The sequence below is a fragment of the Neovison vison genome, chromosome 8 (assembly GCF_020171115.1).
Source record: "Neovison vison isolate M4711 chromosome 8, ASM_NN_V1, whole genome shotgun sequence".
NCBI lineage: Eukaryota > Metazoa > Chordata > Mammalia > Carnivora > Mustelidae > Neogale > Neogale vison.
In genome coordinates this window covers 23,277,175-23,337,915 of record NC_058098.1, presented here as the reverse complement: position 1 = coordinate 23,337,915, position 60,741 = coordinate 23,277,175, and the positions used below count along the sequence as shown (strand labels likewise).

At 51.4% G+C, this 60,741-nt stretch overlaps 4 protein-coding genes across 6 annotated transcripts; 1 reads left to right on the top strand and 3 right to left on the bottom strand.

The window, feature by feature from the left end:
* The first annotated feature begins 20,589 nt into the window (after positions 1–20,589).
* On the top strand, positions 20,590–44,831 carry MMP24 (matrix metallopeptidase 24). The gene is made up of 8 exons (XM_044263169.1): positions 20,590–20,771; positions 24,773–24,889; positions 26,621–26,925; positions 34,137–34,298; positions 36,195–36,409; positions 38,382–38,520; positions 39,968–40,234; positions 42,098–44,831. Exons 1-8 carry the CDS (start codon positions 20,590–20,592, stop codon positions 42,433–42,435), a joined length of 1,725 nt encoding a protein of 574 aa, XP_044119104.1. The 3' UTR covers positions 42,436–44,831.
* MMP24OS (MMP24 opposite strand) lies at positions 44,175–45,836 on the bottom strand. The gene is made up of 2 exons (XM_044263171.1): positions 45,801–45,836; positions 44,175–45,713 (listed from the first exon to the last, which is right to left on the bottom strand). Exon 2 carries the CDS (start codon positions 45,708–45,710, stop codon positions 45,537–45,539), a length of 174 nt encoding a protein of 57 aa, XP_044119106.1. The 5' UTR covers positions 45,711–45,713; positions 45,801–45,836; the 3' UTR covers positions 44,175–45,536.
* A 627-nt stretch (positions 45,837–46,463) lies between these two features.
* On the bottom strand, positions 46,464–52,872 carry EIF6 (eukaryotic translation initiation factor 6). Of its 3 annotated transcripts, none has more exons than XM_044263166.1 (7): positions 52,721–52,872; positions 52,458–52,576; positions 52,239–52,324; positions 50,314–50,489; positions 49,582–49,758; positions 49,202–49,383; positions 46,464–46,753 (listed from the first exon to the last, which is right to left on the bottom strand). In XM_044263166.1, exons 2-7 carry the CDS (start codon positions 52,562–52,564, stop codon positions 46,744–46,746), a joined length of 738 nt encoding a protein of 245 aa, XP_044119101.1. In that variant the 5' UTR covers positions 52,565–52,576; positions 52,721–52,872; the 3' UTR covers positions 46,464–46,743. The 3 variants fall into 3 exon arrangements, with proteins under 3 accessions (XP_044119101.1, XP_044119103.1, XP_044119102.1); XM_044263168.1 differs by having other exon boundaries at positions 52,796–52,859; XM_044263167.1 differs by lacking the exon at positions 52,721–52,872 and having other exon boundaries at positions 52,458–52,713.
* A 2,347-nt stretch (positions 52,873–55,219) lies between these two features.
* Positions 55,220–57,797, bottom strand: FAM83C (family with sequence similarity 83 member C). The gene is made up of 3 exons (XM_044262325.1): positions 57,663–57,797; positions 57,324–57,448; positions 55,220–56,826 (listed from the first exon to the last, which is right to left on the bottom strand). The coding sequence occupies exons 1-3, from the start codon at positions 57,795–57,797 to the stop codon at positions 55,386–55,388; spliced, it is 1,701 nt and encodes a 566-aa protein (XP_044118260.1). The 3' UTR covers positions 55,220–55,385.
* Positions 57,798–60,741: the final 2,944 nt, after the last annotated feature.

Genomic DNA, 60,741 nt, shown 5'->3' with positions numbered 1-60,741 from the left:
CCTCTTGGGCTTCACAATAGACTCCAGACCTTCTCTACTAGGGACCTGCCTTAGGGTTATATTCTATAAGCATCCATTTGCTTATACCAAAATTTCCTTCTTTATCATTAATTACCTACGGCCACCCATGTCCACCATTCTTGATATCTGGCTTGAATGTACTATTTCCTCCTGGAATGCACCCTTTCCCAAAGCTTCCAACATTGAGTAATTTGTTGCTCTTTCCTCAATATTTCCATAACACTTCCTTCCCATCTCTGTCATAATTTAGCATGAATCCATGTGACTAGCTCTGCCCCTATCTTCCTGCTAGACTGTGAGCAGGAAATCAATGGTGTGTATACAGTCCTCAATCTCTGTGATCTCCCTGATACTGCCAAGTGTTCTTCGTCTCCTTGAAATGCTCCTCCCCTTTCCCATATACTCCATGATTCTGACTGCTCAATCTTTGGAGCACTCTTTAGACTGAATATGTATGTCTCAACGCAGGGCCTGCAGCTTTGCTTTTTCTACTCCAATCTCTCAGTTTCAACTATCACATTGATCTCAAGGTTTCTAAAACGCCCACTCTCCACCCTCTTCTGAACTCATTCCTATGCCCATCTCAGGGATCTTATCATTGCCGTGGCCTCGGCAAGCCTAAAACTGTTTGCCATCTTCCTCCTTATGATACTTCCATTTCTGTAAAGACATTACAGTCCATCTTCCTGGACTTGTTATCACTCCAAACTCCTTTCCTTCTTTTTGGCCCAATGTCTCTTAAATCTCTTCCCCCAACCCTATCCTAGAAAAAATGAGTTCTGAGGTCAGATTGCTTCCCACTCTGCCACTTGTGAATCATGCAAATTTGGCAAACTTATTCAGAGCCTCCACTTCCTTATTCTAAATTGGGGTGTTAATAGTGTCTGTTTCATAGGGTTTATTTATGAGGATTAAATGAGATATAACACAGTTAAGGGCTTAGCCCAATGTTTATTACATACTAGGCATTTAATAAGTGTTTGTTATTATTGTCATCATTATTTCTTTACACTGAGACTATTGTAGTCATCTCCAACTAATTTCTGTTTCCTCTGGTCATCATTCTGTACACTGGAAGGGGAACTAATACGGAACATTTCTTAAGTGCCAAGCACATCATCTTAAGAACAACCTTATGCATTAAAATCAACATCATTCTGTAAAAATGGAAGAGAGCCAATATATGAACATAGGTCTGATTCCTAAGCTTGTTCCCCTTCCCCACCTCCAAAGTACCAAGTAATCATAAAACACCATTTCCCACATACTATCCTGCTTAAAGGAGCTTTCAACCACCACCACCCCCATTTCCCTTCCCAAATTCATTATCCTGGAACCGACAGTCTTCTGCTTCCTTCACTCCCAGCACTTTACTATGGGATCCTTGTGCTCCAGAGAAATGATCTACAGCCCCAACCATATCCTGTGCCCCTCATCTTCCTACCTGACATGCCCTCCCCATTCTCCTTCCCTTATTTAAATCCAGCCTTTCCTCAAGACCTAGTTAGAGCCCCCACTCCCTTCATAACACCTGTCCTGACTTCATCCTGTCCCCCATCAAGCCTGTCCTGACCCCTGGAGCACCTGCCTGGATCCTTTTTGACACTTGGTGTTTGCGGCCCTGTGTTTCTTTGCACTTCTGTTTTCGCATTCAGCTGTAAACCTCTACACTTCAGGGAATCAGCCTCCTTTTTTTTTTTTTTTCTTTTTAAGTCCCAAGTAGCCCAGAGTCCTACATATATATAGAAAGTGTTCGATACATATGGGTTGTTTTGGATGAAAGATGATCTTCCCAACTGGTTGATCACTCTCCAACTAAGGGGGGCGGTGAGAGAATGAGCTTCACCTTAATTTTACCTAATGTCTCCCAGGGATGCTCCCCCCCAAAACTCCTCAAATCTATTCCTTAGTGTCCCACCATCCCTGCCCTCCTTTCTCCAAGGCCCCCCTCTCAGACCCTCTCCGCCAGGGCCACCGGCCCCACCCCCGCCGTTACCCCAGGCGTCTCCTCAGTTCCTTCCCCCAGTGCTGTCTCCCATACCCCCCTCCTCCAGGGCCACCCCCTCAGACTCCGTCCCTCAGGGCTAGTCTTTTGGCTTCGGATCCCGAACCCAGTATATCTCCCCCAGAGCCATAGCGCGGTCTACCTCTGCGACTATTTATTTAGCCTCTTCCCCCTCCCTCAGGGCTGCCCCCAGACCCCCGCCTCCGGTTCCACCCCTTCGGACCCTCCCTTCGGAGCTGTGCTTCGGGCCGCTGAGACCCCCTCCCCCGCACAGCTCCCCAGCCAGTGCCCTAGGGCTGGCCCGGAGCCGCCGCCCCCGTGGTCCGGCCCGGGTGCTGCCCCGGTGCCCCTGGCCGCCCCCCGCCGGGGCGGGGCGCGCGGAGGCGGGGGCGCGCTGGCGGCCGAGGCGGCGGCGGCGGCGAAGACAGGCGGGCCGGGCGCGTGTCCGCGGCGCCGTGACTCGGCGGCTCCGCAGCGGCTGCAGCGGGAGGACCCGGCCGGAGCCGCCGCCGCCGCCGCCGCCGCCGCCATCGCAGCCGGGCGGCCGGGCCCCGCTGCGGGGATGCCGAGGAGCCGGGGCGGCCGCGCCGCGCCTGGGTCGCCGCCGCCGGGCCGGGCCCCGCGCTGGAGCCGCTGGCGGGTCCCCGGGCGGCTGCTGCTGCTGCTGCCGGCGCTCTGCTGCCTCCCGGGCGCCGCGCGGGCGGCGGCGGCGGCGGCGGCGGCGGCGCGGGCGGCCGAGGCGGAGGCGCCCTTCGCCGGGCAGGTGGGGCTGGCGCGCCGGGCCGGGGCGGCGGGCTCGGGGCCTCCGGGCAGGGCGGGGGGCGGCGCCGGGGCCGGGCCTGGGCCGGGGCGGGCCGCGTCTGCCGCTGGGGGCGCGGGGGTGGCGCGCGGGGTCCTGCGCCTGGGGGCCCGGCCGGGGGTTGCCCAGGGCAGGGGCCGGGAAGGGCCGCGGGGCTGGGAGCTGCTTCAGCACCGCGGACAGGGGCAGCGGGCGGGGGCGGAGCAGGAGGGTCGGGATTGTTGTGGTGGCGGTGGGGTGTGTGGCCTGCATGACTATGTGTGAGGGAAACCGTACAACGCCTCGGAGTAAATAGTAAGCGCAGCCAGTATGTTGTGGGCTGGGAGAAGAAACCAAGGATGTTCAAGCTGGAGAAGAGAGGATGGGGGGGGGGGGACGGGAGGGCGGGGGAAGGACTCGATCACTGTCTTCGTATCTGAAGAGCTGTCACGTGGAGGAAGGATAGTCTTGCTCTGAGTCGCCCCACAGGGCAGAATTAGGGTCAACGGGGGTGGGGGGGGGTAGGGGTTGCAAGAAGACAAATTTCAACTCAATATTAGAAGAAGTTTGTAACAATCAGAGCTGCTCAACTAGCTTAGGAGGCGGTGAGCTGTTCATCGCGGACATGTGCAGGCAAAAGCTCGTGGCGGGGGGGGGGGGGCTTGGATGGATACATGCATAATAATAACAATAATGCCAACTAGTATTTACTGATGAGCCAGGCCTGGTGCTGTGATTTATATTAATAATCTAATTTCAATCTCATGACTACTTTATGAGATAGTTGTCATTATTATTCCCTTTGGAGACGAGGATACAAACTTCCAGAGCTTCAGTAACTTGCCCAAGGTCACACAGCTATGGAGCAATGATGTTGGAATTCTACCCTAGGCAGGCTGACTCTAGTCACCATGTATTTAACCATGACACTATTTTGTATCACAGAGAAGGGGTTGTGGGGGGGGGGAGTTGGACTAGGTAATTTTTCTGGTCTCTTCCAACCTGCAAGTCTGCAATTCTAATATGTGATAAGTAATAAGTTAGGACAGTAGTTCTTTGCCAAGGAAAATTAGAGTGATTGCCTCAGTTATTCTGTGAGATTGAGCCCATTTGTTGCAGCAGGCAGTCTGTTCAGAAGAATGTGCCAGAACAGGGATTCTTAACTGGGCATGGGACTCAGGGGGACTGATATTTTGTGCTAGATTGTGTTTGTGCATGCAAATGTATTTTTCTAGGAGAGAATCCCTAGATTTCTTCAGATTGTCAAAGGGGTACACAATCCCAAATAATTAAGGTGTGTAAAAAGTCTCTTTTGCTCCAGTTGGTATTTGTCTTTCAAAGATCTATCATTGCTCATTGACTTTTAGTGGAAACTTTCCCTCTCCTGTTTGTGTTTTCAGCTTTATTACATCTCAAAGTAATGTGTTTCATAGGTTTATACCTTATAAAAAGTCGGATTCCCTTAGTCTTCCTGAGTGCGAAGGGTGAGGTAGAAGACCTGGCCTGGGATTTAGGTGGCCTGGGCTCTAATCTGACCTTGGCCCCTGGTGGTTTCTTGACCTTGGACCAGTTCCTTGCCCTCTCTAGGCTTGAATTCTACCATCTCAAATATAAAGAGATAGGGCTAGATGACCTCAACTCTGAAACCCTTTTATTCCTGTGATATTTCAAGCATCAAGAGGAGACTATTTGCTTAAATATGTCAGGATGTGGAGGAAAGGTTATGCATACCCATGCCTTATCCTTATCAGCTTTATAGGCTTTGATTATTCCTCCTCTCTTAGCCTTTGTCTTTTCATGCGTGAGCTTCCCCCTTATGACCAGCCACCCATAGAAGAGCCACATTCATCCTCTGGGTCATTGTAGTTGCCTTTTTTTAGATATCCTTGGGCCCTAGTTTTCAATAGATATAAACCTGACCACTGTCCCAGATGTGGGACTCTGTAGTCTGGCACAAAGGAATGATGATTCCTTCTTTGGTTTTCAGCTCCATTCCTGCTCCTGCCTATCCTTTGTCAGCCTTCCTGACCCACACGTTAGGACACTGCCTTTAGGAAACAATCTGCAGCAGTTCTCCGATCCCTTTCCTGTGTCAAAACTGATAGCCTGGAACCCAACACCCCGTATGTGGATTATTTTTATCAGAGTGCATTACCTTACCTTTCCTCACGTTGACGTTTACCTGCCATTTTGCATCCCACTCAGTACCCTCCTTTAGCTCTGTCTCCTTCGGCAGAGCATTTCCCTTCCTTCAAAGTTTTGAGAGGACCTGCAGTTCTTGAAATTTTCACTTTGCTCTACTTCTGGATCACTTATAAAAAATTTACATGAGACAAGTCCCAGCATGGTCTCCTGGGGCCCCCTGAACTCTTCATTTCCTTTCATTGTGAGTAGTGACCCTATATTTCTATTGTTTCCTATTTCTAAGTGACCCGATTAAAAAAAAAACCCACCCTTAATTCCATGATGACTCCATTTTCAATGTCTAATATATTGCCCAAAAGTTTCTAAAAGATAGAAGAATCATTTCCTCTGCTTCTCTCAACACTTTGCTCCTAATTATCCCTTCGTTGAACACTAGCAGCTCATGTGATTGAAACCTTACAGAAATATGGTTGCTTTTCAGCCAGCAGATAATGTTTAACTCCTCTTTCTGTTTTTTAAATCCTCTGGAGTCTGAACCCACACGACCTCCTCTCTGGAAGGCTGTGTTTCCCAGTGCTCATCAGTATACAGTCTTACTGCAAACAAGCTTGTCTCTCCTTTATCCTAAGACAAACTAACTACCCACGTTTCTCTGCATGTCACATGCCGTTTGTGTCAGTACCTCACTCATCCATCTGTGACCTTTCCTTACAGTTTCAGCCCAAGCCTCACTTCTTCAGGAAACTCCCTGACTTCTCTAGTTATTTATTCCTCTCTTTTCAGGTTAACACTCTGAAGCAGCCCCAGCCAGTTTGCCATTTAATTTTTTTTTTTTAATACGTAAACATCATTTGGGCAGTTCTTAGGCAGGGCCTAAACACATCTTCTGGTTTTAGATCTAACATAATCCCCAATGCTCATCATTAATTACTCAATAAGCATTCGGTGACTCTACTCTTTGTCCCTTGTGCCAAAAAGTTACATGGATCCGAAATAGATGCTTATGGATAGGTGGGTCCTTCTAAAATGCTTGTTAGGGATGGGACTCATTGCCCATCTGTCCTTCTTTCATTGGAAACAGAGGTTATTCCTTTTGGCAGTGGTCCCACAATCTCACCCTTGAAAACCTGCTCAGTAGGTCATCATCTGGTGGTAGTGACATACCCCGTGATCCTAGAGATCACCAAATAAGCACATTGTAGTACCTAATAGACACTTCTTGAATTGCTGGGAGTTGCCCAAAGACTCTAAATCTGATAGTAGGTGATTCAGGACTTGAAACTTCTCCCTGGTCTCCTGACTTCTCAATTGAAAGCATTTTCACTATCTTTGGCTTTTAGTTTTATATCTCTGATCTATCATTACCAAAAGACAAAATGAAAAGAAAAAGAAAAACAACCCAGCTCATTCAATCTGTTTTCTCCTTTGCATTCTTGAGTCTTTCTTTTGTATTTTGCACATCAGGGGGTCCCACTGATTCCCTAATTGGCTTCCTGTGTCAGTTTATTTAAAGCATCCCTTTCTTTTATTATTAGCTGAGTAGAATGTCCCACAGATAGTGTTTTGGCCCTGCTACTTTCCAGTTTGATTCTGAGGAAGGTCAGTACAGACAGAGACAAGCTGATCAACATGGATCACACAAATAACAGAGTGTGACAGGGGGACCCAAGGCATAATGGATTCTTGCCCTCTAGACCAGTTTTGAGGGATCTGCCCTGAGTGGATAGAGAGCTTCTTTGGTTTGCACCTATAGTCAAGAAAAGTTAGAGCCCCAATGAGTTTAGCAAGTGAGGCAGGCCTATTAAGAAGCACAAACAGATTCCCAAACCATATATTTCTTTCGATATGATCATGGCCTCCAATTAGAGCTTCATTCTTGTCTGGGGGGAAAAAAGTTCTCAGTTAGGAAGTTCTCCCTTTTACCTAATCTGAACCTAGTCTGCTGCATTTTAATTCATTTCTCTTATTATTACTGTGTTTTTTTCCCTATGACTTTAACAGCCTCATATCTGAAAGGTGCTTTGCACCTTCCAGATGCCGTCATGTGTGTGGCCCCCCTTGATCCTGGCAACAACACCATGAGTGAGACAGGGAAAATACTGTTATCATTTTATAGATGTGCAAACAGAGACTCTGAGAAAGGATGTGACCTGTCCACAGCTTGTCCAGAGACCCACATGTAGCTAATAAAGCTAATAAGCCTAGGACAAGAAGCTAGATTTTTTTGTCCTCGGTCTGTGTGCTTGTTCTAAAGTACTGCAATAGCCTTTCAGCCCATCTTTTCCACTTTCAGGGTTGTCCTTTCCAGTCCTTGGGACCAGGTAGTTTCAGAGCAAAGAAAAGTTAATTATAATTGTACTAAAGAGACTGATCTTGGGACATGTCTAGCCTTATGATACGGTATAGTTTGAACTCAAAATGAGAGGAACCAGTTCTTAATAGATGGCAACCAATGTCTCCTGAGTATCTAGAAGAGTGCTTGGCACATTCTAAATATTTTTTAATTGATTCTATTGTCCGGTCCCCCACCAACTTCTCTCGATCACGCTTCATACACAAAAGTCAGCATCTTTGTTTGAAGAACAGATGGATGCATGCTAGAGGCATAAATGAGGGCTGGGGAACATAGCATGGGGAAGAGATGAGGCTCTCAGAGAATGTTTTAGGAAGAAGGTTGGTATTAAAGATGAACCATTGAGGGAAGAGAAGGACAGTCAGCAGTGAGGGGACAGTCCAGACAGAAGGAAAACCGGGAACCAAGGCTCTATAAAAGCGCATGGCATGTTTAGGAAACGGCAGCTAACTTGATGAGCCAGAGGCATCACGTTACTGGCTGTTTCCAGTAAGAGAGCAGGAGAAGAGGCTGGACAGGAAGGCTGAGAGCAGATTGTGAAGCTGGCTTTCGTCCAAAGGCTGAGGGGAGTCATTAAAGGTTTCTGAGCAGAGAAGTGACCTGCTCGGAGCCGGGCTGAGAGATGGAGGGACAGGGGCCTGTTCCTGAGCCAGCTGGGTGCTGGCTCCTGGCCAGATGCTTGCAGTTTTTCCTCCCATAGCTTAGATCTGCATACCCGTTTTAGGGAATAGAGTGTGGATAGAAATTGGGAATCCCAGCTCCAGCCCTCCCTAGCTAAGAGATTTTGGAAAAAAGCTTTTGGTTTCTCTGGACCTCAGGATTGATTGCATTCACATCCTTCGCTAGTTTTCCTTCATCATTATTCTATCATTTGTTTGTTTGTTTGTTTGTTTTTAAGATATTTGTTTATTTATTTATTTGTCACAGAGAAAGAGAGAGAGCACAAGCAGGCAGAGAGGCAGGCAGAGACAGAGGGAGAAGCGGACTCCCCACTGAGCAAGGAGCCCTATGTGGGACTCTACCCAGGACCCTGGGATCATGACCTGAGCCGAAGGCAGCGACTTAACCAACTGAGCCACCCAGGTGTTCCCTTCTATGCCTTTGTTTTAAAAGGTAACTTTGAACTAGGCTTTAATGACATATAGGAAGATGGCAAAGCCTATATATAAAAGGCAACATTTTCTCAAAGATCAGACAGGCTGTTGTAACAAAGCAGGTAGAGAAAAACAGGCATTGTTATAACAACTTTTGTTGGCCATAATAATTTTAGAACTTGATTCTACAGCACACGTACGCTCCTGGGCACACTGTTCTCTGTGCCCAAAAGCTCTGGGCCAGAGAGATGGGGCTTGCCCCCCACCTTTTCCTCACCTCACCTTGCAATCAATGACCAGGCCCGAGAAGTTCTTCCTCCTGACTGGATCTCCCATGCGTCTACTTCTCTCCACCTCCACTGCCTTCTTCGTAGTCTGAGCGTCTACTCTCTCTCATCTGGACTTCAGAAATTTCCCACCTGCTCTGCCTCTCTCGCCTGCCTCCAATCCTTCCTCAAATGGCAGCCAGAGTGACCTTTTAAAAATAAATCCACACAGGGGTCAGTTATATCTGAAGCAAATATGGCCAAAGCTAAGATTTAACAAAGCTGGTCGGCGATTATCCAAGGCCTGTTTGATTATTTTTATGCCTTACTGAGTGCTAGAAATATTTAATAATAATAAAACATTTTTAAACAAAAAAATCTGATCATGCTACTCCTACACTCACCTTGCTAAAAGTGGCTTTGAGGAGGGAGACTAACTAGTATTCCTACTCTACCACCACTTCTTCCTTTTGATTCTTGTTATGGGAACATCTCAAACACAGATGGAAGTTCATAGTATTACGAACCCCCTCGTATCCGGCACCCACCGAGCCGACGATGGCCTGCATGACTGAGTCCTTCCCGGCTCTCCCACTTTCTTTTCCATATGCCACCTTCTTACTCAAGTCTGGCCACCCTGGCCTTCTTTCTCTTTTGCTAATGTGCAGGCCCCTTCCCATCTCAGGAATTCAGGAAGATGTGCTTTCTCCCGGGCTGCTCATTCTTCTGCCTTCGCCTGGGCCCCTTCTGCTCAGACACACGTCGCCACTGACGTGCCACACATCCTCAGGGAGGCCATCGCTGACATCACAGCCCGGGTCTCCCGTCAAACACGTTCACGACACCTTCTCCTTCTCCTTCATCCCGCTCAATGAAACATCGAGTCTTTCTGTGTCTGTCCCCCTCACCAGGCCGTGAGCTGCAGCATTCAGTGGGGGCCACGGGTATGTGAAACATGATGTGTAATGTCATGTGAGTGAGGAGGGCATGGAATGCCACTGGGAGCCCAGAGGAAGCCCACCCACCCCTGGATAGCCTTCCCAGATGAAGTGGCCTTTGGAAGGATATTTAATAGTTCATCATGGAGAAGCCATGAGGGAAAGGCATTCTGTAGAGAGGGAAGGGAAGAGGCACAGAGGAAGGAAACAGTGGGATGAGTGCTGTCAACACAAAGAGGTGGTCAGTAGCTCCAGAGGGAGCCCTGGGGTGGGCAGTCAAACAGTAAGACTCTCTTGACTGAAGATAAGGCTAGAAAGGTGCATTGGGTCGGACTGGGAAGCTTGGGTGCCACACGAAGGAGCCTGGATTTAAAACTGGCAGGAGGAACCAGAAGACGGGTTCCACACCCAAACCCATCAAACTAAAATTATTATACATTTTATACTTTGTGTGATTATTTACGGGTTATCTACTTCAGCCACCTGCCTGGTACAGTTGAAAAACTGAGGCCTGACCACGGTCTTGTGTTCCCTCTTCCCTTTTCTTGACTCATCAGTACGTCAAACCCCAGGGGACAGAAAGCTGTGGCAGATTGGCAGGAAGGCCCTGCAAAGAGTGAGGACGACGAAGCCTCCTCCCTCCTCGAGAGTGAATAAGAGCGCGGCCCCTCTCCTGCCCCGGGAGGAGGCCTCCCCGGAATTGGGAAAACTTGGACAGCCCCGTGCTGGCCCCAAACCCCAAATGTGCCATCTCCTTGGGGATGGTGATTCTCTGGCTTGTGGTGGCCTCCTGGGAATGGGCCAAGGACATGGAGCAGAGCGCCAGGGAGTTCCCGCCAGTGCACTCACCACCCACTCAGGAGCTGGTGGCAGCCAAGAGGCAACGCTGTGCCATTAAGGTGTTTGTCAAGAAGCTAAGCTGGGCATTGTGGGCGATCCTGAGGGCCCTTTTTAGACTGGCTGTAAGTGAAAAAGAAAAAGAAAAAAAAAAAAAGCCAGCACTTGGAGGCAAACCAGAGCTAGAGCGGAGGGTGTAGCATGACAGAGAGGAAGCTCCCTAGCAGGCAGGGACCCAGCTCCCATTTCCTCTCTCAACTTGCTCGGTGATTTTGGATAAGTCATTTCTCCCTTCGTTGTTTTATCTTGCTCTTCTGCAAAACAAGTGTATTAAAGCAGATGGTTCCAAAGCACGTTGACCAGTGCCTTTTCTAGATATCTGAATGGTGAAGCCTTCACGTTTGCAATTTTTAAAACTTAGCTATAACAGAGGTGGGCTCCGTGGCAAGACTGGGATCCCAGAGGTATGGCTGGAGAAGGAAGCAGGGCTCTGGTGGGACAGGTGAACCATGGTAGGGCTGATCTCTGATACATCGCTGCACCGTGATTTGGGTCACCAAAGATGGTGGCCATCTCCTGCCAGAGATTGCAGGAGCCAGAACAAGACAACAGCATTGTGAGAATGCTTACTACTGGCCAGAATCTGCTCAAAGCTTTGCCTGCGTTCGTTTCCTATTGCTGCTGAAACAAATGACCACACACTTAGTGGCTTAAAACACGGATTTCTCATCTTCTGGAGGCCTGAAGTCTGAAAAAGGACTTACCAGGACTAAAAGGAAGGTCTCTGAAGGGCTGGCTTCCTTCTGGAGGCTCACGGGAGGATGCGTACCTGGCCTTTCCCAGCTTCTAGGGGCCTCCCACAGTGTGGCCACACATGTGGCCCCTTCCAGCATGGCGCATTCTGACTCTTGCTTCTGTCGTCACCTCTCCTTCTCTGACTCTGACTCTCTTGCCTCCCTCTCACAAGGAACCCGTGATTAACATTGAGCCCACTTGGATGTTCTAGGATAATCGCCCCACCTGAAGATCCTTCCCCTCATATCTATAAGGGCTCCTTTGCCACGTGAGTTCACACAGTCATGGGGTCCAGGGACCAGGCTGCAGCCATCTTTGGAGGGCCATTTTTTTCACCTACCACAGTGATCATCTCACTGGATCCTCCTCACAACCTTTTTTAAATCATCCTCTGCTTAATAAATGAAGAAAATGAACCTTAAGGAAGTAAGGTCATTTGCCCAAGGACGCTCAGCTGGAAAGAGCAAAGCTAGGTGCTATTTGGTATGTGGTGTTATCTTGGTCCCAAGTGACCTGTCTTTTCAGATAGGACCTTACCCAGCTCCCAGCTGTACAGGGACTAGAGTCTCACTCTCTGGAGAAGACCGGGAACCAGGCAGGGAATATGAGACCTTGAGAAACAGATTAGGGTCATAACAATCTCAGCTTGGGACCTAAGTGCCAGACAGGGAAACCGAGGCAGAAACCCAGATATGAGGATTGAGCTTACATGGCAATAGATGGGGAAGAATGATGTTAGACCACTCTTGATGCCGAGTTTAAAAATGCAGATTCCCAGTTTCCGGCCTCCAGCCTCACACAGTCCAGTTTAGTAGGGTCTAGGTTCAGAGTTAGGAATATGGACTTTTAATGAGTTCTGGAACCTTGTGATGCTGACAGCCCATGACACATGAGGACTGTGCACCGAGGGACACAGCCTTGGTGATGGGGCTTAGTACAACGAGGTGTTTAAGTTGCCTGTCACCTCTCAGGAAAATAATAGTTGATATTATTGCTATCTTTTACTGAGGACTTAATACCACGAGCTATGTTATTTCGTCTCCACAACCACTCCACGAGGCATGTGCAAATGACACGAAGCGGTTGGAGGAAGTGAGCATAAGGGAGGATGAATACTGTGCCTAAGGTCGTGCAGCAAGTAGATGGAAGAATTAGGATTTGAACAGAGCATGGTTTGTCTCCAAAACATGTGTTTTTAACCACGACCCTACACGTCCTCTGGAGCTGCCTTAGTCCTCACCGCTCAGCCAACCCCACATCAAGGCCACTCCTGCCCACCTGCCCAGATGAGGAAACCAGTTCTCACTCTGAGCCTCAACCTGGGAGGCTACTGACTGAGGCCTCATGCTTTCTCTAAAACAAAATATAGGGTCGAACGGACACTTACAGGATAGTCAAGGCAGCTCTATGTGGGACTCTTCTTATAGCAGAGGTTCTCAATCCGGGACAGTTTTGCCCACCCTCAGGACAGTCTCCTCAGGGAGACTTTCGGCCATGTCTAGAGACATTTTCTCGATTGTCCCAGCTGAGAGGTGGTGCTACTAGTTATTCTAGTTGAAGAAACAAGGGATTCTGCTAAACGTCCTACAGAGCACAGGACAGCCTCCCTGCAATGAAGAATGATCTGGCCCAAATTATCGGTAGTGCTGAGTTTGAGAAAGCCTGTTCTACAGCAAGTTCTAACCCCATGATTCTCCCTCTCCCCAAACATGTCTGCTCATTTTCATTCAATAAATACGTATCTGAGCCAGGCCCTGTGCCAGGTGTCAAGGCGCTGTGGTGGAGAAGACAGACTATGGGCCCTGGCCAGGCACAGTGCAGTCAAGAAGAGGTGACCAGTTAACAGCATGTAATGACAACTGTGCATGATAAAAGTTGTGATAAGTTAAGGGGTCAAGGAAGACCTCCCCAGAGATAGGAACAAGATCTAGATAGAAGGACCAATGTATGGAAGGGTCTGGAAGACTTGGAACACACCAGAAACACAGAGTGCTAGGTGGGGAATGGTAGAAGAGGCTGCAAAGGGAGTCAGGGGTCAAGTCATGAAGCCTCTTTTTTTTTTTTAAAACCACTTTACTGAGGTATAATTGACACCCAAAAAGCTGTATATATTCAATGTAGGCAACTTAATGAGTTGGGAGATAAACACCTGTGAAGCCATCACCACAGTCTAGGCCATGAACAAATCCATCCCTTCCAGGGATTTCCTCCTGCCCTCATTGTTTATCACTATTATTTCATGCCAAGAACACTTAAGATCTGCCCTCTTAGCAAATTTTTTAAGTATATAGTACAGTATTGTTCATTCTAGGCCCTGTGCTGTACAGTAGATCTCTAGAACTTACTAACATTGTGAAACACTGTCCACTTTGACTAACACCTCTTGTTCTCCCCCTGGAAAGTTCTTGATGGAAAGCCTTTGAAGCCTTGGGGGTAATGGCACTTTCTGTTCCCTCTTCAGGTCTCTTGCCCAGATGTCACTACCATGGGGACACTTTCTCGGACCATCCTTTATAAAACAGTTGTCCTATCCCTCTTAGCTCCTCAACCTGCTTTATTTTTCACAGCACATAGTGCCCCATGGTTCTTCCACTAGCCTGTAACTAGACATTAACAAGAATGTTTCTGTTTGCTCTTCTATCCCAGAGCCTAGCACACAGTGCCTGGTACATAGGAGTAGGAACCTTAATACTTACAGAAGGAATGAGTGAGTGAATAAATGAATGGACAGAAGCCCATCTGATATTTAGGAAGTAGAACCAATAGTTCTTTGGAAAAAGATGGATGTGGACTGTGAAGGAGAGGGTAGAGTCATGGGTCATATGAGGCTGCTGGTTGGATAACTGGGTACGTGATGGTGCCCTGGCACAGGGATCAGAGTAGAAGAGTATGGAACTCACTAGGATGTGAGATAAGACATTGCTCTTTGGAGTATGAGGTGTAAGATGTCCTGGGAGGGGTAAGAGATTCTTGTCCAAGTTGTCTGACAGTATGGAATGCCTGGTTTCAACCATATCTGGGTTTGACTCCGGCCACTTCTTAGCTTTGTGACTCTGGATGGTTAGGTTATTCTCTGAACCCATTTCCTCATCTGCAAATCGGGGAGATTCCTACCTCGTGGGGTCATTGTGTTTTAGAGCAATGTCGGGTATATAGTTGGCATTCTAACACAGTAGCGGTTATCATTGTTGCTGTAATTAGAACACCTCTGTTTCAAAGTTGTTTCCTATCAGGAGTCAAGATCTACGTCCTATCATCTCCTGTGCTGGTCTTAGGTCTGCCCTTTGGATCAATCAGAATAAATCCTCTTCATCTATAGTGAGTCGGCTTTATAAAGACTGGCATGTTCCCTGCAACTCCCCCTTCTCCAGCCTAAATATCCCTCTTACTTCCCTTCTAGTAGGACATGCTTCATATGAGTGGTTCCTTCATTCACCCAGCCACTCTCCCTTAGTCACTGTCCTTCTGTGGGATGGGACCTGAACATCCTAAGAGTGTTGAGGTCATGCCTTTTTCCTGTTACTCACATCATCGTCCTAGACTATGACCTCAGCTACCCAAACTCTTTGATCAGGGGTCTTTCATTCTTTCCTCTTCATTCTAGCTCATGCTTCCAAATTGGACACCTCTTGCCTGGTCCTTCTTTGTGGGCTTCCCCTGGGACCTTTCTGATAACACCTTCCAGCCCACTGCGATTCTGATCAAACATCCCATCCTAACCATTCTCCTGCTCCTTCTCCAGACCTGCGCAGTTGGCGTTGGCCACACACCCCGACAGTGCGATGCTCCGGGATAGCCCTGGAGGCCATGCTGCTTTAGCGGATCCATCTTTCTCTCCTCCTCCACTGCTTTCTCTGTTCTCCAAGAGCAAACAGCAGCACCGCCCGCTGATCCACTTCTTGCTGCCCCCAGCGCCACTTCTAATGTCACCACCGCCTCTGCTGTCTGCCGCTCTCTTCCCTCTCCGGGCCACGTTTCTTCTCCTTGTTATTTTCCGCTCTCTCCTTTGCCTGCCACTACTGAATATCTCAGCTCTGGCTTCTCAGGAACTGAAATCCCGCCTTCTGGCCAGCAAACCAATCACACATACTGTCTGCCATCTCTACATCTTCGGTTCAGCCCCGCTATTTTGGTCCCTGCTCGCCACACTCTGAGATTTTTCTCACTTTTTTCTGGGTTTACACCTCTTTCAACACTTAAAGGGTGACAGACATCCCAGAGTTGGTGAACTGAGCTATAAAGATCAGACTTCTGACATGGCTGGTGATTGGTTAATGGATCCAGGTGTAAAAGGACGGAAGGTAGGTCATTGTGTTTAAAACTGAATGGGGCTCTTTTTTTTTCTTTTTCTTTTCATGGATTTTACCTTCTTTCCGATGGGACAATGGCGCTTATTGCCTCATCAAGCAGAAAAGTCAAACCACGATAGACTGAATTTCAGCAAATGTTTTTCTTGGCCTCTAACAGATACCAAGAATTGTGCTTGATGTTTTTGTGTGTATTGCTCTGGAAGCCTTTGCAAGATGAAATCCCTTCCTTGGTACCTCCTGGACCAACTTTTCGTTTGTTGGTTCATTCATTTATTTGTTCGTTCATTTATTCATGTATTCATTCATCTAGTGATGATTTGTTGTGCCAGGCACTGTTCTGAGTTTTTGTATCTGTAACAGATACAAAAATAAATAAGACAATCTCTGCTCCTCCAGGTCTCAGTCTAGTGGGGAAAACCTATCAACCGACAAGTAGGACTCACTGTGGCATCTGCGTTTAGAGTGGCAGACAAGCAAAGCCCTGCAGGAGTAAGGAGGGTGCCTGCTAGTTCTGCAGGGAGACTTAAGGAAGATTTACCAAGAGAGGTAACATTTCAGCTAGACCCTGAAGGATGAGTTTGCTAACACACATAAAGAGAATGGGCTTGGAAAGCAGCAGGAACAGCCTAACAGTATGCAAGGGCAGGGGCTACTTTGGAATAGGTATGGCTGGAGCATAGAAGACGTGCTCCGACAGGAGGAGCTTCGGCCCAGAGAGGTCAAGAGGGACTGCATGGGTCACACAGTAGCAGAAGCAAGTGAGTGGTAGAGACTGGGTTAAACAGCAGAAGTTGGAATCATCTGGTCCCTAGCCTCTTAGCCCCTCACACATACACACACTCCGGTCTAATCTCAATGCCCTGTTCCCTGGTTTGGAGCTATCCTTTGACCAGCCCTTCCCCCTCCCATTTTCCTTCTTAGGGGTCTGCCCCTGAGCTCTGAGGATAGTTTCCAGTGAACGTGGGAGGGAAGCAGAAGCAGAGTTTAGAGAAGGCCGATCCATTCTCATGTTTCGGCCTGATACAGACATTTGCCTAGGACCTGCCTAAGATCCTTAGGTCCTAGCTCTGATGCTGCTGAGCTAGATTCTGTGACCTTCATAGCACATCCTATGTGGCCCCTGAGTGGCTCCTTGCTCGGGTAGCCCAGAAAAAGAGTTGGGTAAACCAGGTGGCCATTTACTGAGGAGGAGCTATTTTCAATTCCCCCAAGTTGTCAAAGGCTGGAGTAGGTCTATGCCCAGAGTTCCCTGTTCCTTATCTCTTACCATAAACAGTAATGAGGGCAGGAGGGGAGAAAGTTCTGAATTCCTGTGCTAGTTCAGAGGAACTCCTCAGTTGGCTCAAAGAACTCAGTTGGCTGCCTGGTTTGTCGGTGGTATTTGTCCAAAGATGCCCAGTCATTTCCCAATGCCATCATTCATCTTAGTTGGGTTTCCAGAGTGTAAACTCTACAGATAAAGAGGAATTCCATTTATTTTAGATTTGTACCACACCTCTTTCTGGAAGGGTTTGAAACAGCTCACAGGTTGAGACAAGGGTTGTAAGTAAGACTTTTAAGGATGAAACATAACTTGGCGGTAGGAAAGATGAAAAAAGTAAGTTACTTCCAGGTCTCACCATGTTCCATATTTAAGCCATACATTTGGCTGATGGATTCTTGGGGGAAAGGCCAAGAGGGAATACCCCTGGGTCACCCAGTGTCCACTTTCTGAATCCAGAAAACATAATCTCCTGCAGGGAAAATATTTTCATCAAGCTAAAGCTTGATAAAAAGCAACTGTATTTGGGCCAAGAAAGTTGAGTGAGGGTGAAGAGTATACTATCAAGCCAGCTGTCAGTTCTCCACTGAGCAGTGCTCCAGGTGCTGTGGGAGAGATGGCCACGGCCACCTGCCACCTAAGGGCAAGCAGACTTGACCGTGACACCTGCTGCCCTCCACAGGACCCATTAGGACTGGCTCTTGGTCCAGGGAGAGTGTGGGAGGGTGGGATGACTAGATTTCAAAAGCCAAAGGAGTCAGAGACCAAGTTTTTCCACGTTGAGTTTGCAAAAGATAACAGAGACACCATCCCCGCAATAGCAAGCACCTTTGTGATTATATGTCAAGGACATTTGTTCATTTTATCTTTTTTTTAAAAAGATTTTATTTATTTATTTGACAGAGAGAGATCACAAGTAGACAGAGAGGCAGGCAGAGAGAGAGGGAAGCAGGCTCCCTGCTGAGCAGAGAGCCCGATGTGGGGCTCGATCCCAGGACCCTGAGATCATGACCTGAGCCGAAGGCAGCGGCTTCACCCAGTGAGCCACCCAGGCACCCTGTTCATTTTATCTTAACAGTAATCCTGAGGAGGAGGAATTACAGTTCATATTTTACACACTAGGAAAGTGGAGTTCAGTTTGCCTGGCGTCACATGGCCAGCGAGCAGAGAAGTCAGGATTTGATCTCAGAACTGTGTACGTCTTTCCCACTGTACGCCTTGTTTATTCAACCCAATAATTCTTCACTGAGGTTTCCATTAAAAAAGGAACCTAATGTACCATTCTGGCTGAAAGGATGCAGTGCAGGGGTGTAAGGTTTCGATGGCATGACTTAACCTGGGGGTAGCAGCTGGAGCACCAGGATGAATCGTGGGTAACTTAGCTGTGCTGTCATGTCCATTTCTAGATGATTTACTTGAGCTTTTTGGCTGATCCTGGGCCACAGTCAAAGTCACAAGTGATTCTCTGTAATTTGCCCACTTTGTGAACACATAATGACATATCATCTCCCTCCACATCCTCCTCCTCCTCCTCTGATCACCACGCTCCCCTCCCCCAATTCTTCATCATTTGAAACCCCTCTCGGAATGCGCCCGTGCTCCCCTCCCACAATTGCTCATACTGTATGCCTCAACACTGCTTCAATCCCTCTTTGCCTGGGAGCCTCCCCTGAGTTCCCCTCTCTCCTGGTCCCCACCCCCATGTGGAGAAGACACATCTCTCTTCTTCTCCTATAGAACCCTGTACACACCTGACTTTGAGGGCTGTGTTTTCATGGTAGGTTTACTTGTGGGGCTGTGAGCTCCTTAGGCATCTTTGTATCCCCAGAGCCTAGCAAGGTGCCTGACATGCAGTGACTTCCCAGTTATGTTCGTTGAGCAGATATGAGGAGCAGCACTGGGTGTCAGGCACTTCCCGGCATTGGATGAAGAGAGACGAGTAGAACACAGACTCTTCCCTTAAGGCACTTAGAGTCTGACAAGTCAAGTAACAATTAGAACCCAGTACTGTAAGGTCTATACTGTCTATAATGGGGGATTGGGGGAGCACAAAAGAGGAAGAAAATGACTTAGTTGGGGGGGTGAGGGAAGTCTTCTGGAGGTAGTAATTTATGAGTGGAGCCTTAAAATAATGAAAGATTTTAGCCTAAGGAGTATGCCAGAATCATGGAAAAAACATACAAAAGCATGAGAGAGAGTCAGTGTTTGAAAAGTGTAAGAAGTATTGATATTTTGTGCCATAATTTGCAGTCAAAGACACGTTCTAGGTCTCAGTAGGAAGGTGGTAAGGCTGTCATGCTGTTGTAGAGGTTAAGACTTTATTGTTCTGTTTTGTTTTTAATCAGTCAGCTCCATTTATCACAAGGCAATAAAGATGTTATAGTCACCTTAGATGAAAAAAATAATAACTTATTTATAGTTTCTGGTCTGCTTCCTTCCCTGGTTTGCTTTGACTTGTAATGATAGACACATCCACAAGAAGACTGTTGGTATAGAAACAAGAAGCAAAAATCACAGTGGGAATAATATTATTTTCTAAGTTCTTTCTCCTTCCTTAAATCACGTGGTGTGCAGGGTAATTCTCTGAGGGTGGGCTGAAGCTTCCATCTGGCTCAGTGACCAGCATGGGGGGGGTGCCCCTGTAAATGCTGGTGGGTTCAAGAGTCCCATGGGGGTTTCCCTCATTTTCCAACTGACGCCACAGATATTTCCCGGTGCTTTGGTTTCTTCAGGCTTCCATCGCCGCCTGTCAGTGGGAATAAACATCTCTACTTTGCTGTCTTCCGGAGTCATTGTCTGTTAGAGTTTCTTCTTCCAAGTTACTTTCTGACATTCTTGCCTTTCAGAGTGTTCCTCCCCTTTTTATATGACTCCATGCCTAAAACTTAGAAAACAGAAATGCTCCCCCGTGATCCTCTAATGGAGGATGCTCCTGGTTAATTCTTTTTTTATTTAAAAAAAAACATCTTTGACGTCATTTAAGACTTTCGGAGAACTTTTCCAGAATAGGACAAAGAAGTCCTGAATACCCTTCACCTGGTTTCCCCAATTCTTAACGTTTTACTACATTTGTCCCCCACCCCTCCTCTCGCTCTCTCTTTTCTGAATCTGTTTAAGAAAAAGTTGCAGACATCGTGCGCCATTATATAAGCCAAAATACTTCAGTGGATATTTTCTAAAAACAAGAAATTCTCTTACATAACCATGCTATTATTTTTTTATTTTTTTATGTGTGCCCATCTATGCTTTTTTCCTATGCATGCATTTATGTATTTGTATTTAAATTAAATAATGCATTATTTTGCTTATATGTACTTACAATGGCTTGCTCTTTTGGAGGGGTTAGCGATAAAGCCTGTATATAATCTCAGGTCAGTAAGGATTCTATAACGTGATTCTTCAGCCGACTCTGACGTTCGACACAGCGGTTCTGGAGTGCACATTTTAACAGGCTGCTCTGCTTCAGAGAAGAAGCATTCTTATGCTCATGCATGTCTCGTTAAATTTCAGCGGAAACCACTGCATAAGGGAGTAAAGAGGCAGAGTACCAGACAGCCTTGAATGCAAATTTAATCTTTTATTCTGTAGCCAGTAGAGAGCCCAGGAACACTTCATGGAGAGGGAGCCAATGAGAGCTGGGTTTTCTGGAGATTAGCTTACCAGTGCGTGTGCAGGAGGGAACGAAGGAGGAAGCAATCAGAGTATGAATCCATCGGTCCCTTCAGTAAAATGATCCCGAGTTTCAAGGGCGGATCTCTGCCCAGGTAGATCAAAGCCTTCTGCATTATGATGCGTCTTTCTCTTTCCCGTGTCTTTCAGAACTGGCTGAAGTCCTATGGCTACCTGCTCCCCTCGGACTCCCAGGCACCAGCGCTGCACTCAGGGAAGGCCTTACAGTCAGCGGTCTCCACTATGCAGCAGTTTTATGGGATCCCTGTCACTGGGGTATTGGATCAGACAACAATCGAGTAAGATCTGCGTAGGCCATTGTGCCCTACTCTCCAGACTTATATTTGGGCTCATATTTGTCACAGGCCCCGTGTATATACCCTGCCCATCCTGTCTGCCTGTCTTTCACTCCTGCAGTATCATCCAGTGGGTACCCCAAGGTGCCCTTTCCTATGTGAGTGGGGGAGAGGCTCTGCCCTAAATTTGCGGTGTGACCTTAACCCTTCCGGACCTCAGTTTCCTTATCAGCACAATGAGCAGTTTTGTGAGAGGGGGTCTTAAATCTCTTCTGACTCTAATAGCTTTTGGCTCTCTGAGTCACCGCTCTGGCTTTTCCTGAGACGTACACAACTCCCTTGGTACAAACAACTCCAGAATGATAATGAGTTGGCAACTCGTTCCACTTTTTCCGTTTTTCAAATATCACTGAATGCCTACGTGTGCCAGGCACTGGACTTGATCCTATGAGTGCTGCCCTTCAGAGGCTCACCACGCCATGAAAAGTGCAATCATCTGGCTGTACCAGTCTAGAACACAGAAGGAAACATGAATTTTGAGGGAGGTACTCCAGAGAAGCCAGACCATGAGCCTGGTTGCGTTTACCCAGGGGGAGTACAAAGAGGAGGAAGAGACTGAGTGATAGGAACGGAACCCAGGATGGGGGCTGAAAAGGAGCAGCCAGAGCAGTAGAGGAAGCCAGGGGTTCTGTGTCCTGGAGCAGAAGGGGAGCATGGCCAGTGGGCCCGGCTGCTGCAGAGCAGTTAAGAGACAGAAGAGCACCGGGGCCGAGTCTAGCAGGGAGGAGATCAGTGCAGGCTCTGTGGACCGGTGGAGACGAGGTCCCAGTGGAGATAAGGCCCGACAGCAGTGGGGAGGAGCGCAGGAGGGGAGTCGAGGTGGCAAGTGGAGGCAAAACTTGCTAGAAGCCTGACAGTGAGGGAGGAATAGAGGGTAGCTGGAGGTGGATGGATTTTTGTTGGTTTGTTTGTTCGTTTGAAGATAGCTGAGAATTAAGCATCCTTACGTTTGTTTGAGAAGTAGCCTTGAAAGTCATTAACGCTGCACAAGGAAAGCCACTGCCACCACGAAGGCATGGCAGTGAGCTGGGGGAGGGTCCCAAGGAGATGGGGAGGGCTGGGGGTCCTGAGCCCAGGTAGCAGCAGGGAGCAGAGCCCCAGGGCAGGGTGCAGGGAAATGGCAGGTGGGGGCGGATCCAGGATCCATCCACCCTGGGCCCGAGTAGTCCCCAGGAGACTCATCTTTCTGGGCCTCAGCTTGTTCACGTACAAAGAAAGGGGAGCGCTGGATTACGGATCTCCAATTCTATATCCCATTTTTCTAAGCTGTTAAAATTGGGTTAAGTCTGAGGGTTTCTGATCGTCTAATTCTGTATGAACATTTTCTAGTCCTCGGGTTCTCTGATTGCGAGATTGTGAACTTCGGAGACAATACGTTTCACTGCTGTGATGATGGCGAGGGGACGGTGGATGCCGTGGCCCCGTGGCCTCTGGAGGCAGCGGGTTACAGAGAGCCCGGCCGTATTCAAAGCAGAGGTTATTTTGAGGGCTTTGTGCGGGCCTCGTGGCAGTGCATCCTGGGGCAGGAGCGCTGGTGTCTCTGCTGAGGCACCACCTGGCCTTGAGTTTTACTCTGTTCCAGAAAGCCCCAGGCCTGCTGGACAGGGTTCAGAGAGTGGCAGGTGGACCAAGAGAGGAGGAGGTGGAGGGAACGAGCTGGGGGAGGAGGATGGCATTTCCCACGTGCAGGTCTGCCCCCACTTCTTTGTAGGAAGGCAGGGAACGCGGTCTTGGAGGCATGACAAGGGAGAAGGCGCACACACTTCATCCCAGACCTGAGTGGGGAGGCTGTTTTGTGGGGTAGAATTTAGAGACCTTAGTTTCTATTCCAGCTCTGTGACCTTGACAGTCACTGCCTTTCTCTGGGCCTGTTTCTTCCCCAGGGGCCCTTCCAGGCCTACCCCAGCCTTGGCTATTGCACAGGTGGCTCCTGGTTCTTCCTAAGGACCATCAGGAAAGGAAGCCAGAGCAGCCATTTAAAAGTACTACTTTTTGAGTGCCTACCTCAGAAAATGTCACACATTCCTTCATTCAGCATATCCTCAAGCCCAAACTTGTGCTAAGCCTGAGGAAAGAAAAGCCCCAGCTTCTATAGTCTTGTTTTGTCAACTTGCATGAATTACTAGCTCATTTACTCATTCAACTAAGTCCCTGTCCTACCTCAACTGCTGTATTCTGCAAATTACTCGATTTATCTGTGTATCTTTTCACTCCTCTGCAAAAATGAGGATAAATAATTTCTGGTCACCTCACAGAGCTGTTTTGAGAATTGAAAAAAAAAAAAAGTCTTTAAAAGAATGCCAAACTCTGTAAAAATTAGAAACGTTTGTACCAATATGTGATATTGTTATTATAGTGTTTTTTAGTATTGATTTCTGAGTAGAGGCACTCGAGGCAACAGGAAGCCTGCAAAGATGAGTAAGACCTGGTGAAGTCCCTCGGGGGCCTTTTACTATTTGGTGACAACAGTCTCTGTTTCCTCTTCTCTATTTTGCCCATGGCAACAGCTTTCAGCTGCTGCCCAGGAGGTGGACTGTTGGCCCTTCCAGCAATCTCCAGCTGTGGTTTAGTGAGTTGGTCATTAGGCCAGCACCAGGACATAAAATGCAAGGATAGCCTGGGCCCCAATCAACTACGATCTTCTAAAATCTCCTACCCTGCCCTCTTTTTGATATCCCCAATGATGTCCCAGGCTTAATGTCGTTTAACCTGACAACAGTTATTGGGATTCACTTAGTTCCAGGCACTGGGCTAGCTCCTGGGGACACGATGATGAATACGACGCCATTCCAGTCCTCGAAGAATCTGCCATTTGTTAGAGGCGATACACTAATAGATTTAAAATCACAACACAGAGTATGAACTGCAGCAGAGAATTCTGTTCCAAGCCCTACAGGTGTTTAGCCACTTTCTGAACAGCTCTAGTGAAAGGGAATTTGCTGTCTTAGGAGCTACGCCACTCTGCTGCTGGGCGGTTCTGATTCATGCTCTGATTCATTCAGCAAATGATTAGCAAACATCTTCTGGGTTAGGCACTACACAGGCAAGGTTCCTATGTTCACGGAACTTAGAATCTGCTAAGAGAGACAAAGAATAAACAAAAAAAGCTAATATATGATATAGTTTCAGGCGATGATCAATGCTATGAAGAAAAATTAAGCAGGATAAACGGATAGCCGTAGGATGAGAGTGGGGAGCTATTTCAGAGGAGGGGGGCAGGGAAGTCCTCTCGGAAGGGGTAACATCTTCACATCAGAGTAACATCAGAGACCTTAAAGAAGTAAGGGAACAGATCATGTGGAGAAGAAGAGCATTGTAAGCAGAAGAAACAAAGACTCTGAAGTGGGAATCATCTTGGCCTGTGCCAGGCCCAGCAAGAAGGCCCTGTGGCTGGGAATCCAGTGTAGGGGGCGATGGGGAAGACTTCCCCTTGAAGAGGACTCAGGGCCTAGATCATGTGTATCCCCGCAGGCCGACATGAGGAGTTTGCATTCATTCTAGGTTTTGGGGGACATCGTTGGAGGGTTTTAAAGCAGGGAGTGAGGTGACCTCATCCCATTTACAGGGTATTTCTACATAGACTAAGGCTTACTACAACCTAAGAACAGCAAGAGCAAGAATTCTCGTGTTATCGATGGGGAAAGTGAGGTTCACAATAATTCGCTTGCCTGGGCTCCCACGATGAGTGGTGGAGCTGGAACTATCAAGCCCCCGCCTCTGAGCCCCAGGCTCGAATGCAGCAGCCCTGTGTCTTCGTAATCAGTTGTGAGTGAAGGAGTCAAGTAACCAGTGGGTCCTGTCCCGCGAGGGAGCCCATCAGAGCCAGGGTCCCCAATCCAGGGCGCGGGAGCACACGGCCATTTCGACGGGGACTGGGAACCCTGCCTGGCCTTCCTAGAGTGCCGGGTGACCACAGCACGTGTATGTGTGTCCTCTCTGCCCAGGTGGATGAAGAAGCCCCGCTGCGGTGTCCCCGATCACCCCCATTCGAGCCGCAGGCGGAGGAACAAGCGCTATGCTCTGACCGGACAGAAGTGGAGGCAGAAACACATCACCTACAGGTGCTTACCTCCCTGCCCCCCCTTCCTGGCTTTGGCTCCACCCACTCCTGCTGTACAGGTGGTGGGTGTGTAATGGGGGTGAGAGCCAGGTATGCCGGCATCAGGACCTGGTGCGGTGGGCCTATGACTTCGTCCCCCTGGTGGCTTCCAGAGGATGCTATGTCTCCAGCTTCAGGTGTGTTTGGTCCTTTGGGGGCTCATTAGTTGTGTCCTGCTTAGAGTCCTACAGTTTTTAGAAAGTGGGGTATGGATTGTTCAGCAGCTTTCTGCTGTGATAAAAATCCAGGGCTGCGTGCACTCTCCCTGTCCCTGATTGCCAAACCCCACTCCCTCCCTTTGATCTGGGTCCCTTCTCCACTGAGACCCCATGGATGTCACCTGAACTTCCCAGCACAGTTCCAGTTGTCTCCTAAGGGAACTGAATCACAACAACGTCGCTCCTGAACTGTCTGGGGAAACCGAGGGCAGAGGAGGATCAGTCCCCAAGTAAGATCAGTGACGGAGGACAGGGGTGATGGAGCCCAGCACAGCACACTCAGACAGCACGATTCAGAGTGCTGAATCTCAGGGGCTGAGGCCGAGGCAGACTCAGATGGGCTCTAGTTGGCACCTCTCAAGGCTCTGACTCCATCTCAGGTAGATGCCCTGGGGTTAGGGGTAGGACCTAAGACAGAGATCCCTTAATAAAAAATAAAATAAAATTTAAAGAGATTTTATATATTTATTAGAAAGAGAGAGCACAAGTGGAGGTGGGAGGAGCAGAGGGAAAAGAAGGAGGATCCTTGCCAAGCAGGAAGCCCTACTCAGAGCTCAATCCCAGGACCCTGGGGTTATGACCTGAGCCGAAGGCAGACACTTAACCGAATGCACTTCACCGAATGCACCGCCCCTAAGATAGAAATTCTTAAAACTGAAGAATGAAGGACTCTTCTGCTAATGAACGATAGAGACTAGGACTTGAGTTTTTTTCCAGAAATCTGACAAGAGAAGGAAACCTAAGAAGAATCTGGGTTAGAAACTCGATAGACTCTTAAGATATCCTAAAGAGGTAGAATGAATCAAGAGAAAGAACTGGCTTCTAACCTTAACTTCTATCATCAACCTCTCTGGGCCTCAGTTTCCTTACCTATAGAATGGGTGAATAATCCTTACCCAGGTGTTCATGGGGCAGAGCACCCAGTAGTGATGCCCTGTATGGAGAACCTATATTGAACCCATTCAATATGGCTCTTGTAATCATAAATCACTAAGTCTTTAACTGACAAAATCAGATACCACTGTATACCAACTTCCCCGGTCGACAAGTAATAGTTGGGTAATTGGTACCAAATATTTATAAAAGGGATGTATCAGTTAAACTCTCCACTGTTTAAATATTTCTGTAAATTTTATAAATACATTTTATGTATTAGGAGAAAAATTTAGAATTTTGAAAATGCTGTTCCCCTCTCCCTTTCTTTCCTGCACATTGGAATGGAATTCTGTATTCAACACAAGCTTTGTGAGAGGCCAAATATAAGACTTCAGTTAAAGCTAAGCCACTGAGACTGAGGCAGGGGTAGGGACCCAAAGGCTTCACCCAGCCTCTTCTTTAACACCAGAGGTAACTCAGCAGAATCCTAGGGTTCAAAATTTGGAGACAACTGGTCCATATGGTCTCTGGTATCCTGTTATCTTGCAAACCTCTGACTCTGACGGTTCCTCCCTACTGACTCTCCCCTCTCTCACCAGCATTCACAACTACACCCCGAAGGTGGGTGAGCTGGACACACGGAAAGCGATTCGCCAGGCTTTTGACGTCTGGCAGAAGGTGACCCCGCTGACCTTTGAAGAGGTGCCATATCATGAGATCAAAAGTGACCGGAAGGAGGCAGACATCATGATCTTCTTTGCTTCTGGTTTCCATGGCGACAGCTCCCCATTTGATGGAGAAGGGGGATTCCTGGCCCATGCCTACTTTCCTGGCCCAGGGATTGGAGGAGACACTCACTTTGACTCAGATGAGCCGTGGACACTAGGAAATGCCAACCATGATGGTAAGGCCATGAGGGGAACGGGGTCAGTCCTGGATTGCTCAGTTGTCAGGGAAAGACGCCCCAGGGAAGAGCGTGGGATGCCGCAGATGAGTTTCCTGCTCTGGAGCTTTGTGTCCAAGAGCTAAGAACCTACGAGGGTGGAAACTGAGGTCTCTGATAATGTTCAACACTGGCCCATCCATGCAGATGGATCAGATCACTTAGTAAATGGTTCTAACGTGGGGTGAGTCCAGAAGGAGGGGTTAGGCCATGAATAGGAAGAGGAAGTCATGGATCAGAGGCTGGAGGAAAAGGTAAAAACATCATTCAAGCGGAAAGAGGGATCTGAAAATGGTAGTGCCTGGCCTGGCTGCTAAGGGCTTCAAAGGCCATCGTACAAGGTGACATGACTCTCTCTCTTTTATGTCAACATCGTGGGTGAATAATGGGCCCCATAATCACTCTAGTATCCTTCAGTAACTTGCTTTTCACCCCCGTAACTCAACGGGTGTTATATGGAGCCACGGTCTTATTGTACAGTGCGAGTAACAATACTCCTGAGCTTCCAAAAGCGTTCCTCATCAGTATTTACTCCCAAGGCACTTGCTTTGTAAGTAGGCAAGTGGACATCATGACGCCCATTTTTAAGATAAAGGGCTTGGGGCTCAAATGGTGTAGCTGGTAACCAGCAGCGCAAGGGCCCAAAACACAGCCCAGCCACTCGGCTCTGTGACTAGAGGCAAATGATTCCCTCTTAGTATCCTTGCATATTAAAACGAGGGACTGGACTAGGTGATCTCTAAGCCCTCTTCCAACACTAGTGTAACATGATACATTGCCCAGGGAAGAGGATACCCAAACATTTAAACAAAAAAGACATGGTCTCTGCCCTCTGATAGTCCACAGTTGAGTGGGGGGAGACACGTGTGCATAAGCAACTCTGTCACAAAGCAAACCACTGAAGGAGGTAGCTGAAGTACGAAAAAAATAAGAAGAGGCAGAGGGGGTCTGGAGGAGAAAGGGAGAGAGGATTCTGACTTCAAGATGAGAATAGGTAATGATTAGCATGTTGAGATTCCAAGGCCTGTGTCAAGGGCTTGTCACATACTATGTAATATGTATATATCATTATCATCATCCCCATTTTACAGATAGGTAAACTGAAGTCTGTAGAAACATTAAGTAGTCTTCCTACAGTCCCATAGGCGGTGAATGGTGAGATGAGGCTTTGAACCTAGACATTATGACTCTGGAGCACTTTCTTTCTTTCTTCTTTTTTTTAAGTAACCACTACCCCCAATGTGGGGCTCAAACTCAAGATCCTGAGATCGAGTTTCGTGCTCTAATGACTAAGCCAGCCAGGCACCCCTGGAGCACATACTCTTAGCTACCAAGCTAAGCTCCCATGGTCCTCAAACTGCAGGGCACACCAGAATCATCCAGAAATCTTTCTAAAGAATGCACATTCCAGGTCCCAGGCCCCTAACTTCTTGCTACTCTGATTCTTTGATTCTGGGGTCAGGCCTGGGGATCTGCGCTTGGTGTGATAAATGCTCCAGGAACCTCCGATGTAGGCGTTCCCTCACGTCCAGAAATACCGGCTAGGTCCCCAGAGTTTCCCCTCACTTGCCTGGTCATAAGAATCCCCTGAGATCCTTGTTAGAAACAGATTCCTAGGCCCTTCCCCTGGGCATTCTGATTCTTAAACTTAGGTATGTCCGGGAAACACGGGGCATTCTTTTCCCTCAGCTGTGCTGCAGGCTGAGAGCAGACTCCTACAGGCCCCATTCCTCAGGGGCTTAGTCTGATGTCTGGGGCTGGGGAAAGCCTCCTTGAGAACATTTCAGATCATTGCGTGGATCAGGAATCAGCATCTCTTGGCTTATCTGTCAAAGGGTGACTCTGCCAAGGCTCAGCCTCGGCAAAGACAGGAAAGTGTTAAGCTTCTTTGTCCCTCGCTCTCTTCAAATGTTGGTCCTCTTTCCTATCCAACACCATTTCCTCGGCCCTGATACCCCCTTCCTGACATCCTGGGTGTGCTTTCTGGCTTTCTAAACAGCTATTTTTCTCCCCTTCTTCTTCTTGAATCAGTGTCCAGGAAGGGCTGTCCGTGCTACCGGATAAAGTACGAGGAGAAGAAATTAATGTTTTTGAGCCCTGTTATGTGCCCGGCACGGTTAGCTGATAAGATTTTAGTTCTAGCCCTGATGGAGACAAATGAATTCTTAAAGGGATGTTGGCTAGAGGAGGCACAGGGAGGACACTCCTACCAACTCTGCCTTCCCCTTCCCAGCTCTGGGGTTTCTACTGCCTGCCAGCCCTCCTTGCTGTTGGAGACCTTGCGTCCCATCTCAAAATCCCACGAACTTCTGGTGGTACGTGCGGGAAGGAGCTGGGACCTGTGGATGGGCACAGTCCCAGCACCTCTCGCCTGTCCCACCCCATCCAGATGAACAATCACCAATCGTGACAGATCGTCCCAGATGGCCAATGTCTTCTCTGGACAAGAGTCAGGACTTTCCTGTGCTCTGGAAAGCCAAGCACGAACTTGTTTAGTGCGGCCCCTGACCTTAGCAACAGGCCCCTGACAGGTGAACTGGAACACAGCCGGTTGCCCTAGGACAGTTTCTGGAAGGAGATGAGAGGAACCAAGATTTATGGAGCACCTGTATATTATCTCGTTTAAATTCCACATAAATTCAGCGAGGGAGTATGCGGAGCCTCCCAGGAACTTTGTGTTTATTGGCTTTCTTCTCCTTCTAAATTTCCATTATGGAAAACTTCAAACTCACAACATAAGGGAGAATGATAATATGAACCCCCAGGTGCCCACCACCTTGTTTCGCCCATTCCCCATGTGATGTCTGCGCCGGCTCACCTACTCTCCCCCTGCCACTTTTATTTCCTGGCTGACATATTTTAAAGAAAATCCTTGGCACAATATCATGTCACCTGTAAATACTTTAGGACATACCTCTAATGGGTTATTTTTTAACCCAACCACAAACCATTATCAAACCCAACAAAATTTTCAAGAATTTCTTAAAATCCAATTCCTGGTTTGGGTCCATTTTCCCAGAATTATCTCAAAAACGTCTTTAACAGCTGTTTGCTCACAGCTGGACCCAGACAATAGCCACATGGCGCACACCGTTGACATCTCGTAAGCCATTTCCATTCACAGCCATCACCTCACCTCCCCACCCGCCACCCCATTGAAGAAACCGGGTCACTTGTCCCAAGCACAGTTATTTGGCTTAGTGGGATTCAGATTCACTTTTAACGCATCTTCCTTCCTCCCAGATCCTGAATATTGGTCATTAGACCTGTAGGCCTGACTAGACTCACTTTTGGGCAAGAGCGTCCTAAGTGGCGGGTGTCGTCCTGCACTGGGATGCTCAGCTGTCCCACCATTAGTGGCGCCATGGTGGAGCGGCAGCCTCACGTGTGTCAGCCTGACCCAATCACTATAAAATTCACTTGGGGGATTTTATATTTAAAAAAAAAAATGCTACCTAAGTCCTAACCCCAAACTCCTGAATCAGAAGCTCCCCCGTCTGTGTTTAAAAGGCTCTCCTGGGAGAACCACTGGATGTAAGGAAGGGTAGAAGGGCGATCCCAATTCCTCCACGTCATTGGAGATTGTGGGAAGGGCAATCTGGCCCACCATACCTTCCAGTTGGTTTCGGGGGCTGCTTCCAGGCACCTGCTGTCCTCATCCTTTTTTCAGTGAGTCAAGCACCAACATCTGAGTTCACTAAGCTCGATGAGAAGGGGGCCAGGCCCTGGGGAAAGGTGACAAGACAGGAAGAGTCACTGAGACCAGCCCTTCATAGAGTCCTTCCACGATGACTTCTGTGACTCTTCCCCGCCCTGGGAGTTAGACCAGACAGGGATTATAATCTCCCTTAAACAGATGAGGAGAGTAAAGCTCCAAGTGGTTATAAAAACTCCGTTAAGTGGCAGAGCCAGGTGGGAACCCAGGACTCTGAATTTTTCATAATCACCCCAGGTGGTTCTGCAGCAGGTGGTCCAAGGAACACACCTGGAATGTTTGGCACCGTTCCTTCCTGGCTGCTGTCACCCAGCCCTGTCCAGCACAAAGCCTGCCCTCGAGGAAGTCACAGTCCTGGGGCAGAAGACAGTGTGTGCTAGTGGCTGCCACGGAGGGTGGAAAGGGGTCAGTGCCATAAAGATGACTCGAAGAAACTGCTAGGGGAATCGAGGAGGGAGGACTCACTGCCAGTGGGGGAAATCAAGGAAGTCTTCCTGGAAGATGTGGCAACGAGCTGAACTTGGATGGAGTAAGGCTATTCTGGGTAGAGGGGACAGCACTGGCAAAAGAACAGAGGGAAAGGGAAATGTTATAGTCTTTTGGGGGGTTGGAGGGGGTCAATGAGATGGGACTTCACAAGTAAGGAGATTCTAAGAAAAGGAAATGAGGCAGAGACAAGGTATACTTGGGTAGTCGAGTCAGACGTTTGGGTACTTGCTAGGCGATCCTAGGACTTGAGCTCCCAGCCTGTGGGGATGCTGGTCCTTGCACACAGCTCCACGGGACCCTGCTCGTTAAGAGTGATCTACAGCTCTGTGCCAGGAGGCAGAGTGAGCACTTTACATGCCTTGCCTCATTGACTTCACCCCCATTCTTAGGGTGAAGGTACCATTCCCCGCATATTACAGAGAAGAGATTTAAACCGGCTGTGACATGCAGATCTGGGATCCGGGTCCGGCTCCCTCGGACCACACTTCCGACTACTCTGCTTCCTTGCTTCTCACCCTCTTGGAGGGTGAAGACCCTAAAAGCCTCCTGCCCCTTAAGTCCTGGGATCTTCTCCATCCTCCTGCTTTTCCTCTCGCACGTTCCAGGGAGTTCTTCTGCCCCCTCCTCTCTCCTTCCATCTCCCCAGAGCACCCCCCGCTGAAAAGTCTCTTCAGGTTCTGTGCCATGGGATGCCAGCTCCCCAGCTCCTCTCTACCTTTTGGTTTCCAGCATAAGCCCATGGTCCTCTTTCCTTCAAGGGCTTACTCCTGTTCTCTGCAAAGACCCAGGCACAGAGGCCATCAGAGTAACAGACACCGACTGAGGACAAAGGTTTAGAATCTTGCCAAGTGCTCAGAGCCCTGCTGCCTGGTTCCCAGCAGAGATCCCTGTGGATGCCCCCTGAGGAAGAGCCTAGTCATGGGACAAGAGGCCTGAACAGCTTGTCCCAGGTCGCAGAACAGGCCAGGAGCAAAGCCAGGCAGCACAAGCCCCCAGGAAGCAGAGCTGCCTTCCGCTGGCTCCAATAGCTGCCTTTGTTTGGGATGGAGCTGAGAGATGAGCTCACCCTTCCCTGCTGCCAGAGGAACCAGGACCTGAGGAAGGAACTGGGGGCGGCCTGGCCTCCTCCTGCCAGCTTGCCCTGCCCCCAGCAGAAGGCCAGCCCCAGGCTCTTGGCCAACCTTGCCCTGATCTTGCCCATCCCCACTTTGCTGGAGACGCCGATGATGTCAGCAGAGAGGCAGGCATGCACACGTCTGGGTCGCCCAGAAAACTCCTCTTTTCCCAAGACCTTAACCAGAAAGGCCAGAGATAATCGCCAGCCCCATATGACCCTCACGGGGCCTTGCACAGGGCTGGGTAACTTTGCCAGTGACACTGGAGCCAGAGAAGGCACCGGCTGTGGACTCCTGACCACCTCATGGGCTCCTGGCAGCCTCCCCTGCACTTCAAGGTGGCAGGACTGAGCCACAACATGCCTTAGGGCTGGGCAATGAGAGGCAGAGCTCAAATGCCAGAGGTCAAGGCAAGCAAGAGTTTATAACAGGACAGACAGGGGTCAGGACTCTACAACAGCCTGCCCAACTCACTGTCCCTTGTGTTCCTTTCCCAAAGCTGGGGTTACTTAACCCCTCCTCACCCTCAAATCAGGCCTTGCTCTGTCCCAGGCCTGATCCAGAGGCTCAGAGGAGCTGGCCTAAGAAAATCTGGTAGCTGGAAATGCACGGGCCTTGTCCTTCCTTTCTGGTCAATGGGCATGTTCCAGGTGCCAAGTGGCCACCTTAGATATGTTAATAGCAGTTGCTGGGCAGCGCCACGCCCTTCACACATATCTTATCCAATCCTCAGGAGACCCTATGAGGTAGATATGATCTCCATATTTTACAGCTCAGGATGTTGAGGCTCAGAGAGGAGACCGACTGCTCAAGTTCACAGCACTGGTGGGGGTAGAGCTGGAGATGAGGGTCCGTCCGTCTGGCAGGGGCCCACACTCATGACCTCTGTGCCATGTTGCCGCCCCAGCTTCGTGCTCGGGATCCCGTGTCCCACTTTCAGCACCTGGACCTTGTTGTTTTCACTCGCGTTTGAGTCCCTGCCTTGATCTTGGCCGTGGTTCAGTTCTGTCAGGATTGAGGTCTTGCCCAACCGAGCGCTGCCGGCAATCAGGGCCCTGCTTGCACCCGGGCCTCCTGAAGCTGACTGCCTGGTCCGCTGCCCCCAGAACTCCCCCTGCTGCTGCTGCTGTTACTCCCTCCCCTGGCTTGGCCCTTTCCATCTCTCACCCAGACCCTTCTCCGGGCTCCAGACCAGCCCCACTGATGCCCTACCTCTGGTCTCCTTCCCCTCTGCTCCCTCCTCCAGCCACAGCACAGGCAGAGTGACTCATCCCATTGCCACCCCCACTCCCGCCTAAACCCCCCCACTGGCTAAGAAGCCAATCCAGATTCCTTTGCGTGGCATCCCAGCCCCACTTGCCAGCCTGGCTGACCTCATCTCTCTCTCTGCCCTCCCCTTGTGCTTTGTTCCGGAGCCAAGTGGAATGAGCCGGCTTGTCCCTGGATCTTGTTTACAGCGTCCCCTCAGCCAGGAATGCCAACCGCGCCCCCCCCCCAATCCATACTCCTGACTAACTTCTTATCTTTCAAGAGTCGACTTAAACTTCACCTTTATGAAGCTTTCCCTGAACCTCTTCAAGTGTAAATCACGCCTCTCTTCTCAGAATCCTCATGTGACCCTTACAGACATCTATTCAAGCACCTGGAACATGAATATCACTTATTCGTTTCTCTCTCCAAACCCCCACTATATGGAGAGTTCCAAAAGGCAGGACTGTGTAGGATTTCTCTGGTAGATCCCAGTGTCCAGCACAGGGCCCGACACAAAGCTTTGCTCAGTGTTTGCTGAAGCAATGAATTGATTGATACCTAAGTGGGTGCCCTGGGCACCTCCCCACCCCCCCTCTCCACAGGGAATGACCTCTTCCTGGTGGCTGTGCACGAGCTGGGCCACGCGCTGGGACTGGAGCACTCCAACGACCCCAGCGCCATCATGGCGCCCTTCTACCAGTACATGGAGACACACAACTTCAAACTGCCTCAGGATGATCTCCAGGGCATCCAGAAGATCTACGGTGTGTGGCAGGGGAGACGGGGGCCACTGCTCCTTCTTCGGGAATGGACTGTGACTACCTGCCCAAGGGGTTGGGGGACACTCACATCCTTCACCATAGTTGCTGTCTGACCTTGAGAGACCTCTGAGGTCTTTGCCTGACCCACTGGGAAACTGAGGGGAGGGTCTGAGCTACCAAAAGTGAGTGGCATTCCACTCATGCCCTCTTTTCTACCTCCTTCCCCTCCATACACCTCCATCTTGCCTCCTGTGGTGCACTCTCAAGGGGACCTCCACCTCTAGTCAAGAGATTCTTAAACAAGAAAAAAATGAGAAGCTAGACTGATATCTTGGTAAGATAGGAAAGGCCTCCCTCCCAGTTCTCTGTTCACACTGGTCTATGAAGGTCTTGTTCTTATCAAGTCAGTTGAGAGGGGAAGACCAGATACTGGGGCAAATGCCCAGGAGCATAGCACAGGCCGCCTCAGGCCCCAGGCTATGAAGCACGGGAGGAGGGCTCCCTCTGGAGGCCCAGAGTTTCTCACAGAACAGGCGGCCCCAGTCAGAACCGTGGAGGATGGGCAGGATCTCTACCAGCGAAGCCGTGGAAGACAGGGCAGGGGAAGGGAAGGAAGGGACTGGAGGTATTTTGAAAGTAGAACAGACAGGATTTGCTGATAGACCAAACATGGGGGTGAGAGTCAAGGACAACACCAAGATTCCTGGCTTTTCTAATTGTGAGGCAATAGGATTCACCAGTCTATTGCTCAGAGATCTGGGCTGGGATATTGATTTGGAATCCCTGGTGTCCAGTGTATAACCACTAGCCACGTGTGACTATAGAAGTTTAAATTTATATTAATTTGAATAAAATTAAAATTTCAGTTCCTCTGTCACACTAACAACTAGTCACTCATTTCAAGTGCTCAACAGCCACATATGGCTGGAGGTTACTGTATTGGATGGTACCCATATAAACCAGTTCTGCCATCACAGAACATCCTATTGGACAGCCCCAACATAGAGGGTCTTTAAAGCCATGAACCCGGATGAGATCACTTAGGGTGGTGATGCTTAACTAGGGGACTCATTGGAATTACCTTGGAATTTCAGTAAAAAGTGCCCACATTCTCAGAGACCGGGTTCTGATTGGTCTGGGCTGCCTTCTGAGCATCAAGCATTTTAAAATCTCTCCCAGTGACCCTAATACACTGCCCGAGTGAGAAAACTGACCTGGGGATGAAAACAGAAAGAAGAGGATCCAGGAGCACTCCAAACTTTAGAGTAGGGTGGGTGAGGAAAAGCTACCAACAAAGGAGGTAGAGAAGCAACAGTCCGTGAAGTAGAAAGAAAACCAAGTCAGTATGGGCTCCTGGAAAAGTGCTTCTCTCATCTTGCTACTCCTGGCATCATCTGAGAGCCTGAAGAAATGCAGAATGGCAAGCCCCACCCCAGACCCTCTTGAATCATAATCCGCATTTTATCGAGATCTCTGGATAATCTGGATGCACATGAAAGTTTGAGTCAGTAACCCTTGGATTTGGCAACATGGAGGACACTGTAGATCTTGACAGACAGGGCGGACACTGTCTTGGAGCAGGGTAAAGAGGGAAGGGGAGACAGAGTGAGGCCAGCCTGTGTGGAGGGGTCAGGGGAAGACGGTATGGGACACTGAGCCTAAGAAAGGACATGCTCTCTCTTACAACAGAAGAGAAGAAGAGAAGATACCGGATTTGCAGGTGGAAAGATAAGAGTCCCATTTAATGGCTCTTTCCATCTATTTTCTCAAAGATTGGGGGAGGAGGAAAAATGGGAGAAGGAACAGAGGGCTGGAGGTTGACAGACCCCAGGGCTGCCTGGGTGGTGACGAGGCACGGGCCCTGGGAGTCCCTGTCTAAGATGCAGCCCCTCTCTCCAGGACCTCCAGCTGAGCCCCTGGAGCCCACGAGACCACTCCCCACGCTCCCCGTCCGCAGGATCCACTCACCGAGTGAGAGGAAGCACGAGCGCCAGCCCAGGCCCCCTCGGCCGCCCCTAGGGGACCGGCCATCCACACCGGGTGCCAAACCCAACATCTGTGATGGCAACTTCAACACGGTGGCACTCTTCCGAGGCGAGATGTTTGTGTTCAAGGTAGGGCCAGTCCCCTGGCAACACCCAGATGGTCCCCTTCCCACTCGTTCCCCCTTGGGGAGCAGGAGAAGACTGATGCTCTGGGGTTCAGCCTGCTTTGGGCTTGGACAGCAGCTGGCCCAGTGGCCAGGACATGGGGTCCCTTTCTGGTGCTGCCGGGTGATGTGACTTACTTCCAAGAGGGAGGCGGGTAGACTGGTGATCCTACACCTTCCCAGGGGTTAATGCTGGGGGAAAGTGCTGGAGGCCTGCTTCTGGTTAGTTACTTTGAGCAAGTCACCTCTCTTCTCTGGACCTCAGTTTCTCTGTCTGAAAGCTGGGAGTCATTCCCCTCCTGAAGGGTATATGAAGATCAGATGGGTGCAAGGCCGTGAAGACAGCAATTTGGAGTAACGGCTGGCACTGTGGTGGCTAAGTCTGTCACCAGATCCCGCCAGAGTTGAGGGGCCAGTACCGAGGGATGCCTGATAGGAAGCTGGCCTAGGCTCCATCTCATCACTTGTCCAGCCATGCGTCAGCCCGGGGCCAGCCTCTTTGGTGGGTGTGTTGCAGATTTTGAGACAGTGTTTGGAATGCAGGATTTCAATTAGGAAGTACCCCTGGGATCAAAATCTGGGCAGGAGGGAAAGAAGCAAGCCTGGCGGGAGAAAAGCAGCAACTAGGTCCGCTGCAGAGTTGGCCACCCCCACAGGGAGTTCTGGAGCTAGAAAGGCCCATCAGAGTCATCCCACATTGGGCCCCCTGCTTCATTCAGTCACTGGATGAGAAGGGGTATGACCTTGGGGGAGCTCTCTAAAGCTGAGGCCATCCCCAGAGAAGCTGGCAGTTGAAAACAGCCGCTGACCACACCCCGGGCCACCAGGGCAACAGGCCCTCCGCTGAAAGCGATCTGGCCAGCGTGTCTCCATCACACTGGGTGACTGTGGGAGCTGCCCCACTCCTCTCAGGGAGTTCTCCGAGCAAGCTCTGAGTACCAAGCTAGAATCTGGCAACATGGGTCAACGCCAAGCCTGCCTCTCACAGAGTAGCTCTAGGAAAGTCACTTGGCCTTCCTTAAGACTTGGACTATCTCAAATCTACTTAACAATAGATTGTGAAAGTCAAACTAAGATTTAAAAAACTCGTTGTGAAAGTACTTTGTAAAACACCTTAAAAAAACCTTTTCTAGTTTTTGTGCCATCATTTACACATGACCTTCATCCTTCTGCACTCTGATCCCCTACCGAACGGCTCCTCGGCAAGTCTGGGTTTTATCATCCCCATTCACACATGAGAAAACTGAGCTCCTGGTAGGTTATAGGCCTTGCCCAGACTGCATACAGGCCCATGACACTAGTTGAAGAAGAGGGCTTTGATCAGACTCTTGGCCTACTGAGCTGCCATTCATTCAACACCAACTACGTGCCCCTGCTGTTCTAGGCACTTTACCCATAATCTCTCATCTGATCCCCATTGTTACCCCCATTTGTAGGTGAGGTGCTTAAAGTCTGTGCTCACACCCAGATCTTGAAAGATTCCCACAATTTGCTTCCCAGGGTCCTTGCCCTGCTGGGTGGAGCCAGCTGGCGAGGGGGGCACTCTGCCCAGGCTCAGTGGCCAGCCTGGGGAGTGGCCGCTAAGGTCAGTGACTCTCTGCTGCCCTCATGTGGCCTCCCCAGGCCCGGCATCATCCCTTCCAGGTCCTCCACACCTCACCCCTGCACCAGGCCCATGTGCTGTCTGTCTCATGGCCCCATGCTGTCTGTCTTGGGCAGCAAGAGCCATCAGGAGGCTTATATGAAGAGAGTTCACAGTCATCTTGTCTTCCTCACAGGGCACTGGAAGCTAGAAGCAGCAGATGGACAGACATCATGGAGGGTTGCAGGGCTGGGCCCAGGGGAAGCTTTTGGGTTACCGAGGCTTGAGCCCCAGGGCTGAGAACACTAGGTTGAGGCAGGGCCTGCCATGCCTTTCCCCCATCCCTCACCTCCAGGATCGCTGGTTCTGGCGCCTGCGCAATAACCGGGTGCAAGAGGGCTACCCGATGCAGATTGAGCAGTTCTGGAAGGGTCTGCCCGCCCGCATAGATGCAGCCTACGAAAGGGCCGATGGAAGATTTGTCTTCTTCAAAGGTAATACAGTCTGTGCTGAGAGACCTGGGACAGTTCCCTGACCTTCTCGGGACCCCCTTTTCCCATCTGTACACAGGAAGAGGTGGGGTGAGGAGCAGGTGTCCCCCGCCAAGGGCCCCTCCGGCCCTAACAGAGACACTGACTTCTGACAGGGCAGATCCCTGCAGGCAGGCGAAGCACAGTCTGGGGGAATTAAGTCACAAAGAGATAGTGGAGGGTCTGTGTAGTTGGTGGGATAACAAGGCTCAGCTACACTGGGTGGTCCAGGCACCTGAAGACCATGCGGGACTCCATGGGAGGCCATCCCAGCAGTTCTGTAAGAGGTGGTTGGGAGGAGGTCACAGAGGCTGCAGAAGCCAGGGCAGGGGGCAGGGGGAGCTAGTGTGTGTGTCCTGCCCACTCAGAGCTAGGTGGTTTCACTTCCATTATCCCGAGGTGGGCCCAGCCCCAGAAGGGTAAGAGACAGTTAGTGAGGAGTGAGGAAGGCAGTCCAGGGGTAAGGGAGGGTAACAGAGTCATAGTGTGGGAATGTGCACGTGCACTGGAAGAGCTTAGACTGACTGACCACAGAGCCCCATGTCGGACAGCCGTGAGCGGTGACCTGGAAAAGGACAGTGGGGGAGGGTCCTGAGGAGCCTTGGTTACGGCCAAATGCGGTCTTGACCTGTTAGAGCAATGCTGGAAGTTCACGGGACGTTTCTGAGTAGTGGAGAGCCAGGGGGCAGGTGGCAATCCAATAGGTCAGAGGTGGGGAGGCCATTTCTGAGTCAGTTGCCGGAGGGAAGGAGTCAGAGTCGACGAGGCCCACACCAGGGAGGACTGGTGAGGCCAGGGTGGGGACAGCTAAACGATGCAAAAGGCCTCATAAGAGGCTGAACATGGAGAGGAGAAGGAAAGAGAGGGGCCAAGGTGATGCTAGGGCTTCTTGTTGGGGAACTGGGAGGCAGAAAGGTGATGAGGAAGAGAGCCCTCTGTGGAGGTGATGAGGAACTCCGGGAAGCAGATGTGGAAATGCTCAGAAGCTGGGATCAGGGTTCCTGGCTCTGGGGCTCAGGTCCGATGGGAGTCGCTGTGAACCTGCAGAGTTGGGTGTCACTGGTGGAAGGTGGGGGAGTCCTCATATGTGTGAAGCCACAGGAGTGGCTGAGGACACCCCAGAGGAGAGGAGCAGGTCACCTGAGCCAACAGCGGGGTGGGGCATGGAGGCTGGGCAGCGTGGGTCCAGCTGCCCAGGATCTGTGGTGACTGGCTTCTGGCTCCCATTCTCTGCCAGGGCCAAGGGGCTTCAGTCTCCCACAGAGGACCTCAAGCAGACCTTAGCTGCTTGCCCCTGACCCTCTGGCTCTATGGATGACTTTAGTCCTGGAAGATAGACCCGTGGCTCTAGCTGCCACCTCTGGTACTGTGTGACTGGGGAAGGCTGATTCTGGGCTTCTCTTGGCTACAGGTGACAAGTACTGGGTGTTTAAGGAGGTGACGGTGGAGCCTGGGTACCCCCACAGCCTAGGAGAGCTGGGGAGCTGTCTTCCCCGAGAAGGCATCGATACAGCTCTGCGCTGGGAACCCGTGGGCAAGACCTACTTTTTCAAAGGTGAACGGTACTGGCGCTACAGCGAGGAGAGGCGGGCCACGGACCCTGGCTACCCCAAGCCCATCACTGTATGGAAGGGCATCCCACAGGCTCCGCAGGGGGCCTTCATCAGCAAGGAAGGATGTACGTAAGAGCTTGGCGGTGTAGGGGGTGGGCTGATTTTATGTGGGTCTTAACAGGGTCCATGGGCATACTCTCAGGGTACCCAGATTTGAGAAAGGTGCCTGATGGTAAAGACAACGGCCTCGTGTCTACCCCTTTCTCTTCCCAGCTACCAAGTCACACCTCTCACCCGCAGGGATGACTCACATTTTATGTTTCCACAGATTGACTTCGCCCCTTTGGATAGCATCTCTCAAATAGTGGTCCTCAGATGTACTCTAGGGGTTCCTCGAGTTTTCAGATCTGAAAAGCAATGATGGATACGGGTGCTTTCAAAGGTGCTTGTGTAATAAGGCTTGAGGGAAGGCCAATGGAAAGAAAAGCCTTTTCTATTTATGAGACATCTCCAAAGCTCCTCCTAGAGGCCAGGCTGGGAGCTCCCCGTCAGACTAGGAGCTTCTCAAGAGGAGGGACTGGGTGTTGCCCAGTGCAGAGTGGGAGTCCATGGATGTTTGCTCAATAAATTTCCCCTGATCTGGGACTCAGGAGCCTGGCTGGCTTCTTGTTCCACCTCCACCATTTCCTAGGAGTTTGGGCAAAACATCTGTTTTCCCAGCATCCTCATCTATCAAATGGGGATCATAATGGTACCTACCTCGTTGGCATTTCTTAAGAATTAAATAAGATAAATAAAGTGGAGCACTTAGACACACACCTAGTACATGGTCCCTGCCCTGTGCGTGCTAGCTGTTGTCATCATTGCCATCATCAACTTCTTGTTGGCGTGTCTTATGTTACGTAAAATGGCAGGAGTCATTCAGTTACTCCACAATAATTACTGAGTGTCAGCCTGCGTGGGAGAGCTGGGGAAGGAGCAGGGAACAAGCCTTGCATTGCATCCCTGGCTCCCAGTCTAGAGGCAGAAAACAGCTAAGGTGGCAACAAAAGCTCTAAGGGAAGGGAATGCGGAGGGAAAGCTGGGGGTTTGGGGGAAGGGCTCTCCAAGGAGATGTCACTGGTAAGAAAGCCAGAAGAGCTGCTACTTGGTGCCTCTCCTGTGTACCTGATGCTTTACACACGTGGTCTCGCTTTCTGGGAGCCTCAGAGACAGGTGACATCAAGGACTTTGGCCAATGAAAGTCCCAGGGTGTGGGGGGGCTGGCCAATAGGAGAGCCCGAATGAGTTGCTTTGTTGTCTCTAGACTGGCTGGGCCCTGAGGATGTTGTGGCTGCCCAGCACCGCCCCCCCCCACCTTTCTTTCCAGGCCCTTCCCCAGCAGGGTCCCAGAGACTCTGCATCTGTGTTGTGATGTGTGACAAGCCAAAGAAAACCCATGATAACTGTGACAAAGTGGTGTCTGCTGTCAACAAAAGGAGAAGTCTTACTCCCCACCCCGCCTTGCCTTAGGCAGGAGCTGGGCTGAGGCTCCAGAGCTAAGAAGGCAGTTGTCCAAGCCATAGTTACTCACCAGTGTGAGAGGTGGGGGGAGTGGGGGGGGGTGGGGGTGAAAGGCAAATGTGATGGCGCTGTGACCCAAAGCTAAGGCAGAGAGGCACAAACTGGGACTTACCACTTAAAGCCCCTCAGTGGCTTCCCAGCACCTCTGAGATGACGGGCTGGGCGGCCCCAGGTCCTGGGCACACCTCTCTGCAACTGTATGGGTCATACTCCGTGGCCCTGCCACACTGTGTGCAGAGTGTGTGAGCGCTGCCCTCTCCCCACCTCCGGGCCTTGCTACGCGCTGCTCCCACCCCTCCTTCAGAGCTCCTCTTGGACTCCAGGGTGGGAGAGGTCCCCTTCCTCCATGCTGCCCTCTCGCCATGGGTCAGAGCAGGTGCAGGGAGGGAAGTGTCTGGGAGTGATGCTGGGCCCTGTTTCTGCAGATTACACCTACTTCTACAAGGGCCGGGACTACTGGAAGTTTGACAACCAGAAACTGAGCGTGGAGCCAGGCTACCCACGCAACATCCTGCGTGACTGGATGGGCTGCAACCAGAAGGAGGTGGAACGGCGGAAGGAGCGGCGGCTGCCCCAGGACGATGTGGACATCATGGTGACTATCAACGACGTCCCAGGCTCTGTGAATGCCGTGGCTGTGGTCATCCCCTGCATCCTGTCCCTCTGCATCCTGGTGCTGGTCTACACCATCTTCCAGTTCAAGAACAAGGCAGGCCCTCAGCCTGTCACCTACTATAAGCGGCCAGTCCAGGAGTGGGTGTGAGCAGCCCAGAGCCCTCTCCATCCACTCGGTCTAGCCAGCCAGGCCCTTCCTCATCAGGGTCTGAGGGGCAGCTCTGGCCACTGCCCACAGGGGCCAGCAGGGCCCTAGGCCAGGGGTCATGCAGCTGAAGTGGTAGGTACAAGCCTAGGCTGAGCGTGGGGCAGGGAGTGGTGGTGGCCGTGCCCCAGGGTGGGTGTCTGGCACCCAGCTGCCAGCCTTCTGTCCTGGGTAAACTGCTCCCTACCCAAGGGAATAGGCCAGGCCCCATCAGGAGGCAGGGACCATGCCAGGAGGAGGCCCTGTGGTCACTGAATTCTGTGGTATCAATGAGGCACCACAGCTCCGTTCCTGGCTGGGCCCAGCACCTTCCTGTGGAAGCCAGCATAGCACTCTCAGCCCCATCTGGGAGATGCCACCGATCCCGGTCCCCCTTTGCCAACACCTGCTGGTCAGATGTCCCCCCCACCCCTACTCCCACCCCACTGTCCTCCAAGGCTACAAGACCCCTGCTGCAAACACGGTGGGCAACAAGCCTGGGTTTCCCCTGCTGGCATTCAGCAGATCCCTCAGGAAACCTGCTCCACGCATCAGGGTCTCCTCTGAGACCTAGGATTTAGGGTCACATGTTGCAGGCAGTGTTGTGGCCCAGCTGGGTCTGACAAGGACCCAGCTGTCATGTCGTGAATATTTAAATGTCCTGTCACTACTGTTTTAAAAGTCCCATTCTGCAAAGGCTGCTTGAGGCGTTAGGTGAATTAGAGGTGACTATCTTGGTGATGAGGCCAGCGTGGCCGGCCCTTCCCCAGGAGATAAGGACCAAGGTGCTGCTAAGGCCACTCTAGTGCCCAGACACCCCAAGAGCTGGATTCAGCTCATGAGGCTAAAGGGCTGGGGCAGGAGCTGACCCTGTTTCTGGAGGCTGATCTGAGTTGTGAACACCCTCCACTTCCCTGTCCCTCTTCCCTGCTCCCCTAGTCCCTGGCCCTGTTGCTTACAGTCTGGGGCTCAGCCCAAGAGTTAGGTGTGGTCTGGGGCTCAGTCTGACTAATTAGGCACGCAGAAAAGGCTCCAGGCCAACATTCTTGTGGCTTTGGAGTAACAGGCCCAAGGGAGCCTTCTGAAGTGTTCAGAGCCCACACCCCTAGCTACCTTGAGGCCAACTCGATCTCTCAGCCTGGAAGCAGTGTTTATACAAGCTTGGCCCTTGTTAACCCAGCTCACTGGGCCCATCTTCCTGCACTGCTCTTTGGAAAAGGGCACCCCCAACTGGTAGCAGTCCCACTGCTAGGGGGGCCAACCCTTCACTGTCTGGCAGGACTCCTAGGGCTCAGCTTGCCTCTCTCCAACCCAGTGGAGATAGCCCCCTTAGTCACTGAAGAGCCCCAGGAAAGACCCATGGGTTCAGTGATGCCCACTGGCTCTCTGTCAAAGCCAAAAGGAGGTATCAGTCCTCAGGGTGCTGGCAGAGCCTCAGATGCCATCCTGGCCCTCTGAGCCTGCATGGGCCTTGCCCCTACCCTGTGGCCTCTGGGCTTTGGGTTGGCTTAACCTGTAGCAGACAGGGACTACTGTTGCCCTGGGAGCTGTCTTGAGCAAAATCTCTCTTGTCCCAGAGGCACCTATGTGGGTCCACTGTGTTCCCTGTCATCATCCTTCTGTTTTTTCTCATTTTGGCCAAGGGCGGGCTCCCTGGGGCGGGTGGGGAACAACTGCAGAGGTATTAGCAATTCATAGGTTTGTATAGTGTTTTATACTTTGCAAAGCACTTTATTAGCTCATACCTGTCCACTCACATGAAACTCGTGTAGGCCCTGGGAAGCCTAGGGTACCTCTCACCGTGCCCTCAAATGAAGCACAGAGAGGTTGTTTCTCACCCAGGCCATCATCCGGTGGGCTGGCTGAGTCTTGGGTCCCCACCTATGGACGCCTCTAGGGTCCAAGATGAGATCAGAAGGGTCTCTTTTATCCATCTCTTCCTGGCCTCCCTTCTCCCCTTCTAGGTCCCCCTCCACTCCTCAGGTTGGTGCTCTCACTTCTTGAAAGCTCTAGGCTCCCCAGGCTCCCCATTGGCTCTTGGTACTACCGACGCCAGCTGAGAAAGAGCAGGAGATGGAGGCAGGCAGAGCAGGCTGCAGACGTGAGGGATGCAGGGCCAGGCCCAGAGAGGGCTCAGCCTGGAGGCTTCCAATCTCAGATTCTCCTGTCTTGTGGTCATCTGTTTGTCCATCACCCCAGGACAGGGCAGACAGACAGAGGCGCACAGCACTGGGGACCCCAGAGCCCAGCTTCCCTCGGCCTGGGGAACATCACAGCATTTCAGTGTCGGTCACATTTTAAACTGATCAGCCTTTGTATAATGTTTTTTAAATCATTTCTAAATAAAACAAAAATACAGAGTGTGTTGTTTCCCTGGGATTTGGGAACAAGGACCAGGTTCTGGGAGTGGCCTTAAGAAGCTTCTGGAAGAAGGGGAAGAAGGTGCTTTGGGGTGTCTGGGAACTGTCCCATGCATCTCATCTCCCAGCCCAACAATCAGATGTCTCCTCTCTCCAAAAGGCTGGCCCTGTAGGCCTAGGGTTACTGGGGTTCCCAGAACACAGCCTGATAATGCCTCAATAGGATCCAGAACGACAGAGCAACTTCCCCTAGGAGGGGTGCCGGGAGGGTCACTGCGGCTAGGTCTTCTCTGAAGGCAAGGCATGTGGTGCCATAACCAAAGACAAAAGCAAAAGCCAGGTTCTCAGCAACAAAGTACAGAAGACAGGAGGTCAGGTCAGCAGTCTTGGGGTTTTACCAGGAGTCCTGGCCTGGTTTGGGAAATCAGGGCTGGGGAGGGCTGCCCCAGGCCCCAGACTGCTGAAGAAGCTACGGGGAGGGGTGAGCACGAAGGTTTGAGCTGGTTTGGATTCAGGCTGAGAAGCGAACAAATTCGGGGGTAGTTTTAGAGGCAAGCCGGTGCCCCATCGATGGTCCTCCGTGACCTCCTCGACTCTCCGAGCATCTCCTGGACACCGGGGGTAGAAAGAGACCACGAGAGACGAACCAGGTGAGGCGAAAAGAACGACACTTGGCGGCGGGCGGTAACTGTGGAGGGTGGCTTGTCAGTACCAGGAGGTGCAGGCGATGAGGAAGCGCACATCGTCCAGCGGCCCCCAGGGACCGGGTTCTGGCGGGGGCCGCTCAGGGGCCTCGGGCGCCCGGGGCTGGGGTTGGGGTTGGGGCTGGGGCTGCACCTGCTCCGCGGCGCCCTGGCCGCCGCTCAGCCGAGAGCCCATGGTCTGCAAAGAGAGGCCGTCAGGCGTGGGCCGGCCGCACGCCACCCCGTCTCCCCGCCCCGCTCCAGCCCAGCCCAGCCCAGCCCTCACCTCGCGCCGGGGGAGCTGCGAGTGTCCGGGATCCCAGCGCCGGCGCCGGGGACGGCGCTCCGCAGGCAGCGTAGCCACGCCGGAGGGGCTGGCGTCGTGGCGTCACCGCGCGCACCGGCCCCGCCCTCAGGCCGCTGCTACACACCCCGGGGGCGGACCTGATCGATCCAGCCCCACCCACCAGCCCCCGGCCAATGCGGCTCCAGCGTCCCGGGGCCCCGCCCCACACACCGCCCAGAGACACAAGTGACTCCTCCTCCGGACGCTTCCCACACCCACTGGAGCTACGGAGGGCAGCTGTTTCGCAGATGGTGGCAGCCAGCACTGCAACCTCCGTCCACCTCGGTCCAAGGAGACAAGATTGCCGTGTGGCCCGTTCCTCCAGACCCCTTACACGTTCTCATACCAGCCCAGAGGAGAGCTGGAACAGATTCTCACCCCTTGAAGCCCATAAGTATGAGGCTGAAGTTGTGTGGAAAATGCGAGAACTGCAGTAGAGAGAATGCTTCTTCCTCTTGCCCTGGGAGGAATCCACCCATCCTGATCATGGGGGGAGGGTGGTGGGAGATTGCGAAACTGAAGTGTGTGTGTGCATCCTACCCATTTCCCCCCAGAACAGTGCTAGCGAAGGAGGGTTGCAGGCAGAGGCTCCCAAACAACACATTCGAGAATAGCAAGAGGCAGCTGCCCTTTAATGGAAGTGGTACAGCAAACAGAGCAGTCAGTCAGGAGCCCTTAAGGCCTGACAGACAGCACAACATGGCAGATTTTTGCAGTAACTGTAGATTCAGGAGATGGGCACAGGTGAAAAACTGGGCATCCAGCCACTCAGTCCCAGTGAGCTCTCTGCCAACTCCCGGCCAGCATCCAGAACAGACTAGGTGGGGCATGGAGGGAGCCGAAGTCCAGAGCCAAGAGCCCACAATACAGCATGGAAAGTGACTCAGGTGAGACTAGGGAGAGAAGAGGGAATACTGTCAGTAGGTTCTTCAGAGAGCTCACCTCACCCTTTATTAAGACGCTGCCTCCACCCTTACCCCTTTGTTCCAGCTCAGCCCCGAAAAGCCACACTCAGAGCCCCACCCTGCTGCCCGGCCCAGATTACACTGCTTCCTTGAGTCACAATCCAGTCCAGATCCCTCAGAGCTTAAAACCTAAAAGTTAACTCCTTCCCCACTCAACTCAGTAATTTATTCAAACTTATCAATCATAAACCAGAACCTCAGAGGTCAAGTCCAACAAACATCAGAAAAGGGAGTAAGAGGATTCAAAATAGAAGGGACATGCCCTTGGGACGCCTGGGTGGCGCAGTTGGTTAAACGACTGCCTCCGGCTCAGGGCGTGATCCTGGAGTCCCGGGATCGAGTCCCACATCAGGCTCCCAGCTCCATGGGGAGTCTGCTTCTCCCTCTGACCTTCTCCTCGCTCATGCTCTCTCTCACTGTCTCTCTCAAATAAATAAAATAAAATCTTAAAAAAAAAAAAAAAAAAGAAGGGACATGCCCAGACCTCAAATCCCCCAGTGACAGGAATAGGGCCAGAACATTCTTCCTGGAGGTAATAATTACACATAAAATTATAAAACTAGAGTATGTATTTCTAATCACCTACCTGACCCCATCATTATGAGCGCTCATGGGTACCTCAAATCAGTGGGTGCAAAACCAAAGGAAGCCAGTGAGTTTTAGCTCTTCCTTTCTAATACCACATCTTTACCTTATCTAACTGCATGACTTAGAACCACTATATGCTGACACGTGCTGGGGACTGTGAGCAAATTCTGCCTGGCTTTAAGAGCAATTTCTAAAGCTTCACCATTAAATACAACATCTGCTGTAGTTTTTTGGTAGGTATCAATGATCAGGTTGCAGGGGCACCTGGGTGGCTCAGTGGGTTAAGCATCTGCCTTCGGCTCAGGTCATGGTCCCGATGGTCCCAGGGTCCTGGGATCGAACCCCCACATCCGGCTCTCTGCTCAGCAGGGAGCCTGCTTCCTCCTCTCTCTCTGCCTGCCTCTCTGCCTACTTGTGATCTCTGTCTGTCAAATAAATAAATAAATAATCTTAAAAAAAAAAAATCAGGTTGCAGAAATGTCTTTCTGTTCTTAGGCTGCTAAGAGGTTTTAAGTTTTGTTCTTTAATGAAATGATTGTGTACCCACTGTTTTCTTTTTAAGATTATATGTTCCACAAGAGCAGAGAGCATGTATTTTATTCATTACCACATCATGACTGTCTGGCATAGCAGATGTTCAAAAAGAAGTTATTGAACAAATGACAAATCCACTGATACCACCTTCCCTTTTCAACTGACCCTTTCAGCTGCTCTCCCAATGACAGTTCCCCATCAGAATCATCCAGAGAAACTTATTAAAATAAACCACACATGGTTGGGTCTCACTTCAGACCTAGGCAATCAGTGAGTGAGGGGTGATGCCAAGAATCTACATCAACAAGCATTGCAACATAGATTCAAGGTCAAAATCACAGGCCTACAGTCAAAACTTCTTGATGCAAGCATTCACATCCTTCCCTTTCCCTTTCCCACTCCACACTTTTCCCACTCAGGGTCTGTCTCAAGTGCTTCCCCACTCCATCTCTGCCTATTCAAATACCGACTCATTCCCCCAGGGACCAGACTAAATGATGTGTCCTCCACAAAAACCTTCCTGGATAACAGAGTGTCTCACTGGAGTTTCCTAAGCCACTTCGGGAACAGGGCTCAGTGCACATCAGGTGAATGAATGAATGAAGAAGGGAGAATGAAGGATAATTTTGCCTGTTAGGTAAGGGGTCTGTAACTGAGTGCTTGCTCTACTATGGGGTTCCTATTCTCATACAGATTCCTGTGATACTTGGGGGTGGCATGCTTTGAGAAGAATCCTCCAGGAAGGGTGACTGCCCACGCCTGCTGCTTTTCCAAAGAAAAATGATTCCAGAGCCTCACACCCCAGACTCTCCAGGGTTAGGGCCCAAGAACCTGCTTTTTCCTTAAGCCCACAAAAATCTAGACGACTGCGATTTTGATGCAACCCCACCCCCAACAAGCCCCCTAGGAATCTCCTCAGTTCCTAAGAGCAGCTTCCCTTCCTTCCCTCTGTAGACCGCTCTTTCTGTCTCAGACTCTGGGCTGCAGGCTGAGAACACGGACACACAAGCAGCCAGACAACAAAACAACTTGGTGAGAAAATAAGTGGGCCCCGAGGGAAGCTTTGTGAGCTGAGCCTTCAGAGATGGTGATGATATTCAGGCAATGCTTACTGGCTGTGGCCTGGGACCCCTCAGCAGCGCTGCAGATGTGCCCTCCCACATGAGGAGAACCTACTGGTACGAACACAGTGCGGCTCCCATTCTTGGTGGCATCTCCTTCTACCCTCCAAAGGCAGAAGAGAGGCCCACATACCTGTCAATGAGGGAGTCCCGCATGCTGGTAGCGATGGTGCTCGGCTGGGCTTCGTTCAGCTTGAAGACGCTCTCCACCACGGACAGCTCTGTGCTGGTTGTGTCCAGGCCACAAAAGGCACACCAGTCATTCACCACCATCCCAGCGGCAATCACCTCGCTGCCTCGGTTCACGGTGCCCGCCTGCCAAGGGATGGCTCAGTGTGTCTCATGCCCCCAAAAGCCCAAGTCCTGCCACTCCCCGCTGAGGACGTTCCCCAAATCCCGCTCCCCGCCCTGCAAACCCAACTGCCAACTGGGATGGGTAGTAACTCCGATCCTTTACGTAGGGCAACGGAGCTGCCTCAGCGGGAGACAGAGGTCAGAGAAAGGAACGCTTACCACAAGGGGGACCTGAAGAAGAGAGGACAGCTCATCCTGGTCTTCAATTGAAGTCTTGGGATGTACCAGGCCTCCCTGATTGCTGAAGACAGAGTAGCTTCCTACGAGCACCTGGTCAGCCACTGTCTGTCTGAAGACTTCCACCTTGAGCACATCAGCCAGGATTTCTTCCGTTTCCTGTTAGCCAAAGGCATGGTACTCAGCCCAGAACCTGCAGGTCAAGGAAACCCAGGGCCCTCCATGCCCAGAACCACCCCGGGCTGGGCTCCCGAAGCCCCTCATTTCTCTGCTACGTAGTTGCGTATGGAAGCTTCACACAGAGAAAAGAGGGCATATGGCTTGGAGTAGAGTCAAGGCCCGCTCGGGAGTCCCTAGTATGTGTGAATGCCCTGAGTAGACAGGCTGGTCTCCAAATCACTGTCTCTCTTCTACCCCACACTCAAAAGTTCAACTGTCAATCATCCCTCCTGGTATTGGCTGCGGGACAGGATGTGACCATCTCCCTGATTCTGAAGGATTAATTCCCTCTTCAGCTTCTTTCTGGCACTGACCACACCATGGAAGGCCCCATTAATGCCTAGCATGTCAGGCACGAATGAGTGCATAACATGCTAGAGCCCAAGTATAAAAAGAACCCACAAAAGACACCCCTAAGTCCTGGCAAGACCAGTGACTAACCAACCACTGACTAGGCTGGTCCTGTGACTCCCGGGCCAAATCAGGGTACCTTACCCTGTCCAGGTCTGGGTGAACCAAGGCCACGTAGTCGTTGCAAGTGGTGACATTGCCCAGGGCTGAGAGCCGCTCCTCTACCCTCCGGATCTGCACCGAGTCTGGGAGGCAGTTGCGAATGTGCTGCAGTTCCTGGTCGGTGGTATTGTTGGGCACCAGGAGACCGTGTCTGTTCCCTAGAGAGACCCAAATTAAGAGGTGGGGCAAGTACGGACCACAAATCCACAGGATGCCTGCTATGCTCTAGGGGCTGAAGACATAATCCAGTCCAGTTAGCTTCCCCAGGAAGCTTTAGGTCCAGCCCCCAGCCCACCAACCTATTGATCCATACAACACCCAGGGGGGACCAGGAGTCCCACTGGGCAGGCCAGAGATAGCCCAGAAATCTGTCCCAACACACCCCATCCACTTTGTCATCATCAACCAGGGGAGACCAGGACTAGAAAGAGGAACTCCTGGTGTTGTGTATTTTGCTACTTAAAAACTGAGGTAGGGGCGCCTGGGTGGCTCAGTGGGTTAAAGCCTCTGCCTTCGGCTCAGGTCATGATCCCAGGGTCCTGGGATCGAGCCCCGCATCGGGCTCTTTGCTTGGCAGGGAGCCTGCTCCCCCCCCCCCGCTCTGCCTGCCTCTCTGCCTACTTGTGATCTCTCTGTCAGATGGATAAATAAAATCTTAAAAAAAAAAAAAAAAAAAAACTGAGGTAACACTACACACTTACCAGAAGGCTAAAATTTTAAAAAGAGTGTCAACACCACAGGTTGGCAAAGATTTATGGAACAACCAACAGGAGTGTAAATTGCTCGATCACTTCAGATAATTATCTGGCATCACCTGGTACATATATTCACATACCCTGTGACCCAAGCATTCCTCTCCTAGGTATTATATATCCAAGAGAAACATGTCCATTTGTTCAGTGAAAGCCAGAGCAACACTATTCGTAATAAAACCAACCAGAAACTACCCAAATGCCTACTGTCAACACAATGGTTGAATATATTGTGTTATATACCTACACAAAATGCAGTAAAAATGAACTACAATTATATTGTTAACAACCATAACTAAACTTCCACCTACTACAGCTAGAACACAACTCTGAACTTCTGAACTCTGAGTTACCACACATTATCAAAAAAAAACCACCAAGTGTCAAGTCCAAAGTTCATGACTAGGGATGACAGTGTTTGGCCTGAATAAGAAAATACTCAGAGGCCAGGATCATCAGGCTTATGATAAAAAAATAATAAAGAACAAATTCCTATATGCCTCCAGTGAAAAGAACTAGCAAGAAGAGGTGATGGTAAAGAAATAAGGGGCGACAATGAGACAGATCCAGCTCAAAGAAATGACCAATGGCCAGACTCAACAGTGATGGGAAGTAGGGAGTAGGATGGGGATGCCACTCAGAGACCTGGTAGAGGATTTACCATTTAAATGGATAACTGAACAGGATGACCCAGAATTTTAGCTTGTAATTTTATAGTGGTAGAACTGGATCCTCATAGAGAGGAAGCAACATGCCCAGAGTCAGTGGCAAGGGAGAGATGACATTTCAATTTCTCTCACACTAGGTGTGGAACCTGGTGAGTCACTGGGATTCTTTGGATCTTAGCTTCATCATTAATCCGATTAGGCAATAATGCCTACCTGCCAGGGTCTTGGTGAAGGAGGAAAGAAATCAAGTGTAAGAGTGAAAGCACTTCGTGTTATTTGTGATCCTATGGATCCCGAAGCCTTCTCCAGTGTCAGATCTGCTGACACTTTAACTGGGTCCGGCCCAGGCCTGAGAGATTCTCTCTTCTCTGAAGAAAATGGATGAAAGCCTGGAAAATCCAAGGGTCACTTGGGCTTCCCTCCGAGGCTACAATTAAAGCCTCTGGTCGGCTCCACTCCCTCGCTCCGCGTCTTCCACCAGGCTTACCCACACACATGCGGCCGATGATGCGGCAGCCGGCGATGGACGCGTGCACCACGGGGATGGTATCGGCGAGCTCACCCTCGAACACACTGTAGGAACATGCACTCGGTGGTTACGGGGCTTAGGGGCGTGAGCCCTCACTCTGCCAGAGCCCCCGACTCCCAGAACCCTCCCCGCCATGCAGCCACACCACTGCCCGCGGATCCGGGGCTCCCGCCGCACCTGTAGAAGTTCTCGGACCCTCCAATGGCCACTAGGCAGTAGGTGTTGGTGAGTTTGGCAAAGCAGCCGATCTCACAGTTGTTCTCGAAAGACGCTCGGACCGCCATGAGGCCTAAGGGCTGCGGGAGCGGGAGTTCAGGGCCCGCAGATCCTCTCCCGGCCCCTGGGTCCCGGTTCGCCGGCCTCGGCCCCTCAAGCCCCGCTGCGACCACGCCCCTCTCGGCCCCTCTAGACTCTCTAGCCTCGAATCCTCCGGCTCCTACCACTAACGATGCCGGGATGCCGGGATGCCGGAATCCTGGATCTGTCCCTTCCGGTGTTCCTCCGCACGGGCTCACCAATCTACCACTGCCTCCGCACGCGGCAAAGGAGTCCACTCGGCCTTAAGTACGTTTCCGTTTCCGCCTCCGCCCAGGGAGACTTCCGGGAACGCTCGGCGCTCCCAGCCACGCAGGCGGCCACCGTAGCTCCACCCCGAGGGAGGACTCCAGGGTTGCGATTGGTCAGGTCCGTACCCACCTGGCCCCGCCCCAAGCGTGCTCTTATTCATCTATCCATCCATCCATTCATCCATCCATTCATTCATTCATTCATTCATTCATTCATTCAGGAGTTTTTTAGGAGATGCAATTGATCGAGACCTGTGGCTGCTTGGATGCGAGCCATAAGAGAGGAGCAGCCAGGGATGTCTCCCAGAGACACAGTGAACTGATGATGGAGGTATTTACTGAAGTAAAGCCTAAGGAGGAAGAGCAGGTGTGAGGAAGGTGACAGTCCGAGAGTGAGGTGCGAGACAGATGTCCAGCCAGATCTGGAGCCCAGGAGAGAGTGAGGGACTGAGATTTGGAGCTGAAGTCTCCGGCAGATGAGGTCACCCATGGAGGCTTCCAGAGGGGAGAAATTAGACCAGGACAAAGGCTGGAGAAGGAGGCGTGGCCAGAGAAGTAGAAGAAACCAGGCTGAAGAAGATATTGGAGAGAGGGAAGGGTGAATGAAACCGCGTCTTAGGGAGGGTCCAGATGGGCAACCGTGTGGGTCCTGACTGGCTGCCACTGTGTGCCCCTTGCATGTGCTTGATCAGTCAAGATATCACCCGAGATAGAGGGTGGCAGTCAAGGTGGCTCTCATGGATGAGAGGAATTTGATCTACATTTTGTAGAATTCACAAAGCCCCAGGGCCTCTCAGAATGTCACAATGAGGGGCGCCTGGGTGGCTCAGTGGGTTAAGGCCTCTGCCTTCGGCTCAGGTCATGATCCCAGGGTTCTGGGATTGAGCCCCGCATCGGGCTCTCTGCTCAACAGGGAGCCTGCTTCCCTATCTCTCTGTCACTGCCTGCCTCTCTGCCTACTTGTGATCTCTGTCTGCCAAATAAATAAATAAAATATTAAAAAAAAAAAAAAAGAATGTCACAATGAAGGTAGAGGGGGCCTGGAGCCCCTGTCCTCCCCCCACCTCCCCCCACCCCCAGCCCTTCTGCCGCCATCCACTCTCTCTCAGGGAGCCCTCCATAACTGGACTGAACGGTGCCCTTTCCCAGCCCTCAACATGCAGTTCCATAACTCCGCCTTTCTCAGAATACACCAGGCTGCTGCTGGGTCATAGCATGTCTGCCTTTATTGATTTGTATCATGTAAACTGTCCCAGACAGGTGGTGAACTCAGGAAAAGGACATACAACCTGTCAGAACCTGTGCTTCTAGGGACACTCAGCAAACTGTTGTGTGCCTGTGTGTGTGCGTGTGTGTGTGTGTTGGGAGTCTGAGTATCCATGCCCTCTACATTCTCCCCAGCTCATCTCAGACCCACTTCTCCAGTCCTCTCCCTGGCTTCTCGTCAACCGCTTCCTTCTACCAGGAATTCGTCTTCTTCACCATCTGTCCAATCCTCTCCATCCTTCAAGGCCTGGCTCAAAGTCGGCCTCCTTTGAAACTGCTCACCACCCCACCGTTACCACCACCCTCGGCCCTTCCTTCTCCACCATCCCATCACTGATTGACCTTTAGTTAGATACAGCTTTGTCTTGCCTGCCACTGGCATTTATGCATTTAGTCCTTGTCTCCCAGGGACCAAGTCTGATTTACTTGTCAGCCCCATTGTATGCTAGTCCAGGGCCAGGTACACAGCTTAGGTCAAAGAAGATACTGGTGTGTGCAAGTTTGTGTGTGTGTGTGTGTGTGTGTGTGTGGTTATGTGCACATTTATCATCTGTGGTTCCTGAGAGATCTACAAGTGAACTGAATGTATATATTTTGTGTAGCCATTCATTTAGCCGTATAACATTTATTGAATACCTATAACTAGAATTCTGGGTGTTTGGGTTTATCACATGAACCTTTGTGTACTTACTGTGTGTCTACGGGTGTGCAGTTTGTGGACGGGAACCCCGTCAGTGTATTGTATGGCATTTGGGGCATCTCTGTAATGTGCATATTTTGTGTGCAGGGGACATGTGAACTGTTGATAGTAGTGTGCCGTGTGCAAAAACACCATCTTAAGAGTCAGAGACATGGGGTTTGGGCCCTGGCTCTGCCATTGACTTGGATCTCATTCCAACCAAGTCATCAAACTCTCTGGGCCTCAGCTTCCACATTTCTAAGACAGGAAAGATAATATCTATGACCTTAGACATGTATACCTTCTAGAGGTCTATCTTGTAGGATATTATGAGCATGAAGGATGGGAATTAACCAGTGTGAAGTCCCCAGCACAGTGGCAAAGGGCAGGTACTGTGGGTTCCATTTCTGTGTGTGTGTGTGTGTGTGTGTGTGTGTGTGTAAACAATCCCGAGCCCAGTGAGTATTTAACCTGGGCTTCTAGACACCCTCTGCTCTCCATGCAGCCCCTGCTGGAGCGCCCGGGAGTCTGGAACTTCAATAAATCTAGAGTCTAAGTAGATGGAGGAGGGACACGTCCCCGCTGGGAGCAGGACTAGGATTCAAAGCGGCTTCGAAGCAGCTTGAACTTGGACTTGTTGTACTTAGTGATGAGGTCCAGCTTGCTGTGGCCCAAGGTCAGCCGCTTCTCATCCCCAAACAGGCCATTGTTACTGCCATTGTGATGTCCACCTGTGGGGCCCCCGGGGAGGCCAGGCTCAGGTCCTTGCCTGGCACCCTGCAACTGATGATACTTGGTGATGAGGTCCAGCTTGCTGTGGCCCAGGGTCAGCCGCTTCTCATCCCCAGAGCCCACTCCAGCCTTTCGAGCAGGGCTTGGTCTGGGGAGACCATTGGGCCCAGGTCCCTCGCCCCGGAATGGGCCAAACTTTGTGATGAGGTCCAGCTGGCTGTGGCCCAGTGTCCGTCGTCGCTCATCTTGACCCTGCTTGCCAGCCCTGGCTGAGGAGCTGGCTTCAGGGGGCACTCTGGAGCCCCCACCCTTGGGATACTGTGCCAGGAGGTCCAGTTGGCTGTGGCTGTGGTTTGAGGACAGCCTCTTGTCCTCCGGGGTTCGGTTGCCAGGTCTAGGGGAACCTGACTCAGGGGTACCCCCAGCACCCTGGGTCTGGGGCAGGAGATCCAGCTGGTTGTATCTCTGGTTTGGGGGCAACTTCCTGTCCTCTGGGGCCTGTTCTCCAGGCCAGGGGGAGCTTGAGTTGGGGTTAACTCCAGAATCAGGGCCTCCAGCTTCTCTGGCTCTGGGGAAGGGGACAAGGAGATCCAACTGGCTATGGCTCTGACTCAGAGACACCTTCTTCTCCTCCACTGTCTCCAGGGCTGTACCAGGTACCCAGCGACCTCGTTGGGGGCTACACTCCTGGCTTCCCAGAAGCCCATTTTCCGGGAGCCGGGACAGGGCTACAGCCCCCTGGGGGAAGGGGAGGAGGGGGCGTTGTCGAGCAAGCAGAGGTGACCCCACTGCTAAGGTTAAGGGACTAGCACCATTGTGGTTGAGGGCAGGAGAGGACTGGGACCATGGGGACGCCCCCAGCTTGCCTAGATTGGACCTGTAGAGCCCTAGCAGCGAGCCATGGTTTGAGTCTGAGAGCTGGCGTTGCAGAGAGGACTGGCCACTGGCCTCGCGGCGGGCGGGGCCCAGGGATGAGGACACCACACCCGTGTCACTGCAGCCAGCCCCTCCCGGTGGAGCGAGGTAAGAGGAGTGGCCCATCAGAGGTGAGCGTTTGATGCTGCTGAGGCTGGTGCTGGAGGGTGAGGAGGAAGTGGGGCTTGGCACAGCAGGCCCGAAGCCCAGGGCCACTGGGGGAGGACACAGTGCCCTAGGAGACACGGGATCCTCGCCACCACAGAAGCCCTCCACAGGCCGAGACTCAGCATACAGACAGCGGAACTCTCGGTCAAAGTCTTCCACGATGCGGCCTCTCAGCTGTAGCACCATGCTAGTGTGGGCCTGGCTGCAAAGCCAGGTGAAGCTGGGGGCAGAGGGTCAGGGTCAGAAGGCCAAGTGCAGGACCCTGGGGTTAGGCCGGGGTCACAACCAGGGGAGGACATCAACCACACCTCCACCACCTTGAGGACCCAGTTGACGCAGAGCTCTGACTTCAGAGCTGAGCTTAGAGGACTTGGGCCCACGGTTCCCCATCTCAGGGCCTCAACTTGCCCATCTGTAAAACAGACTGGGGGCGAGATTCCCTGAAGTCTCCAGTTCTGAGGTACCATAGCCATTTTCTCTGCCAAAGGCACTAAAGCAATCCTTCCACGGGATGACCTCCTCCGGGGCCCAGCTTGGGGCTGTCTTGCTTCCCATACTATCTCCTGAGCCCGGTACTATGCCTGGCAGGGGGCAGCTGCTCAGTCCACGCTGGAAGGGATGGATGAAGGGAGGCCCATTCAAGCTGCCAGACCCCAGGCACCCTCACCAGCCAGTGGCACAGCCCCCCGCCCCTTTCTGCCCGTCCCACATGCTCACCTGTAGCTGCCCGCCACCACCTGCTCACAGTCGATGACGACGAACTTCTCCAGGGCCTGCCCCGTGAAGCGACGGCCTGCCTTGCTGCAGTAAGTATCCCCACACGTGCTGCGCACGCGCATATTCTAGGCCAAGGACAGAGGGAGGTTGGTTGTTGACCTTGAGACAATGGGGCTCAAGCCCTGTCTAAATCCCACGCAGTCTCTAACCTTAAACAGCGAAGGGAATGCAGTTGCCCACTCCCCTCGACCCCCAATGTTTCCTGACCACCCAACTGACCCTTCTGCCCTCGCCAACTCCCCACCCCACCCCTTGGTTACTGCCCCGTCCCTCACTGACCGGCAGGTGACCCCCATTGAGGTCCATCTTGTAGCACATCTCCAGGAAGTGCCTGAGGTGCTCCTGGGCCAGAAGCAGATAGACGGGGACACCACGCCGGCTCGAGGCCTCCATGAGGTCACATAGAAGCTCCATGTCAGTGAACACGTCCATCACCACGGCCACCACCTGGGGGATGTAAGGGAAACTCAGTCCTGCCCGGAACATTGCCCAGTGCAGGGCTAGGAACTGCGGTCCAGGAAAAGAGAATTGGGCTTAACATCGGGAGGCTGGAGCCTGGGAAAACCTCTGGACTGAAAGGGCTTAATAGCAACAACAACTCTCCTTAACTGAGACACATGGAGGGTTCCCTGTCTTGAATGCCCAGAATCTGTTTGAAAGTTTCTGCGCGCATATCTTTGAGGACAGAGTGTTTATCTGTCCTGAGCCTCTCAAAGATATCTGCAGGGAGACTGAGGCCCAGAGCGGGAAAGGAGTCAGAGCAGAACGGAGACCCTGATTCCCAATGTACCTCACACTCTCCCACTAGCTCCAGGGCTAGCTCTGTCGGCGGTTCCCTCCGCAAGAATTAGAGCTGCAAGCCAGTTATTGGGATCCTCAAGCCCTTTGCCAGACCTGCCTCAGTTTCCCTGTGAAGCTGCAAAGGTCTGGCATGGTTTCCCATACCCATGGACTCCCTCACTTCCACCCACACCAGGTGGAACCAAGTTTTCTGCTCGGTTGTGGGGCTGGGGCACTACTTGCTAGTGATGTGGACTTGGGTGAGTTGCTTTACCTCTGTGGGCCTCAATCTCCTCATCTGTTAAATGGGGATAATGGGAGCTCTATGTCATAGTTCTGGGGGTTAGATATGAAAATACTCCACACATGACAAGCATTCAACAAATGTTCCCTGCCTCCTGCCTGCTTAACAAACAAGGACATTGGCCTACAGGAAAAGGAAACACTTCCCAAGGGTCACTCTGACAGTCAGTGGCAGCCCAGAGTGGAACCATGGCTCCTGGCCCAAAGGGTGGGGGCGGGGGGCCTGGATGGGGTTAAGGATCCCTCCTTGTCACAGGCCTGGCCAGGGGTCAGGGGAAGAAGGTCAGGTCGGGAAGATCAAAGGGACAGGAGTGACAACAGCAGCCACTTCACTAATAACCCCATTCCCAGTGCTAATCAAGCCTGGCCCTCCCCTGCCTGGGGCACAAGTAGGTTTGCCAGGGAGGCTCTGGAGGTAACCGTGAGATTCCCAACGTGCTGGCTCCTGATCTCTGCAGCTGGCACCCTCTGGGCTGCTCCCCAGACAAAGACATGGAGTCTAACTCACCTCAAATCCTTCTTGGGGTTATCTGATCCATGCCCCTGCCTCCTGAGTCGGAGATCAGGGCTCGGGAATGAGGCCATCCATGTTTGTGGCTGGAGCCTTCCTAGGTACCGACCACCAGTACCAGCTCTTTTCCTTCTCTTTCTCCTGGGCCCCTAATTCCCAACCCTGAGCCCAGAAGCCTCCATTCCTCTTCCCTCTGGGTGCAAAACAGAAAGCCCAGCCCTTCAATGCCATGCTGCGGCCCAGGCACCAGCGCCCCTTCCCTGCTCCCAGCCCAGCTGGAGATGCAGTGGGTGAAGGGTGATGTGAAAGGTGATAGGTCCTAGAAGGCAGCAGCCTCCCCCTGAACTATCTATTTCACCAACTGACTGGACCTCCCTGAACAAGTTCCAGCCCCTCTCTGGCCTCAGTTTCCTTCTCTGAAAGTCTAGGTGGTGACTCAAATGTTCACAAGGTTGGAGTTCTTAGTTTGGGATCATAAACCTTTTTGAGACTCTGATAAAGACCAAGGACCCTCTCCCAAGAAAGATGCAGAGGATTTCTCCCTGTAGTATGCACAGTCATGCGTGCATATCCAGAGTGTTCATGGACGAATGATCTTGAGTGCCAGGCAGTTACCAAGGTAAATAAAACACATGCCCACCTTCCAGAGCGGAGGATCTAGTCCAGTGCTGTCCCTAGGCTACTGTATGGCCTTGGGGTTGATCCCTTTCCCTCCCTGGGCCTCAGTTTCCACATCTGTGAAATTAATGCCAGAAGAGATAAGGCCCTTACCGTGCGGGCCTGGCTGAAGAGAAAACGCAGAAGGTCCTTGATGTTCTTGGCCTTGTCCCGCTGGAAGTGGACCACAGCCTGGGTGGGGCTGAAGCCTGTGGCCTGTGGAACCTCAGGCCAGCCCAAGTCCAGGTCTGGGGGGTCAACGTCGGAGGCCATGGGGAAGTAAGTGCCCGAGGTGACTTCAGAGAGCAGGCTGAGGCGGTCAGGCCCTGAGGCTTCTGGTCCCTGGGCTTCGCTGAGCTCAGGGCCCCCATGCACATGGCTGGTCATGTAGTCCATGTCCAGAGCGCTCAGAAAGGGCAGCTCCCGCTCCTCGGAGATGACCCGCAGGTAGGCAGCTTCGCCCCGTTCCAGAAGGGCATCGGCTGCCAGCCGGGCCGCCTCACTGTGCTGGAGCACCAGCGGGGAGGCCTCCCGCCACCACGGCCGCTTCAGCTCCTCCACCCGGCCCCGCAGGGCTCCCGCCATGCCCTGGGCTCCCAAGTCCCCCGGCCCAAGGCTTCTGAACATGCCTGCCCACCGGCTGCCCTCACCCTCCAGCAGGTTCCATGGCCTGCACCCCGGGGCTGGCTGCAGCAGGAGAAACACACTAACAGAAGCACTGCCTGCCCGCCCGCCCTCTATGTGCCAAGGCCCCCAACCTGTTGCTACTCTAAGTCAGAGCCACGCTCCGCCCCATTGCCCCTGGCCTCTAGAACTTGTCAGGTCAGCCTCACCTGTCTGCCTGCTGTTGAGACTCGCCCGCCCAGGGAAATGGCGGGGCCAGGCCCTTAGCGCACACTCCTGCCCACCCCCACCCCGGCCCCACCCCGGCATCATCTGCTCCATCCCCACCAGCCTCCTAGCAAGTTTCCTCCAAATCCTCACCTTCCAGAGCCTCCAGGAAGGTTGGTTTATGATCCAGAGGGACCCAGGCATTCTCGGGGACACGCGTGCACACACACACACATCATACACACCAGGGTGGACAAATGACTCAAGACATGGAGA

Excerpts from the sequence above, each read along its gene's own strand:
- MMP24 (XM_044263169.1), top strand. The coding sequence starts at position 20,590 with ATGATGCGTCTTTCTCTTTCCCGTGTCTTTCAGAACTGGCTGAAGTCC. Across the intron at positions 20,772-24,772 it reads TTGGATCAGACAACAATCGA|GTGGATGAAGAAGCCCCGCT; the intron begins GTAAGATCTGCG and ends CTCTCTGCCCAG. Across the intron at positions 38,521-39,967 it reads AAGATTTGTCTTCTTCAAAG|GTGACAAGTACTGGGTGTTT; the intron begins GTAATACAGTCT and ends TCTTGGCTACAG.
- MMP24OS (XM_044263171.1), bottom strand. The coding sequence starts at position 45,710 with ATGGGCTCTCGGCTGAGCGGCGGCCAGGGCGCCGCGGAGCAGGTGCAG.
- EIF6 (XM_044263166.1), bottom strand. The coding sequence starts at position 52,564 with ATGGCGGTCCGAGCGTCTTTCGAGAACAACTGTGAGATCGGCTGCTTT. Across the intron at positions 52,325-52,457 it reads GGGTCCGAGAACTTCTACAG|TGTGTTCGAGGGTGAGCTCG; the intron begins GTGCGGCGGGAG and ends ATGTTCCTACAG. Across the intron at positions 49,759-50,313 it reads TTCACCCAGACCTGGACAGG|GAAACGGAAGAAATCCTGGC; the intron begins GTAAGGTACCCT and ends TTTGGCTAACAG.
- FAM83C (XM_044262325.1), bottom strand. The coding sequence starts at position 57,797 with ATGGAGCTTCTATGTGACCTCATGGAGGCCTCGAGCCGGCGTGGTGTC. Across the intron at positions 57,449-57,662 it reads TCAATGGGGGTCACCTGCCG|AATATGCGCGTGCGCAGCAC; the intron begins GTCAGTGAGGGA and ends TCCTTGGCCTAG. Across the intron at positions 56,827-57,323 it reads GTGGTGGCGGGCAGCTACAG|CTTCACCTGGCTTTGCAGCC; the intron begins GTGAGCATGTGG and ends CTCTGCCCCCAG.